The sequence below is a fragment of the Bos indicus genome, chromosome 6 (genome assembly GCF_029378745.1).
Source record: "Bos indicus isolate NIAB-ARS_2022 breed Sahiwal x Tharparkar chromosome 6, NIAB-ARS_B.indTharparkar_mat_pri_1.0, whole genome shotgun sequence".
Taxonomy (NCBI): Eukaryota; Metazoa; Chordata; class Mammalia; order Artiodactyla; family Bovidae; genus Bos; species Bos indicus.
This window is the reverse complement of record NC_091765.1, coordinates 26,437,862-26,509,950: the sequence shown is the minus strand read 5'-3', so window position 1 is coordinate 26,509,950 and position 72,089 is coordinate 26,437,862. Positions and strand designations below refer to the sequence as shown.

General features: G+C 37.0%; 1 protein-coding gene across 1 annotated transcript; it reads right to left on the bottom strand.

Annotated features, from left to right (window-relative positions):
• Positions 1-29,549: 29,549 nt before the first annotated feature.
• Positions 29,550-70,574, bottom strand: EIF4E (eukaryotic translation initiation factor 4E). Its single transcript, XM_019962416.2, has 8 exons — positions 70,448-70,574; positions 70,169-70,215; positions 46,506-46,612; positions 40,735-40,830; positions 37,880-37,943; positions 37,088-37,201; positions 34,863-35,002; positions 29,550-32,801 (listed from the first exon to the last, which is right to left on the bottom strand). Exons 2-8 carry the CDS (start codon positions 70,184-70,186, stop codon positions 32,687-32,689), a joined length of 654 nt encoding a protein of 217 aa, XP_019817975.1. The 5' UTR covers positions 70,187-70,215; positions 70,448-70,574; the 3' UTR covers positions 29,550-32,686.
• Positions 70,575-72,089: the final 1,515 nt, after the last annotated feature.

The following is a 72,089-nucleotide window of genomic DNA, read 5'->3' as shown; positions in this document are numbered from 1 at the left end:
ATTCACGCATTCCACCTTCAGAATCCCATCCTTGTTCCTCTAAACTTGTTGCAGGCAGAATTCTAAAGGTCTCTATGGTCTCTGCCCTTTAACAATTTCCCCATGACTATACAAGCTACATAGCAAAAGGATGTGGCAGGTGCAATTAAGTGTACTAGTCAGTTGACCTTAAGATAGAGAGAGGATATAAGTGGGCTTAACCTAATCACACAGAGAAGGCAAAGACACCCCACTCCAGTACTCTTGCCTGGAAAATCCCATGGATGGAGGAGCCTGGAAGGCTGCAGTCCATGGGGTTGCTGAGGATTGGAGACGACTGAGCGACTTCACTTTTACTTTTCACTTTCATGCACTGGAGAAGGAAATGGCAACCCACTCCAGTGTTCGTGCCTGGAGAATCCCAGGATGGGGGAGCCTGGTGGGCTGCTGTCTATGGGGTCGCACAGAGTCGGACACGACTGAAATGACTTAGCAGCAGCAGCAGAAATATAAATGACTACAGGTGTAACAGGTGATTGTGATGAATACCTGAAGTTGAGGCCTGATAGGTATCCATTCCGGAGAAGGGAATAGCACCCCACTCCAGTACTCTTGCCTGGAAAATCCCATGGATGGAGGAGCCTGGAAGGCTGCAGTCCATGGGGTCACTGAGGGTCGGACATGACTGAGCGACTTCACTTTCACTTCTCACTTTCATGCATTGGAGAAGGAAATGGCAACACACTCCAGTGTTCTTGCCTGGAGAATCCCAGGGACGGGGGAGCCTGGTAGGCTGCCGTCTATGGGGCTGCACAGAGTCAGACATGACTGAAGCGACTTAGCAGCAGCAGCAGCAGCAACCTAATCACATGAGCCATATAAAAACATAGAATTTTCTTCAGCTGGTAATATAAATGGGAGTCAGAGAGATTCCAAATGTGTGAAGGATTGGACATGAGTTTCCTGCCTTTGAAAATGGAGTGGACCATGTTGTTAGGAATATGAACAGCCTCTGGAAGCTGAGAGCAGCCCCCAGCTGATAGCCAGCAAAGAAATGGGAATCAGTTCTATAACCGCAAGGAGCAGAATGTTGCCAACAACCTGAAAAGGATGAAAGAGGATTCCTCTCCAGAACCTCTAAGATAAAGCCCAATCCAGCCTATACATGAGTTCTTTTATAAGATGTTAAGAAAATCTCTACCAATCTCTTATGCTGTTAGCGTACTTTTAATCAATAATAGATGTCAAATTTTATAAAAATGCCTGTATATATCTGCAGAGGTACTCCTACGACTTCTCTCCTTTATTAATCTGTTTAGTTATTATTGTTGTTTTAGTGACTTTCCTTGCATTCCTGGTATGAACCCAGTGAGGGCATAGACTATCACTGCTTTATCGTGCTGTGCTTAGTCACTCAGTCACGGCTGATTCTTTGTGACCTCCCATGGACTGTAGCCTGCCAGGCTCCCTTGTCCATGGGAATTCTCCAGGCAAGAATACTGGAGTGGGTTGCCATGCCCTCCTCTAGGGGATGTTCCCAACCCAGGGATTGAACCCAAGTCTCCCACATTTCAGGAGGGTTCTTTACCGTCTGAGCCACCAGGGAAGCCCACATTATTGTGGTACGGTTTCCAGTTGTCCTATAAGAGACAACTTGGGTAATCTTGAGGAGAAGAGAAGGCTCATATCACTTCAGTCTCCTATAGGAAAACTCTAAAGGCACAGACAAGTTGCTGAGGTTATTTTATCATTGTTTTGTGTTTTTCTACTGTTCAGTTCAGTCGCTCAGTCATGTCTGACTCTTTGTGACCCCATGGACTGCAGCACGCCAGGCTCCCCTGTCCGTCACCAATTCTTGGAGCTTACTCAAACTCATGTCCATCGAGTCGGTGATGCCGTACAACCATCTCACCCTTTGTCGTTCCCTCCTCCTCCTGCCTTCAATCTTTCCCAGCATCAGGGTCTTTTCAGATGCATCAGTTCTTCGCATCAGGTGCCCAAAGTATAGGACTTTCAGCTTCAGTATCAGTCCTTCCAAAGACTATTCAGGACTGATTTCCTTTAGGATGGACTGTTGGATTTCCTTGCAGTCCAAGGGACTCTCAAGAGTCTTTTCCAACACCACAGTTCAAAAGCATCAATTCTTCAGTGCTCAGCTTTCTTTATAGTCCAAGTCTCACATCCATACATGATTACTGGAAAAACCAGAGCTTTGACTAGACAGACCTTTGTTGGCAAAATAATGTCTCTGCTTTTGAATATGCTGTCTAGGTAGGTCATAACTTTTCTTCAAGGAGCAAGTATCTTTTAATTTCATGGCTGCAGTCACCATCTGCAGTGATTTTGGAGCCCCCCCAGATAAAGTCTGTCACTGTTTCCACTGTTTCCCCATCTATTTGCCATGAAGAGATGGGACAGATGCCATGATCTTAGTTTTCTGAATGTTGAGCTTTAAGCTAACTTTTTCACTCTCCTCTTTCACTTTCATCAAGAGGCTTTTTAGTTCCTCTTCACTTTCTGCCATAAGGGTGGTGTCATCTGCATATCTGGTTATTAATATTTCTCCCGGAAATCTTGATTCCAGCTTATGTTCTTCCAGCCCAGTGTTTCTCATGATGTACTCCGCATATAAGTTAAATAAGCGGGGTGACAATATACAGCCTTGACATACTCCTTTTCCTATTTGGAACCAGTCTGTTGTTCCATGTCCAGTTCTAACTGTTGCTTCCTGACCTGCATACAGATTTCTCAAGAGGCAGGTCAGGTGGTCTGGTATTTCCATCTATTTCAGAATTTTCCAGTTTGTTATGGTCCACACACTCAAAGGCTTTGGCATAGTCAATAAAGCAGATGTTTTTCTGAAACTGTCTTGCTTTTTCGATGATCCAGCGGATGTTGGCAATTTGATCTCTGGTTCCTCTGCCTTTTCTACCTCTCTAAATCCAGCTTGAACATCCAACATTCATGTACTGTTGAAGACTGCCTTGGAGAATTTTGAGCCTTACTTTACTAGTGTGTGAGATGAGTGCAATTGTGCGGTAGTATGAGCATTCTTTGGCATTGCCTTTCTTTGAGATTAGGATGAAAACTGACCTTTTCCAGTCCTGTGGCCACTGCTGAGTTTTCCAAATTTGCTGGCATATTGAGTGCAGCACTTTCACAGCATCATCTTTCAGGATTTGGAATAGCTCAACTGGAATTCCATCACCACCACTAGCTTTATTCATAGTGATGCTTCCGAAGGCCCACTGACTTCACATTCCAGGATGTCTGGCTCTAGGTGAGTGATCACACCATTGTGATTATCTAGGTCATGAAGATCTTTTTTATATAGTTCTTCTGTATATTGTTGCCACCTCTTCTTAATATCTTTTGCTTCTTTTAGGTCCATATCTTTTCTGTCCTTTATTGAGCGTATCTTTGCATGAAATGTTCCCTTGGTATCTCTAATTTTCTTGAAGAGATCTCTAGTCTTTCCCATTGTATTGTTTTCTGCTATTTCTTTGCATTTATTACTGAGGAAGTATTTCTTATCTCTCCTTGCTATTCTTTGGAACTCTGCATGCACTTGGGTATATCTTTCCTTTTCTCCTTTACCTTTCACTTCCCTTCTATTCACAGCTGTTTGTAAGACTTCCTCAGACAACCATTTGGCCTTTTTGCACTTCTTTTCCTTGGGGATGGTCTTCATCCCTGCCTCCTGTACTATATCACGAACCTCCATCCATAGTTCTTCAGGCATTCTGTCTATCAGATCTAATCCCTTGAATCTATTTGTCACTTCCACTGTATAATCATAAGGGATTTGATTTAGGTCATACCTGAATGGTCTAGTGATTTTCCCTACTTTCTTCATTTTAAGTCTGAATTTGGCAATTAAGAGTTCATGTCTGAGTCACAGTCAGCTCCCATTCTTGTTTTTGCTGACTGTATAGAACTTCTCCATCTTTGGCTGCAAAGAATATAATCAATCTGATTTCAGTAATGACCATCTGGTGATATCCATGTGTAGAGTCTTCTCTTGTGTTGTTGGAAGTGGATGTTTGCTATGACCAGTGCATTCTCTTGGCAAAATTCTATTAGCCTTTGCCCTGCTTCATTCTGTACTCCAAGGCCAAATTTGCCTGTTACTCCAGGTAATTCTTGACTTCCTACTTTTGCATTCCAGTCCCCTATAATGAAAAGGACATCGTTTGGGGTGTTAGTTCTGGAAAGTTTTGTAGGTCTTCATAGAACTGTTCAACTTCAGCTTCTTAAGCATTACTGGTCAGGGTATAGACTTGGATTAATGCGATATTGAATGGTTTGCCTTGGAAATGAACAGAGATCTTCTGTCATTTTTGGGATTGCATCCAAGTACTGCATTTCAGATTCTTTTGTTGATTATGATAGCTACTCCATTTCTTCTAAGGGATTCTTGCCCATAGTAGTAAATATAATGGTCATCTGAGTTAATTCACCTATTTCAGTCCATTTTAGTTCACTGATTCCTAAATTGTTGATGTTCACTCTTGCCATCTCCTGTTTGACCACTTCAAATTTGGCTTGATTGATGGATCTAATATTCCAGGTTCCTATGCAATATTGCTCTTTATAGCATTGGACTTTTTTTTTTTTAATATATATATATTTTTTAATTTTTAAAACTTTACAAAATTGTATTAGTTTTGCCAAATATAAAAATGAATCCGCCACAGGTATACATGTGTTCCCCATCCTGAACCCTCCTCCCTCCTCCCTCCCCATACCATCCCTCTGGGTCGTCCCAGTGCACTAGCCCCAAGCATCCAGTATCATGCATTGAACCTGGACTGGCAACTCATTTCTTACATGATATTATACATGTTTCAATGCCATTCTCCCAAATCTTCCCACCCTCTCCCTCTCCCACAGAGTCCATAAGACTGTTCTATACATCAGTGTCTCTTTTGCTGTCTCGTACACAGGGTTATTGTTACCATCTTTCTAAATTCCATATATGTGCGTTAGTATACTGTATTGGTGTTTTTCTTTCTGGCTTCCTTCACTCTGTATAATAGGCTCCAGTTTCATCCACCTCATTAGAACTGATTCAAATGTATTCTTTTTAATGGCTGAGTAATACTCCATTGTGTATATGTACCACTGCTTTCTTATCCATTCATCTGCTGATGGACATCTAGGTTGCTTCCATGTCCTGGCTATTATAAACAGTGCTGCGATGAACATTGGGGTACACGTGTCTCTTTCCCTTCTGGTTTCCTCAGTGTGTATGCCCAGCAGTGGGATTGCTGGATCATAAGGCAGTTCTATTTCCAGTTTTTTAAGGAATCTCCACACTGTTCTCCATAGTGGCTGTACTAGTTTGCATTCCCACCAACAGTGTAAGAGGGTTCCCTTTTCTCCACACCCTCTCCAGCATTTATTACTTGTAGACTTTTGGATCGCAGCCATTCTGACTGGTGTGAAATGGTACCTCATAGTGGTTTTGATTTGCATTTCTCTGATAATGAGTGATGTTGAGCATCTTTTCATGTGTTTGTTAGCCATCTGTATGTCTTCTTTGGAGAAATGTCTATTTAGTTCTTTGGCCCATTTTTTGATTGGGTCATTTATTTTTCTGGAGTTGAGCTGTAGAAGTTGCTTGTATATTTTTGAGATTAGTTATTTGTCAGTTGCTTCAATTCCATCACCAGTCACATCTGCAACTGGGTGTTGTTTTTGCTTTGGCTCCATTTCTTCAGTCTTTCTGGAGTTATTTCTCCACTGATCTCCAGTCGCATATTGGGCACCTACTGACCTGGGGTGTAGGTCAGTGTCCTATCAGTGTCCTATCTTTTTGCCTTTTCATACTGTCCATGGACTTTTCAGGGCAAGAATAGTGAAGTGGTTTGCCTTTCCCTTCTCCAGTGGACCGCATTTTGTTAGAACTCTCTGCCATGACCCGTCCGTCTTGGGTGGCCCTACATGGCATGGTTCATAGTTTCACTGAGTTAGACAAGGCTGTGGTCCATGTGATCAGATTGGTTAGTTCCCTGTAATTGTGGTTTTCAGTCTGTCTCCCCTCTGATGGAGAAGGATAAGAGGCTTATGGAAGCTTCCTGATGGTAGAGACTGACTGAGGGGAAACTGGTCTTCTTCTGATGGGAGGATAACCATAAGATATTGCAAAAAGTAAGAGGGCAGATTTCTAAGCCTAAGTCATGAGAGATGTTGTAGTTGCAGGCAGCCATGTTTTGAGGTCACACAAGCAGCTCAATGGAGAGGCTTACGTGGTGAAGAATTACTGTGTTGGAAATCTCCTGCCAACAGGCATGGGAATGAATCATCTTGGCAATGGATCCTCCAACCTCAGTGAAATTTCAGATGACCACAACTACAGCCAATATTTTGCCTGCAACCTCATAAGACATCTCAAGCTAAACCACCAATTAAGCCACTCCTTTACTCCTAACCCATAGAAACAATGCAATAATAAATGTTTGTTTTTTATGTCAATAAGTTTTAGAGTCCTTTTTTTTACTCAACAGATAACTAATACCAAGTTTCATATACTTTGCTCCCAACACAATTGCTGAGAGGCACCTCTCCAAAACATTTCTCTCCCCATCATGGATCTTTTTTACTGCATGCTCAGTTTCTTCAGTAGTGTCTGACTTTTTGTGACTCTATGGACTATAGCCTGCCAGGCTCTTCTGTCCATGGAATTCTTCAGGCCAGAATACTGGAGTGGGTAGCCCTTCCCTTCTCCAGGGGATCTTTCCAACCCAGGGATTGGACCTGGGTCTCCTGCATTGCAGGTGGATTCTTTACTACTGAGCCACCAGGGAAGCCCCATCTTTTCATTAGTTTAACCATAAGATCATTGCCTCTTACCCAGACTCTGAAAGTTTTCATTTCTCTTCCTGAACGATGGTCTGCCCTCACCACTTGCCTAATGACTATTTTCCCAAATAATACCCATCCAGTGGGAAAAGCCCTGGCTCAGGAAAAATCATCCAGAAACCTAAATTTTAGAGTACTTATCATACTCCCCATGTGTTGCTGTGCTGAGTCACTCAGACTCTTTGCAACCCCATGGAGTGTAGTCTGCCAGGCTCCTCTGTCCATGGGGATTCTCCAGGCAAGAATATTGGAGTGGGTTGCCATGCCCTCCTCCAGGGGATCTTCCCAACCTAGGGATTGAACCCAGGTCTCCCATATTGCAGGTGGATTCTTTACCATCTGAGCCATGAGGGGTGGTCTCTTTTTTCCTCTCTATCAAGATATAAGTATAATGTGAATAAATTGTTAAAGAACAAATGTGCCATTATCCTTGGTTCTGACACATAATTATACTTTAAAACATTTATCCCAATTGTTCTGAATAACCTAGAGTTTTATAAAATATAGGTCCTACGCCATACCCTAATGGTTCTGATTCAGTACATCTGAAGTGAGACCAAGATCAGTGGGGTTTTTTCAATTGCTATTCTAGAGCTCCAATACTCTGGCCACCTGATGCGAAGTGTCGACTCATTGGAAAAGACTCTGATGCTGGGAAAGGTTGAAGGCAGGAGGAGAAGGGGATGTCAGAGAATGAGACAGTTGGATGGCATCACTGACTCGATGGACGTGAGTTTGAGCAAGCTCCAGGAGATGGTGAAGGACAGGGAAGCCTGGTGTGCTGTAGTCCATGGGATCACAGAGAATCAGACACAACTGAGCAACTGAACAACAACAGTTATTCTGATGATCATCCACTGTTCGTTTTTTTTTAAACCATATGATTTCCTTATGTTTATCTTGTCTCCTCCCTCTGAAATATAAGCTATATGAAGTAAGATATCTTTGTTCCTTTTGTTCACTGATATATCCCCAGCAATTGCTACTATGCCTGGCACACAGTAGGTGATCAATAAATGTTGAATAAGTAAGCAACAATTTTAGAAGTTGCTGAGCACTATGGAAAGAAATAGAAATGAAAATGCAACACAGAGTACTGAACGTACAGGATCGAGGATGGCAGTAGAGAGATAAGTCAGAACGTAAGCTGAGCCTTATTATTTATTTTGGTCACACCAAGTGGCATGTGGGATCCCAGCTCCCTGATCAGGGATCAAACCCATGCCCTCTGCAATGTAACTGTGGAGTCCTAATCATTAGACTTCCAGGGAAGTCCAGGCTGAGTCTTACTGAAGTGACTTCAGGAAAAATTTGAAGAAATAAATTGGATACAGTGAGGAAACACAACCTTTCTGAGCTTTGCTGAAAAGGGGAACAGAGAATGATTCAAGCAGAAGTTTTATGTTTTAAGTTGGTAGACATTATAGTGTCGTAATTATGTTGCTGTTATTCAGTCCCTCAGTTGTGTCCGACTCTTTGAGACCCCATAGACTGCAGCACACCAGGCTTCCCTGTCCTTCACCATCTCCCGGAACTTGCTCAAACTCATGTCCAGTGAGTCAGTGATGCTATCCAGCAATATTGTTCTCTGTTGTCCCCTTCTCTTCCTGCCTTCAATCTTTGCCAGCATCAGGGTCTTTTCTAATGAGTTGGCTTTTTACATCAGGTGGACAAAGTATTGGAGTTTCAGCATCAGTACTTCCAATGAATATTCAGGACTGACTTCCTTTAGGGATTGAGTGGCTTGATCTTGCAGTCCAAAGGACTCTCAGGAGTCTTCTCCAACACCACAGTTGAAAGGCATCAATTCTTCAGTGCTAGGTCTTCTTTATGGCCTAGCTCTCACATCTATACATGACTACTGGAAAAACCATAGCTTTGACTAGACAGACCTTTGTCATCCTTTGCTGACAAAGGTTGTATTTATATGCTAATATAAATGACCCAATAGAAGAGAAAAAGTGCATTGGTGGTTCCAAAACCTGGGATTCTAAACTCTAGGAGAGAGAAGTAAGCAGTGAAAGAGAAGAAGCAGAAGAGCAGGAAAAATTTGTGACTGTTAAAAAGCAGTATGTAGACATGTAGTCTCTGGCTTCAAATTGTAGCTATCAAAAAAACCCATTTCTCTCTGAATACCTGAGAGTAAGGCAGCATATCTCCATCCCCTTCCAAGAAACAATTATGTCAGAAGAGAACAGTTATCCACCAAGGCGCAAGACAGTTTGTCAACTTTAATCTCCATGGTTGTGTTGGGGTTGGGGGATGCTATGACCCCCCTAGTTCACATTACTGCCATTTCCTCCTTCAGTTCTTGATTTTAATTCTCCAGTTAACTGGATGTGATTTATCTTAACATTTAAATCCTACCTCTCCACCCTTCTGCAGCATATTCGCTAATCAAGGCACACACTGCCTGATTGCTGTCTTTATTTGCATATACCATAGCAGAGTTAAATGGGTGAGGTACTGACTCAAAGATCTTTCTTTTGGAGAAAGATGTGACCATCCAGATCAGGGGTTCCGAATCTCTGCAGGCTGACAGTTTTTGGCTGGATAATCCTTTGTTGTCTGGTGCAGTTGTTCTTACATTCTTGGCCAGGACCCACTAGAAGTCAGAAGCACCTTCCTCTCCCTCCCACTTCCTGCTCCAATCATGACCAAAAGAATGTTTCTAGACATTGTCAGACATCCCCCAGGAGGTAAAAATCACTCCTTAGTTGAGAACCTCTGGTATAAATGTAAAGTTTCTCAATACATTATTTAATAAATCCTTTTGTGGTGTCAATTATAATACATGGGATAAAGCTGGGAACTTGTTACCTATATCTTTATTCTGTGCTTTTATCATAGTTAATCATTCTTAACCCTTCTTTTCTTACCACTAGTCTCAAAATGAACATCAAGGATCCAGTATAAAGTGATAACTTTACCCTCACTGTAAAACCTGGTACATTTCTATACATCATAGGAATGGGGAGAAGGAAGGAATGAGAACATATGTACTATGGAAACTTAAAATACTAGTGGTGAGATTTTGCCATCTAAAGTTTTTCAAAATATTTGCTCAAGCACCATATAGGGATTTTTTTCTATCAACTGATTGCTAATAACCTAAATTGGGTCTTATCCACATTGGGTGCATAAATATGTATTACTTTAAGGTATCAAAAAAATCAGAACCAGAAGAGCCCAGTTAAGCTTGAAAAGAACACATTTGAATTCAAGAACTAGAACAAAGTTATAGTAGTTAAGATAGTGTGGGACTGGCACAAGATATACAAACAGACCAATGGAACAGAATAGTCAGAAGAAGACCTACGTTAATTAGGGCAGGTCTATGAGGAAATGATTTTTCCACTGGTCACGTATGGATGTGAGAGTTGGACTGTGAAGAAAGCTGAGTGCCGAAGAATTGATGCTTTTGAACTGTGGTGTTGGAGAAGACTCTTGAGAGTCCCATGGACTGCAAGGAGATCCAACCAGTCCATTCTAAAGAAGATCAGTCCTGGGTGTTCATTGGAAGGACTGATGCTGAGGCTGAAACTCCAATACTTTGGCCACCTCATGTGAAGAGTTGACTCATTGGAAAAGACCCTGATGCTGGGAGGGATTGGGGGCGGGAGGAGAAGGGGACGACAGAGGATGAGATGGCTGGATGGCATCACCAACTCGATGGGCATGAGTTTGAGTGAACTCCAGGAGTTGGTGATGGACAGGGAGGCCTGGCGTGCTGCAATTCATGGGGTTGCAGAGTCGGACACGACTGAGAGGCTGAGCTGAGCTGAGCTAAGCTGATGAGGAAATGAATGGTTTCTCAGTAAGGGGTATTGGAACATTTGGTATTTTACAGACCAAAACAGAACTTGATCCCTATGAAACGTGACATATAAAATTTAATTTGAGATACATCACAATTGTAAATTGGTAAAACAATAAAGCCTTTAGACTAAAACAAGAAAGTTTTCTCATGACAGTCTTAAGTAGAATACAAAAAACACTAACTATAAAAGACTGACTTCATTAAAATTAAGAACTATACTCATTAAAAGACAAAATTAAGCAAGGAAAAAAAGGCAAATCACAGACACAGAGATCTTCATGACATAAATTCAACATATCTAAATCAGTAAGAAAATGACCATAACTCAATTTTTTTTTAAATAGGTAAAAGTCCTGAAGAGGTCTGTCACAAAAGAGGCCATTCAAAAGGCCAACAAGCATATGAAATGGTGTTTAATTACTTGTCACAGAAATAATAGAGTATAATGAGAGTGACTAAAATTTAAAGGACTATTACTGTCAAATATTATAAGGATAAAAAGCAATAGTTGGAACTCTCATATACTACTGATGGGAAGGTAAATTATTTCAAACACTTTGGAAAATAGGCAATAGAAAAATTAATGATACTTTGTAGTAAAATGAAACATACACCTACCCTCAAAGTAGCTACCCACAAAAAATGAGTGCACCTTTCTATCAGAATATATTTTTAAGAATGTTCACAGCAGCATTATTCAAAATAGTCAAAATAGAAGCCACCCATATGTCCATCAATAGAAGAATGAATCAAATATGGTAGAGTCTCACATGGAATACTACATAATAATTTAATTTAAAAACCCAAAATCTATTGATATTTGCAACAAAACAAATGAAGACTATATTGTATTAAGTGAAAGTAGTCACAACAGTACATACTGATGATGCATTTATATGAAGTTTAAGATTAGGCAAAGCAAATAACAATAGAAGTCAAAATATTGATTACCTTTTGAGGATGTGTTGAGTAGGAACAGGCATGAGTAAACCTTCTGGAGAGATGAAGTATTCCATAAATTTATATGGGTCCTATGGAACATACAGATAATTCTTTTGAGTTTTGCTGCCAAGCAGAGAATCAAGGCAGTATGTAGCAGAGAAAGTGGGATTAGAAATTTCTTAAAGGACAGGGGAAATAACATATATACATATATATATATATATATATATATATATATATATATATATATATATATATATCATTGTCCCTCGCTACTGAGTTATTCCTTGAAAGGAATAACTCAGTAGCGAGGGACAATGATACAGAGAAAATGCTGGAGTAATGTCCTATGCGAGGTGGGATAAGATGTGATGAGAGCCTAGGAAGTTCTTTTCTGATTGTTTCCATCTTCTCAGAGAATTAGGAAGTGAAACTGGCAGAGTGAGGATACAGGAAGTGATTTGGAAGTAGGTGAAAAGAGAAGTGTGAAATAATCAGAAGGGTAGTACAGTGAATGGACCAAGGAGCTGTAGGTACTTCAACCGTGAGGTATGACTGAGGCCCATTTAAGGTTGGGGTGATGCATTCAGTTAGTGTGGTGTGTTCTCCACTTATGCAGGCACCTAGAGTAGAGCACTAAATTAACCAGCTTTAGTTTTCCCACAGAATGTCAGTTTTATGAATGAGATCATATATACCTGGGAATCTTATTTTACCAGTTGGAGTATCACTAGTTTTATTTTCTTTCCATGGGCAAAACTAGGAAATAATTCTTAAATATTTTAAAACGACTTCATAATAGTATTTATCATCATATTTGATATTATAGGGACTTTCTGGACTTTTGGGTTTATCTTTGTGTATCTTTTCTCTGGCAGTGAAAATCTGGGGTCTATTATTATCAGCAGTAAAATTACCTAGTGAAATTTCAAAATTTATCTGTGGTTCTTTTTGTCCTTAGAATATATCCCTTTTGTTGTTGTCGTTTAGTCACTTAGTTGTGTCAGACTCTTTTGCGACCCCATGGACTGTAGCTCAACACATTCCTTTGTCCATGGATTTCCCAGGGATTCCCAAACACTGGTCTGGATTGCCATTTCCTTCTTCAGGGATATGTTCCATTAAGCATGTACAAATAGAGTATTAGATTCAACATTCACCTGGAATACTTATCTTTCTCTGTGTAGATTCTACCAAAATAAAAATAGGCCTTTTGATTGCTCAAGTTACATTTGGATGTTTGCATTTTATATTTCTTCTAAATGTAATGTTTACTATATGACACATTTGTAAGAGAAAATAAAAACTATATAAAAAGGTACTCATATATACATATGTATAACTGAATCACTTTGCTGTACACCTGAAACTAATATATTGCAAATTAACTATACTTTAACTTTTTAATGGCTTTTTAAAAAGGGGAAAAAAAAGTTATACTCAGAGAAGTCTTACTTCTGTCCTTCTCCTGTTCCTATGCCCCCTTCATCCATTATAGGTAACAATTTTTTCACTCTGTAAAGAATTAAACATTTATCCTGCCTTTGGGGAAGAACTATAACTTATATTTTGTTGACGAGGGAAAATTCTTCTTTACAGGAGAATGTCAGTTAATAAATGTAGAAGGAATTGTTTAACTGGAAAATCTTTCTGCAATTCTTAGTGAAATAATTAATTCAGACAAGATGTTAAAACCACTGGGTAAAAGGTTGTTGAAGATGATATTGGCACAGAATCAAGTATCACCCCACAGACTACTTGCTTATTGAAAAGGAAAAATGTATCTTACAACTGATTGAGCTGGCATTATCATCTCAGCCAAGTGACAAACTTGACATTATGTGCTCACTGATGGGATGCAATATTAAGTACACAACATTAACCATGAAGCATTCTTGCCAAAATACAAAAAGTTTAATGTGTTTCTAGCCAAACCTTTGGGCTAACCCTCCAGTTAATAGGAATGTGGGAGTTAAAGGATTAAGTTAAACAATCAGAGCAATCCAGAATATGCGACATCCTAGAAGACAAATGATCTGGTTTCGTCTAATGGCAATCTCAAGGAGGAAAAGTGACAAAGGTGTTCTAGGTTAAGGGACTAAATAAGAATAGATTTTAAAATAACAATGATTCACAAATAGTAAGGCATTCACACCAGGTACATAAAGTTCAACACTTTGCAATATTAAACAACTTATTATTACTCTTACATTTCTGTATAAGTAGTTGTAGAAATAATAAATAACATGTAAAGTGTGTTACTGATTTTTTACATGAGCAACAAGATGGACATTGAACATTAGAATTGCAAGGAGTTTTATTTATAAAACTATTTAATTACATTTCATTACAGTTTCTAAAAGTTATTTAAATTTTTATTTAAAATTGAGATAATTGTATTCATATTTGCCTAATTTTAACATTTTGAATATTTTAAGACTTTTTAAAATATAAAAATAATTTTAATATTTAATTTCCTTTTGATGAAATATTTAAATATTATATACCTAGAATACATTTTTTATACTTTACTGCCAATAGACATTGTGAGTAAATTCTTATAAGAATATAATCAATGATTTCATTAGAATTAAAGTAAGAAAAAAGGGAAAATTTTTTTAATTTGGAAAGATGAGAAAAAACAATGAATGAATATCTAAATATGTAGAGAATAGAATCAAAATAAGCAGTGTTCCTAAAGGAGAATACCGAAACAGAATCATTATTTAAAGGCATATGTCTTTATTACTCACCCAAACACTGCTGTTAAACACTCAGATATGTGCAATAATGAAATTCAGTCATCTTTGATATTTTAGACTTTGTCATATAAAAACCATAGCATTGCACATCTTTTTCTATTTTATTATAATAATACTTTATCTGCCAAGGTAAGAGCATATTTTAAGTTTGTTATGATTCAAACATTTAAAATATTAGACATATGGATCTCCATTCAAACTCTTCCCTTGGGTCCTATAAACATCAGCGGTGGACCTGACTGTAATTTCAAATACCAAGAATAATTAAGCAGTACCTATAAAGTGTTCAGAGAAAACTGCAATTCTAGAATTGCAATTCTAGCCATTTATATATATTCAAGTTTCCTTTAACATGTAAAAAGAAACCAAAAGATCATTTCAGATATGCAAAGACTGAGAAAATGTATCATGACTCCTTCTTCGAAAAGGTACATAAAGAGATGTCTAACAAGTAACCCAAAATTAAGAGTTCAAGACTGGGAAATTTCTGGGAAGACGGCAGTGTTAATGTATTTCCTACTGCTCAACTCTTTGAACTGCAGCCCAAATACCAACTACTTCTACCAAGTGGGCAGGTTGTGTGCATAAGTTAGATCTCAAATTTCCTTAGATCTCTTCTGAAGACAGTGAAGTCTGGACTTACCCTTTCAGGCCTGACAAAACCTGGGAGTCTTGTAGAAAGAGAAAGAGCCTTGGAGTAAGGACTGAAAAGTCACTGATACATGATCATGTACATGACCTGATCACGTACATGACCTGGTACATGACCAGGTCTCAGTCCTTTCACTTGTTTGGCTCTTAGGGATAAATGGGGAAATGACTCACTGACTGAATCCTTCCTGCCCCCCAGAATCTGAGGATTCAGGCAAGCAGAGAGTTCTGAGTAGGGGATAAACAACCCTCTGGCTTGAGTGCCAGCAGACTGCAAGATAGAAAACCCACTGCCTCTCAGAACTAGTAGAGTTGCAGGTACATCAGCAGCAGGACTTGAACCCCAAGCAAGGGTGGAAGCCTACAGAGGCAAAAGGAACTAACAAGGCCCCTAATTAAGCAGCCAGAGTGAGGAAGAACAGAGCCACTGGAGGGCAAAGAAGTGACCTGAAACATACAAAATGAAAGTGCTTAAGAAAATCTGATTACAGACCACAAACCATGGATTTAAATTTAAAAAAAATTTTTAATAGAGAAAAGTCACTGTTTAGACCTCAATTAATTAAAGGTCAGGTCAGAAGCCTATCTCAAAACATTAGCAAGCATGCAAAAAATGGGACTCCAGAGAAAAGATGACAACTGACCTGGACAGATCCAAAGGCATCTCTCATAAAAAAAAATCATGGAGTACCAGGAGAAATTAAGGAAATATAGATGAAGGAAAGGCAATAATTAACATGAGCGGCTTCATGGGGAATTCCCTGGCAGTTCAGTGGTTAGCGCTCCACACTCTCACTGCCAAGGGCCCAGCCAGGTTCAGTCCCTTATAGGGGATCTAAGATCCCACAAGCCACAAGGTAAGGCAAAAAAAAAAAAAAAAAAAAAGAACCCAAAAAATAGTAAAAGAAAATGTAAACCTGTAGATTAAAGGGGTTAGGAGCCCCAGTTAAGGCTGTTTGAGAAAATCTACACACCTAGATTAGCTTCATAAAACTTGATTATTTCAAGGATAAAATCATACAAGCTTCTAGGATAAAAGGAAAAAAGATTGAGAGAAAGAAAAAGAATCATCTTCGCATCCCACCCCTTGAAAAAGATCAGTGTTAGATTTTCCTTTCCTAACAATACAAAATAAAATTAGTTTAGCTTCTTTCTTAGTTAAGTTTTAGTCTTTTCTTGAGTATTTTGCTAAGATGGTGTAGATGGCTGGTAGAGTTTCTGAATATTTCCCTATCTGGGATTTTTTTTTTCCACTAAAAAAATTAAGGATGACAGACACTTGTATAATACATAGTGTGCCAGACACTGTTCTACATAAAAGCATTAATTCTTTTAATGCTTACAACTCCATGAGGTAGATGCTATTATAATCCTTATTTTATAGATGAGGAAAGAAAGCAGAGAGGTTTGTCCAAAGTCACAAGCTTGTAAGTGGTGAAACCTTTTCTCTCTACTCACATCAGCCAATGTACAATATAATATTAAAAGTTCTAAGCAGGGACTTGCTCAGTGGTCTAGTGGTTAAGACTCTGTGCTTCCACTGAAGGGGGCACAGATTCAGTCCCTGGTCGGGGAACTAAGATCCTGCATGCTGCAAGATGTGGCTGAAAAATTTAAAAATAAATTAAAAAAAATTTTTTAAGTCATAAGCAAAATAAAAAGACACATTATAGAAAAAGCAACTAGTACAATGATCATAAATCTGTAAGCTCCAACAACACAAATAGCTGTGTCTTGAAAAAAGTTTACCTCAACTCCAGAAAAATAAACGACCCAATCAAAAAATGGGCCAAAGAACTAAATAGACATTTCTCCAAAGAAGACATACAGATGGCTAACAAACACATGAAAAGATGCTCAACATCACTCATTATCAGAGAAATGCAAATCAAAACCACTATGAGGTACCATTTCACACCAGTCAGAATGGCTGCGATCCAAAAGTCTACAAATAATAAATGCTGGAGAGGGTGTGGAGAAAAGGGAACCCTCTTACACTGTTGGTGGGAATGCAAACTAGTACAGCCACTATGGAGAACAGTGTGGAGATTCCTTAAAAAACTGGAAATAGAACTGCCTTATGATCCAGCAATCCCACTGCTGGGCATACACACTGAGGAAACCAGAAGGGAAAGAGACACGTGTACCCCAATGTTCATCGCAGCACTGTTTATAATAGCCAGGACATGGAAGCAACCTAGATGTCCATCAGCAGATGAATGGATAAGAAAGCAGTGGTACATATACACAATGGAGTATTACTCAGCCATTAAAAAGAATACATTTGAATCAGTTCTAATGAGGTGGATGAAACTGGAGCCTATTATACAGAGTGAAGTAAGCCAGAAGGAAAAACATAAATACAGTATACTAATGCATATATATGGAATTTAGAAAGATGGTAACAATAACCCTGTGTACGAGACAGCAAAAGAGACACTGATGTATAGAACAGTCTTATGGACTCTGTGGGAGAGGGAGAGGGAGGGAAGATTTGGGAGAATGACATTGAAACATGTAAAATATCATGTAAGAAACGAGTTGCCAGTCCAGGTTCGATACATGATACTGGATGCTTGGGGCTAGTGCACTGGGACGACCCAGAGGGATGGTATGGGGAGGGAGGAGGGAGGAGGGTTCAGGATGGGGAACACATGTATACCTGTGGCGGATTCATTTTTATATTTGGCAAAACTAATACAATTATGTAAAGTTTAAAAATAAAATAAAATTAAAGAAAAAAAAAAGAAAAAAGTTTACAACTTGCGGATGAGAAAATATAGTACTTATAAAAGTATTTATAATGCAAAACAAGTAGTTCATAGAAAACAACAGTAAAAAGCAACTTGACAGGAAAGTGGACTATAAATATAAATATGCAGAAGAGTAAATGTTAATAGGCAGATGAGTCAATCCAGACACCTAAGAAAATATTTTCAAAACACTAATATACAGAGAAATAAAGATGTATTACATCTATCAAACTGTCAAGAATTATGAGCCTCAGTTAACACCTTACGCAAGGTCTTCCTATGGCTGACTGGCTCATGCTCAGTTGTGTTTGACTCTTTGCGACTCTATGGGCCTGTAATTCACCAGGCTCCTCTGTCCATGAGATTTTCCAGGCAAGAATATTGGAGTGGGTTGCCATTTCCTCCTGCAGGTGGATTATGTACCACTGAGCTATCAAAGAAGCCCCTATGACTGACCAGGCCTAACTTAGTCTAGACTGCCCCTTCTGACCTCTCTGCTTTCTTCTCTATCACTCAGCCACTGTCCAGCTTCAAATACATCTTCAAATGTAAAAAAACATTGCTCCTTCTGCCTAAACACTCACTCCTTAGATATTATCATGGCTTTCTCCTACACTTACATCAGGTCTTTGCTCCAAAGTCAACTGCTCAGAAATGTGCCCTTATCACTTAACGCAGAATCCCCCTCCCACAAAGCTTCCTCCGCTTATCTTACTCTATTCTTCCTTACATTTATCAGTTACCTAGTGTAACTGATTGTCTTATTGCATTTGTGCAATATTTATAGAATTGTATTAGTCGTTGTAATGTACTTGCTTATTGCTTCTCTTTCTCAGTAGACTTTAGACTCCAGGAAAGCAGAAACTTTTTTTCAATCTAGTGTCTAGAATAATGCCAGACACACGGCAGAAATATTCAAAAATTTGTTGGTGGAATGAACAAACATACAATGAACAACCACGAGTAAAGGTGCTAAGAAAATGGAACTCTTCTAAAGAAGGACATATGGATTCACACATTTTAAAATGTATATAAAATTATGCACATGTATGACAATATCTCCTTTTAACCTTTAATGGGTCAGCATCCATATAATCTAAGTAAAGTTTCAAAATTTAAGGACATATACATAAAAAGGATGTGTGTAATGATACTATTTGTAGAGGAGAAAAACTGGAGACAAGAAAAAAATGCTCACCAATAAGGATATGGCTGGATACAACATGGTACATAGACAGCAGAGACCATGTAAGCTTTAAAATAGCTGAAATTAGATCTGTGCCTATTGACAGGAGGATTTGTATTAAATAGTAATCAAGAAAAGCAATATTCAGATAAATGTATACAATGTGAGCTCATTTTACAAACCAATGAAACCTCCTCTCTGTATCTGTGTGCATAAATAGGCATGATGAAGGCTGAGGTGATAGATTTTAAATAATGGTTATGTGGGGTTTGAGTTTGGTAAGGAAAACAAGAATTCTTTTGAAAAAATGTCCACACCAAAATAAACACAAGATATGGCCACCTTATAAAGTTACAGATATGACAGATATCATTGGCTGTCCATCCAACAGCCCTCCCCTTTCATTCTCTCGTGCTATCTTTCTGTCAATAGAGAAGCAGAAAACGCCAGAAGCACTCTTTCCCAGCCTCTCTTGAGGGTGAGGCATGGCCATGTACTCTGATCAATGTAAAGTAAAATTCTGCTAGGGTCTCCTAGGAAAGATTTCTTTTCTCCTTGAAAAGAGGGATAGGAGGAGAAACAGCTTATTTCCTGCTGTTGAACATAGTTATCTGAGGAAGTTATGGTTGGAGCTGTGAGAGCCATCTTGTGACTATGAAAGGAAAGCCAAGAAAATCAAGTCCATACAAAGTCTTGACTTTGGTAAACTGCTCTAAATCCTATAACCACCAACCTCTAGTTTCGTACTATGTTATATTTAATTAATAAACCTCTATAGTTAGTATTACTTTTAGCAAAATATTTGAGTCAACTGTAGCCCTGTATCTTAACTAGCTCTGTGCTTATGTGGGTATTTATGAATACATGAAAATCTGACCATCAAAACATTAACATAGTTCTCATAATTATATAAATTGTTTAAATTGTTTGAATCTTTAATAAGCAAATATTTATATAGTCAGATCAAAATAATAAAGCTGATTTCACTATTTTTAAAAGTGATAACTTCAGGGTCAGAGATAAACATTAAAAATTGTAAGTGTGATTATGTAACAGTATAAATTATTAAAATTATTACTCATTGAGAAAATGCAGTGTAAAAATAATCTCACTAGCCTCTTAAAAAACTGAAAATTGTAAAACTTTAAGCATTATCTTAAATAAGAAGGGCTAAAAATATTACATGTCATGGAATATTTAACATTTGCAAAGAACACAAGAATGCTTTGAAAACAGAATATCCACTGCAAGAAGCAAAAATAAAATATACATTTTATAAAGACAAAAGCAAAGAAAATAGTTTAAAATAAACACTGAAAAAAGAAGTAGCAATCAAATATTGGGGAGAATTTTTATTTTTTGGCTGTAACAAAAAAATCTTGAGTGTGCACTATAAAGCTCTTACAATAAGAAGCCAACTAATGAATACAGAGATGACGGAAGTAGAAAAATCACCACTTGCCAATCGTAACTGAAAGTGAGACCATCAATGAGCATCAAAACTTTGAGGATATTTATGGAGAAACAGTTAAATCTGCTACAAGAGATTTAACTACTACAAAGGAAAATTCACAAGTTTATAATAGAGATACCCACAGATATCACCTTAATCAAGCAGTCAAAGTTACTACCACCAGTAATCGAACAAACTGATATCATGTGTTCCTTGGTTAAGATGCCCTGAGAAACGTATTTACTCTATACTTGCCCTAAGTTCATAGCCTGATTCTAATCATGAGCAAACATTCAAACCCAGAAAGAGATATTCTACAAGATACTGGCACATACTTTTCAAAAATGTTATCTCCTTAAACATAGAGGACTGAGGACTTGTTTCAAATAAAGAGACTAAAGGAATATTGATAGCTGAATGCAGGGTATAAATGGAGGCTTTCATTTGGTATCAAGGAAACTGTCCAGTAAAATGATGGTAAAATTTGAATAAAATTTATAGATTATATTACTGTGATAACCCTTATTTCCTGATTTGACATTGCATTATGGTTATGTAAGAAAATGTTCTTGTTTTTAGAAAATATACACCAAAACTTTTAGGAAACACACTGATGTGTTTAGGACAGAGTGGGACATCAGCTTATCCTCAAGTGGTTTAGAAACATATTTTAAATAAGTGGCAGGAATTCCCTAGCAGTGACTCTGTGCTCCCACTGCATGGGGTATGGGTTCCATCCCTGACTGGGGAACTAAGATCCCACATGCACCGTGGTATGGCGAAAAAAATCAAAATAAGATAAAATGGATAAAATGTTAACATCTGATGAATCTGGGTGAAGGGTATACGGAAATTCTTTATATTATTCTTGCAAATTTTCTATAACTTTGAAATTGTGTCAAAATTAAAAGTTTTAAAATGCTTATCTGTAGTTCATACATAGATAACTTTTATTGGTCTGAAATGAAATCTATTCATTTAAGAGTCAGATCTAAAGCCAAGTGGACCTCAGGGAGTAGAGAGAAGCAACAGTTCCTAGAAGCAAAAGGTTCTGGGCAGGTAACATCAGCGATGTCTACTGCAATGGAAAAATAGCCATTTCCCTTACAATAAAGCACAACGAAAACTGTCATCTTTGAGCATCAAGTAACATTGCATTGAACTGTACAAAGCAAAAACCGTTAGAAATGCATGTAGAAAATGAACATATCTACAAATCTATTATTAGAGCAAAAGCATCATTAGGGGAAGAGATTTTTGTTCTGTTAGTATAGTCTGGCATATAGCAACCATTTAGTAAGTGTACTTTCACACATTTACATAAACTCATGGATTATGATCATCATTAGGGTAGAATCATGTCTATTTTGTTCTCATGTCTATTCAACAGCAATGGCTGGCACATAATAGATGCTCAATCAATATTTGTTGAATAACTAAATACTGAATCTGCACTTTCATACTTGTGGGACATGGAGTAGTATCTTTAATAGATTAGAATTACAGTATGATAATCTAATGCACATATTCTCTCCACCTTCTAATTTTTAATTTAAGAAGCTGGTACTACACTTGGGTAAGACTAATACAGGCTCTTTTGCTATACAAAGTAAGTATCCATGTTGTTGCAAATGATTGGTTTACCAGTCATGAACCATGTGATCTTAAATAGCTGTCTTACAATGTAATTATTGTCTCACCATGTACTCTGAAGAAAATCCACATCCCACAGAGTACCTATCAGCACAAAACCATCATTACTTTGGAGAATGTCTAAACTATTTAACTGATTAAGAGTTAACAACGCCAAGTGGCAAGATAACTCATTCAGCCATCTAGGAATGTATTTTGTACTTGACTCTAATTAAAAATTAAATTAACCAAGTGTAAACCATCAATGGAGGATTTAGACTTTTTTTTAATGCCAACTGATATAAACTGCTTCATAAATTTAAAGGTTCACATTACTAGGGATACTTTTCATGGTATTTTTTCAAACTGCAGATTGTGAATATCTGAAAAGGACCGAGACCAGAATTTTAAAATAGACTAGCGTAGAAAAATCTCAAGATGCCTTCATTCCCTATGGTAGAATACAGCTGAGTGAAACTTTTGGTATATACATATATAAACAAAGCCACAACATAAAATGTTATTGTAGGCAACAGTAAGAAGTATACTGAAAAATGCTGTTCGATGCTTTAGAACAATCTCTCAGTAGAGCTAGACCCATCTGCAGATTTGATGACATTCCATTCAGGCATGTCTTTATCAAGCTCAACCTTCACAAGAAAAATATGAAACTCTGCTTCTAAAGTACATTTACTGTTGCTGTTGATCAGTCGCTAAGCTGTGTCCAAGTTTTTGAGAGCTCATGGACTGCAGCATACCAGGCTCCCCTGTCCTCCACTGTTTTCTGGAGTTTGCTCAAATTCATGTCCACTGAATCAGTGACGCTATCTAACTAACCATCTCATCCTCTGCTGCCCTGTTCTTTTACCTTCAATCTTTCCCAGTATTGGAGTGTTTTCCAATGAGCAAGCTCTTTGTTGGCAAAGTAATGTCTCTGCTTTTTAATATGCTGCCTAGGTTTGTCATAGCTTTCCTTCTTTCATCCTAATCAACAAGACTTTTTAGCTCCTCTTCGCTGTCATTAGAGTGGTACCATCTGCATTACCTGAGGCTGTTGATATTTCTCCCGGCTATCTTTACTCCAGCCTGTGATTCATCTAGCCTGGCATTTCGAATGACATACTCTGCATGTATATTAAACAAGCAGGGTGACAGTATTCAGTCTTGTTATACTCCTTCCCCAATTTTGAACCAGTCAGTAGTTTCATGTCCAATTCTAACAGTTGCTTCTTGAGCCACACACAGGTTTCTTAGGAGACAGGTAAGACAGGTCTGGTATTCCCATCTCTAACAATTTTCCAGTTTGTTGTGACGTACACAAAGAGTTTAGCCCAGTCAATGAAGCAGATGTTTTCTGGAATTCCCTTGCTTTCTCTATGATTCAATGAAGGTGAGGAATTTGATCTCTGGTTCCTCTCTTTTCTAAACTCAACTTGGTTATCTGTAAGTTCTCGGTTCATGTTACTATTGAAGCCTAACTTGAAGGATCTTGAGCATAACCTTCCTATCATGTGAAATAAGCATAACTGTATGGTAGCTTGAACATTCTTTGGCAATGCCCTTCTTTGGGACTGGAATGGAAATTGAACTTTTTCAGTCCTATGGCCACACTGCTGAGTTTTTCAAATTAGCTGACATATTGAGTATAGCACTTTAGTTCTTCAGATACCTGCCCGAAAGTAAAACTCACTGCTATTTGAAACTTGTTAAAGCAATGACAAAATGCCCAATATCTGAGCTATTGTTTTGAACACTGTAGATATAGATTATCATACAGTATGGTCCCTGGGTCACATTAATCACAAGACCCACTTACAAAATTTCTTAGAAATGTAGAATTAAGGCCTGACTCCAGCAATAATCTTTCAGACTGACCATCTGATTCATGCGCACAATGCAATTTGAAAAGGATCGGTTCTCAAGGGACACAGGACCACTGACTACCATAACCAATAGAAATTTATGGGACACTTGCATTGTAACAATTATGGGTGAGGCACATCTGGAATTATTAGGGATGAGCAATACACAGATGTACACACCTAAGAGCTGGTATCCCAAATGACATTCAAACACCCTGCCAGCCATTCATGTAAAAGATTTTAAAGTCTACTTCTAATATTGAAATTTGAATCTAACTGTATTACCTAACATGTAACACCAAGTAATCTTTGCACAATTTTAATACACTGAATTTTCCAGAAATATTTTGTATAAGATGAAAAAAGGCATACTTAACTAAGCGTTGTATAAGATGAAAAAAGGCAACTTAACTAAGCATTGTTTACCATTTCAGAGTAATTTGCTAACTTGCATTTAGAGTTATGTTCACACTGATACTGGGTATGTGTTCAAATATCTGATTACCTTCCTTAAATAATTACATTTGAGCTAAAATTATTTTCCTAAAAGCTTCCCTTTAATTTCCCGTCTTATTCTATTACTAGCTCTGTTATTCTAGATAGGGAATTTTTTCTTAAATAAGTAGTAAGCTTCCCTGGTGGCTCAGAAGTTAAAGCGTCTGCCTGCAGTGCAGGAGACCTGGGTTCGATCCCTGGGTCGGGAAGATCCCCTGGAGAAGGAGAACCCACTCCAGTATTCTTGCCTGGAGAATCCCATGGACGGTGGAGCCTGGTGGGCTACAGTCCATGGGGTCGCAAAGAGTCGGATACGACTGAGTGACTTAAGTTATATTAACTATGAATTTCACTTGAGGATAATGAGTATGCAATATATAACTGGTTTAAGAAATTATGCAGCCCCTACCATTCCCCTAGTTCAGGGGTCCTTGATATGAGAATACAAGGACATTCAGCCCAAGGAAACCATAGTGGCTTCACAACAATAGAAATTCTAAATAATACAACTTGATAACATACATCTAGCCATCCTGAGGGGTTAACACATAACTCTGTTCCACCCAAAACTGTTAAGATTAACAACTACTACATCACACCCTGAAACTATATACAATGGGCTGGATTATAAACTTGGATCTCAAAATGTGGTGAGGCCCCACACCCAATTTCATTTATGGAATTGCAATTTGCATCATTTTACCAGCCTACACTGGCTATTAAAAAACAATCCCATAAAAGCTAGAATTACTATAGAGTGTCAGTCACTGCATGATGTACACTACAGGAGTTTTTTTAAGGAAGACCTACAGAAAACTAAAATTCATTACAGATTTGCTCTGCACCAAGCACTGAACTACATACAACCAATCTTGTCTCACGACTGCCCTCTGATACAGGTTATCACTCATTTCAGAGATGACAAAAACCAGCTTAGAAATCTCAACCAACTTGACTAGGTCCATACATCAAATAGACTGCAGAACTAGAATGTGAACTGAGGCTACTGCTACTGCTGCTAAGTCGCTTCAGTTGTGTCCGACTCTGTGCGACCCCACAGACGGCAGCCCACCAGGCTCCCCTGTCCCTGGGATTCTCCAGGCAAGAACACTGGAGTGGGTTGCCATTTCCTTCTCCAATGCATGAAAGTGAAAAGTAAAAGTGAAGTCGCTCAGTCGTGTCCAACCCTCAGCGACCCTATGGACTGCAGCCTTCCAGGCTCCTCCGTCCATGGGATTTTCCAGGCAGGAGTACTGGAGTGGGGTGCCATTGCCTTTTCCGAACTGAGGCTATTGGACACCAAAGCATGTGTGTGTTTTCCAGAGCAGGTTGCCATGTAGTCTTCACCTCTACTGTAGAGCATCTACTGAACCCTGTCTTTGACTATCTAGCCAGCTGGATACTTAACACAAAAATTGTGTCCCACAAAAGGCAATGCCCAAGCATGACAGCATCATTGAAGGACTTGCTTCTCCATTTTATTTGGTTATTAGAATGGGCTTTATGGAATGCACTTTGGATGCTAACCTCACTTCTGGCTTAATTTTTTCTCACATTCTATCTTCATTTTTTCACTTCCTATAATAAAGCAAGAAACAAATAAGCATAGCACATGCTGCTTTAGGTAATACAAAAAAATGTATTATTATTATTAAGACAGTCCTAATAGAGTGAGTACAAGCTTTGCTAAATGATGTAGAAACTACCGTGCAATCACTTTTATAGTTAAAATCCCAATTATCATTCTGAGAATAAGTACATAAGCTCCAGTATTTCCCAGTTACAGACCTCTGGTTACCTTGGCTGCTTTTCAGAAAGTAAAAGAAACCTTAACATACAGATAAACAATGAGCATTTGAGGATGTGAAAAAAGTAAAACAGGGCTCAGTGGCATGTCTTTAAGCTAAGAACCCAGACAATACCACGGACAATCAAGAGAAACTGCAGTGGACTCAAGGACAAGCAGAGAGGAAAAAACTAGATATCGAGGCAAATCACACTTTGTTAACTAAGGTCATCAGGTGGGAATGGGGTTAGGGGCCTGCTGGAAGTGCAAAGGAAATGAAAACAGGTTAAGACATTTAGATTTACTGACACCAAAAAACATTTAGAGTAAGGATCAGCAAACTTCTACAAAGGTCCCGAGAGTTGTATCTTACACTTTGCATGCCTGTCTTAGTCACAACTAGTCAACTCTGTCATTATAGAACACACATCAAAGGGGAAAAAAAAAAAAAAACCACACGTGAACAAATGGGCAAGTCCATGTTTTAATAAAACTTTACAGTAATTACAAAACAGAATGTATACCAAATATGACCTATGAGGTGTCATTTGCTGCCCTGACAAGAGGTTCAGCAGGCACAAAGAAACATGGATCTGAAACACAAGAGGGAGGTCGTGGCTAAGGACAGAGGTTTGGAAGCCACTGTCACAAAGTGACAGTAAGGATAACCTAAGAATAGTAAAGATGGAAGATATGAACATTTAAAGGCAGAATTCTTATAAAATAGCAACACTTGAAAAAAGCATGAAGAGAAGGTAAATGATTTTCTGAAAGGAGAAAAAATGTGTGAAATGGGAACTTATGAAAAACAAACATCCTTAAAATCAAGTGCCAAAAGAAACTTTTTATGACAATATAAAGATGCATCTGGGAAATATACTCAATTAAAAAAAAACTGCAAAGTTAATTCAGTCTGAGGCTTGAAAACAAAACTAGGTCCTGTTATCAGTGCTGATTCAAGCTTTTTAAACGTTTACAAGCCTAAAACAGAATTAACAACTTAATGCTTATCCTTTGGAAAAAGTTTAATCTAGAGAACTATTTTACTTGTATTTTAAAACAATACTGGCTCATTAGAAAAAAATAAAACAGAATCGATCATAAAAATATCATGAGGACCAAAACTGAAAAACTTGCTAAGCAGCATTCTGTAGAACACAACTAGAACACTGAAGATGATCCTTTTATGTACATTAGAACAGTCTGGGTTTGGAATGCATAGAGACTAAGGGCCATTTAGTGCTAAAGAAAAGGGATTCCTAAGTCGCTCAGTGGTAGAGAATCTACCTGGCCAGGAGGACACACAGGTTTGAACCCTGGTCTCAGAAGACCCCTGGAGTAGGAAATGGCAACCCACTCCACTATTTTTGCCTGGGAAATCCCGTGGACAGAGGAGCCTGGCTGGCTTCAGCCCACAGACTTGCAAAGACTTGGACACGACTTAGCAGCTAAACAACAAAAAAAAAAGGAAACTGCTTTTCTATCAAAAAAATTATACTATGCAAAGGTAAGACTACAACTTACACTGGGAAAACGTAAAGACAAAAATTTCAACCAAGCAAGGAAGGAACCCAGTCCTTCAATAAGACATACATTCATATAATCAATCACTAGAATATAAAAGCTTTATATGTGTTATGACATGTAAAACTGAACTTTCCAAGATTAAATGAGAAAACAATGCTGAATGATTTGGGTCCAAAGAAAAAAGTCACACGTACCTGGTGTATGCACAGAAAATTCTTGGACATATATAAGAAATTTGAGTGGTACCTTGAAAAAGAAAAGTACGATTGAAGAAGATAGGCAATTGTCACCTTGTGTAGAAAGACTACCTTTCTGTAGTCAAAATAGGTATGTGTTCTGTCTGGTCAAACACTGAAAAAAAAACAAGTGACTAAATGGAGAATTGCTATCTACAAAACCACATAAAAGCAAACATAATCACATTTAAAATGCTTCAACAAATTCAAAAGTATGCTAAAACGACGAAGCTTTTTAAAAGCACAATCTCATAACTGAAAAAGAGCCACACCCACAAAACCACTTGGACAATCATACAGATTTCAGCAATGTAAAGTAGAAGTTGTCTTGCAAAAGCTGTAATTTACACACGAGGGTTTGGTCCAGTCCTCCTATGTAGTGTGATCCATTTCGACTCACTCTAAGTTAGTGTTGAAAGGGTGTTTTATATTTACCTCTAGACTACTAATCCCTAGTAACAGAAACTCTAGTTCTATTACAATAATATAAGCTATTTGCAGAAACTGTGGAAAGATAGAATTATTTTGAATAGATATCCGCTTTTAAGTTTAGAGCAGGGACCAGTCTATTTTGTTTTCTTCTGTACATCCAGCATCTACAGCACAATAAACTGAGGTACTCAAAATGTGTTTTTTGGAGAAAAAGTAGGGGCATAACTTCTGTGCAAAACTATTACGAATTTATAAGCTCAGAAGTAAAAGAAAAAGGGGCAAGAAAAAGGGGCAAGATTAAAAACACGGAATCTGGTTCCTGTGAATTGGGAAAGGCATAGCACATTTCATCTCACACCCAGTTTCAATTTTTTTGCTTCTGGCAGTAAAACAATCACATGAGTATTAAAACATGAAACTATCCAAGGTGTTAGGATGACTACCTCATGTCTACTTTGAAATTCACAGTAAGCAAGATATAACAAAGTATTATTGAAAGATGCCACAGACTGGGGCCGAAACTTCCACAATAAGTCAGTTAGTTGTGAGATGAGAAGTAGAGATAATAAAACTGGCTGGTTTTAGCAACTGATGGGCAAATGAGCTGATCCTGACTACTGAAGACAACCTAAGAGTGGTGTCTCTCCAACTGTATGTGACAAAGGAGCAGGTTTAAACCCCAAAATGCACACTCCTGTCACAAATATATATTGTATATATATATCACATACTTCTTCCCGAGTGGTGCTAGAGGGAAAGAACCCACTTGCCAATGCAGGAGACACGAGAGACATGGGCGTGATCCGTGGGTCGGAAGAACCCCTGGAGGAGGGCATGGCAACCCACTTCCAGTATTCTTGCTTGGAGAATTCCACAGACAGAGGAGCCTGGTAGGCTACAGTCAGATACAACTGAAGCAACTTCCACACACACAATGTCACAGCAATATCTGATTTCTGTAGAAGTTTCTAGATACTCAATTTCTATACTGGTCTAGAGAGACACCTACTAGCACTACCTAGGGTTTTGTTTCTTAACGTCAATTTGATCTGAAACCTTGTATTTATCCGGGTCTAACTCTTGAGTGAGAAAATTCAGCTCTTTTTTCCTTCTACTCAGTAGATGAAGACCATCCAATCCAACAATTAGATAAAAAGTAGCACAGAGACTTGTCATTAACTTGTTTTAATTTTAAAATGTAAAACATCACATTATCACACTGCCTTAGTAAATTAAAATTATCCTTTTGAATGCAAACTTCAGCATGTAAGAATCTCAACTTGAAAACTTCACTTTATTTTGCCATTTATCTTAGAAGTTAACAGGACATAGATACTTAAAACCAGATATGAAAATATTCACTTGATCTATGTACCTCTAAACTCCTGTACCTTTGTTTCCATGTTCTCAGGAAAAAAAGCCGAATGATTGAGTGTGAACAGAGTACCCTCAGGGGATTCCCTATCTCTTATATGTTTCATTATCAAAGGAAGTAAAATTTAAAATGTTCTGACCTATATACACTGACTACAATCTGGTACAATGTACTGTAGCCCATGAGGTAGGCTCCATACCTCTGAGACTGTATCATGTGCTTTACAGAATTTCTGGAACAAAATTTCCAGGACTCAAATCCATACTAAGTGACTTAAATTCTCACTGTTTCTGTTTCTTCATCTGTAAAAAGGGGATAAGAGCACCTACATCAAAGGGTTATTGTGCAGGTTAAAGTGCATGTGAAGTGCTTAGAACACTGCCTGGCATATAGTAAGTACTAAGTAAGGATTTTAACTTTTTGATTCTTTCATAGTATAACTCAAATCCTCTGAAGAACTAGAATTTTAACAATTAAATTGGTTAAATGAAATATGGCATATCCTTATGATGAAATACTAATTATCCATTAAAGATTATTTTAATAATCTATTATGAAAATATATTTAAGCTATAATATCCTGTTGAACAGAAAGGAAAAAGTAAATTAGAAAATCATGTACAATCTAATCTTATATTTAGAAAAGATGCTAATAGTTATAAAATTTGCAAGTTATTGTGATATTTAAGTGATATTTGCCAAAAGACACTCAGAATCATTCTACCCACACTGGAAAAAAAAGACTTAAAACCAATTGTGATTCTCAGCTGATAATGAGGAGGATAATAAAATGCCGTAAATTAGGATTCTTCACAATTTAGAACTGTGTACATTTAATGCATTATTTCTTCTCGACTCTCAAAGGCTGATGCTTCTTAAAATGGACTGCATGCTAGAATTAATAAAGCACTGATTTCTGATACATTCCTCCAATGCCACCCACTGCCAACATACTAACACTACCACTGTTACTTTTAAGCAAGCTCTTGAAGTGCTCACAAACTACATATACCAAAAGACAATAAGTCACCTTAGCCAATCACCCAAATTTAAACAAGATATTATTAGGTACATATATTGAGATTATAAATATAAAAGACACAGTATTTATAGAATACTGAACAAGGGGTGTTGGTGGTATTGAGAGTACTCAGATGGTAGCTTGTGGTACCCTCTAAGCTGTTTTAAATTCTTCAATAAAATCAGTATTATTAATTTCACATTTTACATAGGATTCTTGTCAAACTTATCAGTTTTAAATGATTAATTCATAATCACCATCTAGAGACAAAATTTCCTCTCAACTAATGATTATTCTACCTACAGTTCAGCTCACTGTCTACAATAGTTATATTTCATTTTATCATATCTGAAATATACAATTATGCATTACAGACAAGCTGTTTTCAAATTTGCTTAAAGAGTAGATCATGTTTTCAATTTTACATAAAGCCATACACCAGTTTATCATTAAAAATATGAGTCTTCATAACCTGTTTATTCCAATTCTCTTTAGACAGCAACACTAACAAAATTCTTAATGCATACACCCCCATCACCTACAAGTCTTTCCCTATGTTATTATTTTGACACTTAAAGAAGAACATCTCAATTAACAACCAAGTTTTATAACTACTATCCCTACCAATCAAATGGTGATGCATCAAGGTGGCAATTTTCATGAGTTTTAACAGATTAAGAGTACATTATTTACCTAAGCCTAAAGGTAGCGCCTTATTAAAAAAAAAAAAAGCCACATCAATTTAATTTCATATATATGATGCTACCTATTCAATTTATTAAAAATTAAAATAAACAAAATAACCAAACTAATGCTCCAAACTTATGCTGTTCATGTGGAAGACACTACAAGATATGACACAAGAGAGACTGCCTTGCAATAAGAAATACAAATTCCTTCTACAGAGATGGAGAAATAAAAGGACAATTCTAGTTGTCTAAAAGACAATTCACTGTACACATTTTATTTACAGTTTTGTACACTGTCTTAATACGAATGGGACCGCTTTTCTACTTGAGCCAATTTTTTAACCAAAGCAAAATAACCTAAGTAATACAAAGTGTTAAAATACAGCATAAAGATACAAAAACAGACATACTAATTCTAATTAGGAATGTAATTATGATGTTACATTTTTTATAATCCACAATTAAGTTTAGGAAATCACACATAGATCACTGATTTGAATGAAATGCATAAATTTGTAGCAAAGCATTGTAGTTTTAAGTTATAAAAAAAAAATTACCAAAGAATGCACAAAATTAATGTTTATTCCACCTTTGTGTCATATTCCTGGATCCTTCACCAATGTTACATGAGAAAGAAAAACTAAGCAAAACAAATGAAAAACTGAAATCAGAATCACTAATGTTATCAAGTAGGGAAACAAATAAATTAAAATCTAGCAGCCATCAGCAAGAGTACAGCACAGATAATGCTGTAAAAAGAAACAAAGAAAATTGCCAGAAAACTGTATGCATCATACTCTTTCAAACCAGCAAAATATGCTCCTGCATACAATGGAACGTAAACAAAATCATTCTCTTGTAAGGTATAGAAATGCAAGTTCTTTTTTTTAATATTGCAGATGGGTCAAATGTGTTTGTAATGGTTATTTCTATTAAGCTATTACAGAGTGGGCCAGGAACACATGGATTCTGGGGATGATGTGTACTGTAATTCTTTGATTGAGATAATGGACACTCTAGCCAAAAAAAAAAAAAAAAAAGAAAATACGAACACAGAAGTACAAGACAAAGGCGAATGAGACTTCTCTTATATCTTAGCAACATTTAGATGGAAATCAAATTTAAATGCAGTCCACTCTGCTTTTGAAGAGGCTTTGGTTCAGCTCCCAAATCTCGATTGCTTGACGCAGTCTCCTATGAGAATACTCAGAAGGTGTCTTCTTAAACAACAAACCTATTTTTAGTGGTGGAGCCGCTCTTAGTAGCTGTGTCTGCATGGGACTGATAACCAATCACTATCTTTGGAGGAAGTCCTAACCTTTCCTTGTATACCCTCCTATAGGAAGAAAAAGAAAAGTAGCCATTAATTTTTATTCAAACATACACCCCAAATCCAGCATTACTATTCTTTATTTAAAAAAAAAAAACTAGAGAGTGAAATAAGAAACTGCACATTTTCTTTTTAGCAAAATATACTCTTCCTTTTCACTACAATCTTGGTTAATCACTTAACCAATATTTGAGAATCTACTATGTACCAGGTACTGTGGTAATTATCAATAAATTAATAATAAACAAAGCAAGGACAGTCCCTGGGGTTATGGTATTTATAGTTTAGACTATTTGATTATTTACAAACAAATAATCACAAATACATATGGTGGAGCTGTATCACATACAAAATTAATTTGTATAAAATCAATTACATGCACATATTTTAATTTTTTGATCTAAAATGCTTCAATTATATTTTACATACAAACTTTAGTATTTTATGTTACTGCAATTACATATTTACCTTATCTATTACTGACAAGAAAGCACACTCAAAAATTAAACACTTTGAAGGCAATTTGTAATATTTTCAAATCATATGTGATTCTATTTTAAGGACAAATATGATGAGTATCAAGGAGGGTAAGTACAGGGGCTGCAATATCATTAACAAGAAGGATCTAATCTCCTGGAAATCAAAGAAATCTCTCCTTTTAAATTTATGAGGTCAAAAGTATAATGCTAAGAGAATGAAGCACATCTGAAGGCTGAGGAATAAAAATAAAGCTCAGTGGCTACAGCTAGCAAGAAAAGTGAATATGAGAGTTAAGGCTGACAAGGTAAAACTGGGCACAGATCACCATATAATCTGAGAACATCATAGGTCAGGCTAGAAATCTGGTCTCTGAGAAGAGCAAAATTTAAAAATAAGCACCACATGAAACAAAAATAAAGATATATATATTTTCATGGAGTGGAATCCTCCAGTATACCAGGAAAATTTATTCATACTGTACCCTCCAGAAGATTTCAGTACCTTCCCTAGAATAAGGTATTTAAAAATAATTTTATGATAACTAAAATTATAATTAATATCAAGTTGACATTAGGATACAATGTACCTTCAATTATACTTAATCACTAAAAATCCCAGAAAGCAAGAGCACTGAGCCATGCAGCTTAAACGGGTGGAAAAATATCCTTCCTTGAAAAACTGAAGTCAAATGTTTAAATAGAGATTTCAAAAATTGTTAACACTGACACAATTAAAAATCTTCCCAAGGAAAGAAATTCATATCTAATTTCTTTAATGCATTTTCAAAGAAATATGAGATCCTCACAATCAATAAGATTCAATGCTGACAAAAACATCAGGAATATGATGACAATCAATTATCAATTTTCTCTTATAGAAACCCTCTGGAAAATGAAACCTGGAAAATCCCCACACCTTTTAATCCAGAAAGGAATCATGTTCATAGAATTCATACTGCTGGAAAAATCAACATACAAAGGGGCAAATCAAACATATTGAGACCTATGACCTGTACTTAATTTCAATATAAAATTTAAAGTTCAATTTTACTAATTTAAATTTAGTAAAAATTAACACTGACTGACATTTGAGGGGGAAAAAAAGGACAGGCAATTTTTGCAAATAGTAATATTTGCCAAAAAGTTTTAAAATATATACATGTAGGTTTTAAGCATGGAGAAAACCAAGCTACTGTCACTTATATCTCAATGTAAATTTCATGTAAGTGTACACATATGTGGCAAAATACACATATACCATTTGCCAATATTCACCAAACGTATTGAGTATTATACATAAGCACTGTGGTTTTTAAAGTACATTAAGGAAAAGACACATTCTCATTTGATAAATAAAATGTGACATGCTAAAACAGTGTTCCAGTGATTCTATACTCCATTGATAGGAAAAAGAAATTTTACAGAAATGAAAAAGGATGAACCAGACATAGAATACCAATACAGCAGTTCAAGGTTATAAAAGTGTTCATGAAAACAAGAAAAATAATGATCTACATAAACATATTTTTAAAAAAGCAGTTCTGCTTTTAGTTATCTATTTTAAAAGTACACAAACAGCAAAACTTACCCTATATGTGTAACAGCTTCTCTGTTTTCACATTCAGTAGTCCATATTGCTATTTTATCACCTTTAGCTCTAACATTAACAACAGCTCCACATACATCATCACTGTAGTCATCAAAAGATTCTCCAATAAGGCACAGCAGCTTAAAAGAAAAAACTGAATTTCAAATTACATTCAACAGGTTATAAACAGCTTCTTTAAGTTGCAAAATGTCTCATATATTTATATACAAAGCTAAGAAAGTTTTTAAAATCAAGAGTTTTATATATGTAGTTTTTTGTCCTGGCCTTTAAAAAACTGTTAGATTCTTTAATACCAACAAACAGTTTTGCTAACTTTTTTAGTAAACTGGGAAACTGATGTCAGGGCACAAAAAAGGTGAATTATTTTACTAATATTCATTTGCTCTGCTGCTGCTACACTTGCCAGTAAACAAGTTTTAATGGAATAAATGAAAAAGCTGCTCATGGATGAAATGCCTCTTGTTCCTGTTGCTTTTCATGAACTTTCCCTAATTTTTTAAAAAAAATATGGTAAATACATAAAATAAAATTTACCATTTTAACCATTTTTAAGTGGATGGTTTAGTAACATTAAGTATATTCATACTGTACCACCATCCATCTCCACAACTTTTGTCATCTTGCAAAACTGAAATGACTTAATAAAGAGTTCTAAAATGGTATTTACTGATAATCTCTCCCAAAAGAAAATTAAGTTTTTCCTCAATAAAAGCCATTTATTGAAATATTTTTTATTGCTCAATTTAGTAAGTGCTAACCAGGAACTTCCCTGGTGGTCCAGTGGTTAAGACTCCATGCTTCCATGGCAGAGGGCTCAGGTTCGATCCCTGGTCAGGGAACTAAGACTGTGCATGCCATGTGGCACGCTTAATATGCTACCTACAGACCAGACCAGTGTTCAGGATACAAAAAAGACTATAATCCCTGATCTTAAAAGCCTGGGGTTTAAAACCTTTCACTAGAGAAAATGTGTATTATCTCAATTTAATAAATGTCGTATGAAGCCTAAAGTTCGAAATTATATCACAACATATAAGCTGAATGATATCAAGCTACAATTTCACTATTTCCTTCACGGATCTAAAAAGTTGAGTGCACAGAGCAATACTCTAAGGACTGTAAAACTTTGTATCATACAAAATGTGAAAGTTACCACAATTTTGAACTTAATGAAATGACTAGGATGACCTTATTGTGGAAAGTCAGTCAACTGCCAATCACTTTCTGGATTTGTAATACGTAGCAGGGCATTTTACTCTCCTAGTAAAAGTATACAAGATTCGTTCACATGATAGAACAAAATTAAGTCCTGGCCTAGATTTCTAGAGTAGGCATCCTTATCTTCTCTTTGAGTAACCAATGAAAAAGGAACAAAGTTTTCTACCACTTTAATGGCAGAAAGTGAAGAGGAAGAGCCTCTTGATGAAGGTGAAAGAGGACAGTGAAAAAGCTGGCTTAAAGCTCAACATTCAAAAAAATGAATATAATGACATCTGGTCCTATCATTTCATGGCAAACAGATGGGGAAAATGTGGGAAACAAGAGTCAGATTTCATTTTCTAGGGCTCCATAAGCACTGTGGACGGTGACTGCAGCCACAAAATTAAAAGACACTTGCTCCTTGGAAGAACAGCTATGACAAACCTAGATAGCATATTAAAAAGCAGATATCACTTTGCTGGCAAAGGTCCGTATAGTCAAAGCTATAGTTTTTCCAGCGGTCATGTATGGATGTTAGAGGTGGGCTATAAAGAAGGGTGAGCACCGAAGAAGATGCTTCCCAACTGCAGTGCTGGTGAAGACTCTTGTGGTACTGTAGAAGATTCTTGAGAGTCCCGTGGACAGCAAGGAGATCACACCAATCAATCCTAAAGGAAATCAACCCTGAATATTCATTGAAAGGACTGCTGCTGAGGCTCCAATACTTTGGATACATGGTGCAAAAAGCTGACTCATTACAGAAGACCCTGATGATGGGAAAAATTAAGGGCAAGAGGAGAAGAGGGCAACAGAGGATGAAATGGTTGGATGGTGTCACTGACTCAATGGATGTGAGTTTGAACAAACTATGGGAGATAGTGAAGGACAGGGAAGCCTGGAGTGCTGCAGTTCATGGGGTCGCAGTCAGAAACAACTTAGCAACTGAATAACAACGACAACAAAGTTTTAGTATCAAAAACAGCTTTATAATTGTAAAACCTTACTGTCTCTAGCCAAAAACGATCGAGGTCACTTCGTCTCTGCTGTTTGTTCAGTGTAATTAGCCATCGTCCTCCTCGTTTGTTTTTCTCATCTTCCCACATAGGCTCAATACCATCCTACAAGGTTAGGGATACAACAATATGAGACAATATTGTTAGTTTAACTTAAGATAATGACTAAAAACAGTAAGCAACAACCGTGTTGTTTACTTTATACTCGTAAAACTGTTATTGAGGTAGTGGGAAAGCACACAAAACAAAGCTAGAGGCATGGGATTGCAAAAACAGAGCCTTGACTAGGGTACTTACTAGCTATCAAATCTTGGGTTTGACTTAATTTGGAGGTTCTAAAGTAACATACTTTGGAGGTTCTGAGTAACATACACCTTTGAGAAGCTATACACATTTCTATATCTAAAAAATACATATGAGAGAGCTAATGACTGTCCCACCCACTAACAGCTGACAAAACTCATAAGTATCTCAAGGACACACATACTCCTGACAAACTCTGCACTTCGGTCTGCTCAAGTATATAAAGAAATAGGAGTGGATAATCAAAGCTCTCCTCAAAATCAATCACAGTATGTGCCCATACAGCCAAATTCTCACTTAATTTCAATTATTTATACTAAAAGAAGCCAAAATATACTTATGCTAAAATATGGTAAAGCTAATGTAATTATTCTCTAAGCATCACAACATTAACTATTTCTAAGTTCGTGGTAAGATTTTAATGAATACCTGAATGGTCCAGTCTTATAATAAATATATGAAGTCACCAATTAAGCATACCTTAAAAAGTGAGTAGTCACAGCCAGGCATTAAATTACTAGACAACTGGATATGGTTGTACAGACTAGGTAAAAGAAAAGAACAATTATAAACATAGAAAATGTAGTGCGGAGTTTAGGTGTTTATGTGTACATTCAGAGAATATGATAAAAATATACAAGATAAAAAACTCATTTACTTTTTTCCCCCCTATGGAGTCAATTTCTGAAACAGACCAAACAGATCTTAATAAGTCAGCTTTAAGAATCAACATCTGATGATTTTTAGAAAATATCTTCAGTGATTTTATCCTGACAATTTTGGTGTATTAGTTAACTTAATATATACACATTATTATAAGAAACTGAGAAGAGATGTACCAGATGGCTGTAAGTAAAAAATCCATGAGGCTAATAAGGCATTTTAAACATACAAAAAGACAAATCTAGAGAAAGAAAGACAAAACTCCCTGATCATCAGGATTGCATGACTAAACTAGGTCAACATTATTATTATTTGTGAAAGTACCCAAGAGTGGAAAAGATCAATAGTTCCCAAACAACACACACCATTACTAGTTTAAGTGAGCAAGCATAATAATCTTTGGGGGAGCTTTTAAAGACAGAACAGTTCCACATCCTACTTCTTAGAATTTTAATTCCTTAAATATAGGCTGGAACCACAGAATGTGTATTTCTAAACTATTTCCCAAATAGCAATGTAACAGATTAACATTTGGGATGAATTAGGTATTCCACTAGCCTGAAGGTAGAATGCTAGATTGGATCATTTGATCTTGAAGTCTACCATAGCAAAATTGTTATAAAACTGGCAACAGAGTAAGAATGCCTTGCCTGTCTCCAGTATTTTATACAGAAGTGATGATCTTATACGACTAGCAATAATACCACATGGATGGTATTATTTCCCTTAGTAAGATTTTCTTACTGCTATTTTAACCCAGTCTGTGAGTATTTCATGTAGAGTTTTAAGAAAGAGTCAAGGATTCTTTGGATGACATCCCACAGTTTAACAACAAATCCAGTTTGAATGAGAGAACATTAAGACAGCATACAGCTTGTTGGGTTTTTCTATCTAATAGTAACTCTTTCCAAACTAGATTATCACTGACAAGATTCCACTAGGCAAGAAGAGAGACATGCAAACTAACAGTAACTACAGAATTAGAACCACCATTTCTATACAATTAATGTCTAGTATGGAAGGGACATTCTTCAATGGCATTCAAAGTAGAAAAGACCAACGCTTCTTTCTGCCGCCTGCTTTCTCCTTAATCATGCTCTAAGGTCTCTTACTAAGTTTACAATTAGAATCTGTAATGGCACACTTAAATAGAATCCTAATGCTACAGACAAGACTAGATTAAAAAAAGAAAATCTCAATAGCTGTTTCGTTAAATTTGCCCCCCAAAAGTGAGAAACTAAGTGACAAAGATAGAAAGCTTAAGGGTTTATCTCTCAATTATGGCATAATAATCCACTAAGCAATAACACTTCTTACAACATACCTAAAAACTGTGGCGTCATGTTCTAATTAGAGGTCACTTAGATATATAATTATGTAAAACTGGTGACAGCCAAACAAACTTAGATAAATGCAAATCTTATTCAGTGGGAGAATGGCTCAGGACTCTTGCTCTCCCCTCCTCCACAGGATACTGGAGACTATTATGTTTCAGAAAACTCTTGAATAAATACAATTAGAGAAGAAAAACACTCAATGTTTTGATGAAGGGCAAAACAGAACCATAATTTAACTAGGCCTATGAATTACTGGGAGTTTCAAATGTAGTTCATTTAAAAAATTTTTTTTCACTAAATTAAATTTTGTTTTTTAAAAAAAAGCCCATAAGTTCAATTAAAAGTGACCCAAGTGATCTCAACATAGTTTTCTTTCATTATCCTATGCTTTGTTTGTTTTCAGTGATTCAAATGCATACTAAATGCCTAGTTTAGTATGCATTTGAAGTATACATATGTATAAAATTTTAAATCATAATCTATTAATTTATAATTTTCTAACCACAATCTATCTGTGTGATACACCCAAGTATTAACATTAAAACATAGGAATCACATCACTGCTATGATCCAAAATACACCAACTGAACAAATTAGAATACTTAGATAACTGCTCGATAATTTATAGCTCTTAAAAACGTTTTTAATAAGCTGTATCTTTCATGTTCTCCAACAGTTTCTCCCTATATATTTTTCAAGCAAATAAGACATAACTAAATAAACTGTTTTTAAAGAATCAATATTCCAAAACTTCTTGCAAAGAACTTTATAGCTCTAAATTAAATTATATTGCTAAATCTGAAACAAAATCTCAAAAATATTTCAAGTATTCTTAAGTTGACCACTAAGTGTAATAAAATTATCTATCATCACAGATACTGTCATTCTTTGACAAACCCTGATTTATAAGCAGTTTGGCCTTTGAAATCTCAGAATCTTTATCACAGGAAATCCACAGTTTATACTAAAAAGAATCTGCAGAAATGCTAAGAAAAGCATTCTTTTCCTAAGAAAGCTCTGGAATAAAAATAGAGCAAATATGCGTAGGTAACCAAGAAAGGGGACAAGGTCCTAAAAGTTGTCAGAAGTTCCAGTGACAATAAAGGATTCTCAATGAATGACATCTTAGGACAAGGAATAGAGAATAGGCAGAGCTAAATGATGACAAGATGGAAGCTTTCTAAAACTGGTGAGAAATAATCACCAATTCTAACAGTTGTGAGAAGATGAACAAGCAAAAAAGTAAATATTAACTGTACACCTTACCCTTCTTTTTGCGAATACAACTTAAAATAAAAAAGTACACAAAACAAACATCCTAAAATGGTTACTTACGCCCAAAAGTCTTCAACAGTATCAAACTTAGAGATCAATCGAAGGTTTGCTTGCCAAGTTTTGCTTTTATCATTTTTAAAAAACCAGAGTGCCCATCTAAAAACAGAAAGTCAGTGTCAACAGAAGTTTTACATCCACGTTCAAAGCAGCAGTGAGTTTCACTTACTAATAAAAATGTTGTCTGAAGACAGTTTTCCAAGTAGACATACATTTTATAACTTTATGATCAATGCTTGATAATCTCAGACATAAAAAATGAGATGCATTTCAACACCTACTTGGTAATTTGTATTTGCCAACCCCTGATCAAGGAAAAAAATATTTTGAAAAAGCAAAGACAGAAAAACTATTAAACACACAGTATCAAGTACTGTACCCTGGATTTCTAAAACTAATTCAGTCTTTCCTGAAAAAATTAAAAACAGAACTACCATTTGATCCAGCAATTCCACTTCTGGATATTATCTGAAAAAATGAAAATACTAACTTGAAAAAGATATATGAATCCCCATGATTAGTACAGCTTTACAAGAGCTTAAGATACAGAAGCAACTTAAATGTTCATCAAGGAGTGAAAAAAGAAAATATGTATGTATGTATGAACGTGTATATTCAATGGATTATTCAGTCATAAAAGAGAAGGATGGACCATAGGACTTTTTAACAAGTTAAATAAATCACACACTAGACAGGAAAAACAAATACTATATGATTTTGCTTATACATGGGATCTAAAAAAGACTTTAAAAAAAGGAGAAAAACCCAGCCCAAGCTCACTGATACAGTGAACAGATTTGTGGTTCCCAGAGGCAAAGGGGTGGGGAAATGCATGACCTTCAAGTGGTACAAACTTCCAGTTATAAAATAAATCACGGGGATGCAATGTACAACATAGTAACATAGTAAATATAGTTCGTAATACTGCATTGCAAATTTGAAAGTTGTGAAGAGACTAAATCTTAAAAGTTCTCATTATAAAAGAAATTATAAATATGTATTGTGATAGATGTTGATTATAATCATTCCACAATACATACAAATACTGAATCACTGTGTTGTACATTTGAAATTGTTATACCTCAACTGAAAATAATAAAATTCCATTCCATCTTTTAAAAAAAAACTTGCAGTCAGCCACCAAACTCTTGAGAGTCCCTTGGACTGCAAGGAGATCCAACCAGTCCATTCTGAAGGAGATCAACCCTGGATTTCTTTGGAAGGAATGATGCTAAAGCTGAAACTCCAGTACTTTGGCCACCTCATGTGAAGAGTTGACTCATTGGAAAAGACTCTGATGCTGGGAGGGATTGGGGGCAGGAGGAGATGGGGATGACAGAGGATGAGATGGCTGGATGGCATCACTGACTCGATGGACGTTGAGTCTGAGTGAACTCCGGGAGTTGGTGATGGATAGGGAGGCCTGGCGTGCTGCGATTCATGGGGTCGCAAAGAGTCGGACATGACTGAGCGACTGATCTGATCTGATCTGATTAAAGGTTTATTCTAAGAAAATGACTGGATGACTAAGCAAAAATATTTGTCCAATAATGTTCTTAAATTTGGAAAACTGGGAACATCTTAAGTGCCTATCAACAGTTCTTAGAATGTGGTTTACAAGTCCCCGTAGGCATCCTAAGACCCTTTCAGGAACACTGATGAGTAAAAACTACTTCATAAAAATCCTAAGATATTTTATTTTTCACTGTGTTGACATTTTCACTGATGATGCAAAAACAACAGTAAACCTAGCAGTGATGCACATAACAAGAATCATACAGTGGCACCCATGTCTACCATTTGTCACTGTTCTGTATTGTCACCAACTCTCAGAAGAATAACTGTCAGTTTCAGTTAAGAATGCCACTAATGAAACAGTAATAAAATACTTGTTTTATTAAATTTCAATCTGTGCACATGTTTTTTCTGTACAAAAAATACTTCTGCATACCAAATGCAATGCTTAGACAATTGAGTTGTGAGGAGAACTAGTCGCTTTTTCAAAGAACACCGCTTTTACTTGGAAGAACAGGCTGATCAATTATGGTTACTTCTTGAAAAATGAACAGAGTGAGCATGTTGCCAAAATTTAAGCTTTCAGGAGAAAAATCAGAATTTTGGCAAGCCTGCAAGTGTCACTGAGCACGAAAATTTAACAAAACTTGGGTACATTTCTGAGGCATTTAGTAATGATAATGTTATTGTTTTGATATCATATAATGAAAAATGTCAATATTTAGATCTACAAACTCACTGAACCAGTATTTTCTAAATGACCAGTGGTATGCATGAGTGAAGAAGGATATATTCCAAATGCAAGACAGATGAATGGATTTTAAAGTAACAGAGTAGAAAAAAGTTATTGGATGTGGTTTCAGATTCTACATTGCAACTAACCTGCAAGAAACCTAGTATCAAAGGAAGGAGCTATTCATAATTATAAAAGGCCATTAAAATTTCTCCTTTTCCAACTATGTATATTTGAGGTCATATTTTATCCTTGTACTTCCTCTGAAACAACGTTATCTCCAAAGACTTGAAAATGCAGAACCAGCTATGAAAACCTAGCTGATTTCTATTAAGCCAGGCACTAAAAAATATTTACAAAAATGCTGTTCTTCCCACTATGTATTTTTTATTTTGAATAAATGTTTCCATAAAAATCATTTACATTAACATGCAATGGGTTAAGTACATATGTAATTTTCTATTTTTTGAGATTTATTTTATTTTCTAACATAGCAAATGAAAATAGATGAAAATCTACATAACCTGTAAAACACTGTGGAATCCTCAATAATTTTTAAGAATGTAAAGGGGTCATGAGCCCAAAGAAGTTGAGATTTAAATAATAACAATAAATAATTTTTAAAATATAATAAACATAATATATACATGCAAGAAGACTTCTAAGAATGTAAAGGGGTCATGAGCCCAAAGAAGTTGAGATTTAAATAATAACAATAAATAATTTTAAAAATATAATAAACATAATATATACATGCAAGACTTCTAGGCCGCTATTAAATGTGTTAATTGTGTGGGTTAAAAAAAAAAAAAGGATAACTGTGTGGGTAAAATTCTCTTAAGACTGACATGAAACCCAGAAACCATGGAGGAAAGTTGGTATTTGATTATATGAAAATAAAAAACCTTTAAAATAACACAACTCTTTAGACAATGTTAAAAGACAAATGACTTGGAAGTGTATTTCAACCTAATCCCCCCTTGGATGGGTTAGCATCCCTAATGTACAATGCTTGGAAATAAACTTGAAAAGATAACCAAAAAGAAAATAACAAACAATAAGAACTGAACAGACTTCTCACAGGTAAAAACACAAATAAACAATTGTCTTGAACAAAACTGTTTGAAACTTCAATAGAAGAAATGCACATTTAAAACAATAAGACATGGTTTTCGCAAGTTAGGCTAGAACCAATCTGACAGGCAATTAAATTTAAAAGATTGATGGTACCAGTTGTCAAGGATGTAGAAATCAGTAAGTCTAAGCAGATAAAGGAGGATAATTTGGCAGTGTCTATAAAGGTAGATAATGGGCAGTCTTAAGCCTAAGAACTCGGAAATTTTACCATATAGATATACCGTACTAAAAAAAGAAAGTATATATATATATGTACATTGAAAGGTTTTGGAAAAATACAAACCAAATTTTTAACACTGATTATTTTGGGGAGTGGAGCAAAACAAAATGGGGAAGAAGGTATCAGAGAAAAACAGAAAACTTAACTCTTTGTGCCTGGTGTGCTGCGATTCATGGGGTTGCAAGGAGTTGGACACGACTGAGCGACTGAACTGAACTGAACTGAAAACTCTGTATACTTTGTGCCTCGATGATTTAATCATTCTTATAATACTATAGCGATTTTTTAAAAAGAAAATATAATTCCTTACAAAATTATTTACAAAAAGTAAATAATGAAGAAATTACCAAAATCAGAACCAAAAATGTCTCAGAACAGTTTTTAATTTCATATTATTTTACACAAAAAATAGAAATTATAGAGAAATTAAAATCCTCAGACTTCATTTTAGGATTTAATCAGTTTGTTCACTGATAAGAGCACCTTTCAGGAATCTCAGATTTCATCTTAAGCTATGATGGATATATGCCTTGATCTCCCACAATAACAGCGACATGAACTGTGTTCACAGACAGAAGACAGTGAGCTTTTTATACGATACCACTGAAAAGATGGGGGGAAAATACTTTAAAGGTTTTAGTACTGCTGCTAGGATGAACTATATAAAACTGCCACTAATCAATTGTCCAACTTAGTATTACTTTGGCACAATCTTTCCTGAGGAAGAATTTTTTCCTTTTATCAACTATTTGACCTTTGATATTTCACACACTGGCTGACAATCCACAGTATCTAGAGAACTGATTTGTTCCTCCCTGGAGGGTATGCTGAATCACCCACCTCCTACGAAAAAACTACTAAAGCATATTTGGACTATTACTTCAGGAAGTCTACAATGATAATGAAGGGGAAAAAAAGGACATAAAGGGACAACACATTTTTCAGATAAATGAAACCTAATTATAGACTTGTAGGGTGTGGGAGAAGGGGAATGAAAGGAATTAAAGATCCTCGAAAGTTAATTTATCCCATTTACTTTCCTCCAGATTCTTACAATGTTTCCGAGTGTTCCCACCATCAGCTCTCAGTGAATTAAAGTTAAGTTTTATCAGATAAACCAGAAAGATATTTAAGTAAAAGCACAAACACACTGGGAAGTGGTAGGGTGGAGGTAGGAAAAACCATATACTGAAGTGTTGAACTACTACATTGCAACTATGAAAACTTAACTCATCCTAAACTCTCTTTTCCTCTTCTAAACTTCTCTTAAAATACAAACCAACCAATATCCAGACTCCATATACCCTAGGCTCTTTCTCCTTCACAGACCATCTGAACTTTCTCCTTCAAATTGTCTATTCCTGCTCTATACATTTGTATATTTCTATTCACTCTTCAAACTACACCAATCTTTTCTATCATCTACTCTACTAAACTTTCTCCAGTGTTAGCAAGGACTTATTGTTCAATCCAATGAATATTTGACCTTTTTGGGGCATATATGCTGTACCTTGTCCTTAAATCATTTTCTTGGTTTCCATGACCAACACTCTGTCCTAGTTTATATAGTATATATTTCTATACACTTCCATAGGCATTTTTAAAAAAATTTTATTGAAGTACAGTTGATTTACAATGTTATGGTAATTTCTGCTGTACAGCAAAGTGACTTAGCTATACATATGTATATATATTTTCATATTCTTCTCCATTATGGTTTATTATAGGATATTAACTACATAGTTCTCTGGGCTATACAGTAGGACCTTGTTGTTTATCCACTCTTTATATATAATAATTTGCTAACTCCAAACTACCAGTCCATCCCTGCCCAACCCCCTCTCTCTTTGTACCACGTCTGTTTTCTTCATAGCCATTCTTACCCAAAAAAATCCCCATGTGCTAATATTCCTAGCCTCTGTTGTGAGTCAAATTCACTTAAGAGAACTCATTTACTACTATGGTTTCAACTACCATTCAAAGTTCTACTTTCTGAGCTCAAGATTCACATATAAAACTGCTTGCCAGACGTGGGTCATCCAAGTGAAAATGGAATCCTCAACCTAACATACCTAAAACTAGTCTTATCTAATCTTCCCCTCCAAACCTGTCCCATTCACCATTTACCTTGTTGCCCAAGTCAAAAAATCTATGTGTCAGAAAGCTTACCTGTTCTGTAAAGGGTGTTTAATATAGTGTTCTGGGTTAGCAACCTCCTGATTAGATTCTGTTTTCTCTTCTTCTGTAGGCGGGGGATTCGGAGTAGGGGTGGTTTCCTAGTGGAAAATAATTAAACATTATAAACTTCTTAACATGAAAAAATAACATTAGGAAATTTATTTGTACATTTTTATTGAAATACAGTTAATTTACAATGTTGTGAAAACTTAATCTCTATGACAGCAATAGTCTAAATAAATCTGAACCAATACTGTCCATAACGTTTTTTTAAAGAATGAATTATAGGAGAAGCATTTGATAAAGTAGACCACTAGCCAAACTCTGAGAAAAGCACCAGACTCTTCTAGCATCTCTTCATTAAGAGCAAAACGTTTCTCAAATTTAAAATATATATTGTTATCTTCCACTTACACATTTAACATAAGATTGTTAGACACCATGCAAAATAGGAAAACGAAGTATCTTTCTTTTAACATCCCATTAAAAGTGCTGTGCGTGGCAGGGGTGGTTAGTGGGGAGGGCCGGTTCAACTAAAGTTTGGAGAGCATAATTAACTTTATTACATGACACACAAAAAATCTTTATAAAATGAGTAAGGCAATACTACACAGATCCTTGCCCTCATGTCACACTGTTATGATATATGGTAACTTAAAGTTGAGCAACTTCTGTCATTTTCAAATGACCCTAAGGAAAAAAGCTGGATACCAGCTTGAAGTGAAATCTTCTTAATCAGGAAAGGTGTACATCAAGGCAGTATATTTCCACCTTGCTTATTTAACTTATATGCAGAGTACATGATGAGAAACACTAGGCTGGATGAAGCACAGCTGGAATCAAGATTGCCAGGAGAAATATCAGTAACCTCAGATATGCAGATAACACCCCCCTTATGGCAGAAAGTGAAGAAGAACTAAAGGGCCTCTTGATGAAAGTGAAAGAGGAGAGCTTAAAAGTTGGCTTAAAACTCAACATTCGGAAAAATAAGGTCATGGCATCCAGTCCCATCACTTCATGGCAAACAGATGTGGAAACAGTGAGAGACTTTATTTTTTGGGCTCCAAAATCACTGCAGATGGTGACTGCAGCCATGAAATTAAAAGATGTTTGCTCCTTGAAAGAAAAGTTATGACCAACCTAGACAGCATATTCAAAAGCAGAGACATTCCTTTGCCAACAAAGGTCCGTCTAGTCAAGGCTATGGTTTTTCCAGTAGTCATGTTTGGATGTGAGAGTTGGACTATAAAGAAAACTGAGTGCCAAAGAATTGATGCTTTTGAACTGCTGAAGACTTGAGAGTCCCTTGGACTGCAAGGAGATCCAACCAGTCCATCCAAAAGGAGATCAGTCCTGAATATTCATTGGAAGGACTGATGCTAAAGCTGAAACTCCAATACTTTGGCTACCTGATGTGAAGAACTGACTCGTTGGAAAAGACCCTGATGCTGGGAAAGACTGAAGGCGGGAGAAGTGGACGACAGAGGATGAGATGGTTGGACGGCATCACCGATTCAATGGACATGAGTTTAGGTAAACTCTGGGAGTTGGTGATGGACAGAGAGGCCTGGCGTGCTGCAGTGCATGGAGTCGCGAAGAGTTGGACACAACTGAGCAACTGAAGTGAACTGAGACATAGTTATCATCATCATTTAAAAATGTCATGGAAAAATGGAGCCTGAGAATAATGCATATTCTCCACATTAATCTATGTAATTCTTCACCCTACTTTAAATTGGCACCAACAAAAAGATAGCTAACAAAAGGGACCAGAAGCTGAAACAAGTTGATAAAAAAGAGGAGGGCACTGCAACAAGGGTTTGGATATCAGATTTAAACTGAACCAGAAAAATAAAGATACATATTCACATTAACATTTTATAAATCAGAAATGTATGATCTAAAAGACTTCAAAGCAGACAGATGATACATATTTTACAAAATAAAATTCATTTTTCTAATCAAAAAGACACTTTCAGGAACTACTTTTTACTAGCCTATGAAGTCACTCACAGCAAGGGCTTTATTTCGATTTTGCTCACAATTGTAATGCCAATGATGACAATGCTACACCCAACAGAAACTTACTGGCTTGATTCCTTAAATTTTAAATGTTTATACAGAATAGTTAAGGCCCTAAAATTTACATATAGTAGCCAATGCCTTAATATCACCATTTTAACCAGCATTTTCTCATCACAATACATTTAAATCTTCAAACAGATGATCATTACCAAATGCCATTCTTCACTAGCTTAAAATTAATGATGGCCTGCAAACAGGGGCAGTCTGAGTGAATAGAGAAAACAGGAAACAATTAGGGACTGATAAGGCAGGTGGGTTTCAGGAACAGTGGTACCAGAGAAAAGGGAGCTGCAGAAGTGAGACTCAAAAATCTATGTATAAATCTCTCAAATCCTTGGCTGTGACTCCTGAACTGAGGTGTTCAGAGTGCAACTCTGGGCGGCCTAGATGAGAACAGCTGAGCCAAGACTTCAGAGGCTGAACAGCATTTGGAAGACTAAGTTCAGATCCAGCCAGAGTGGATGGTTGAAAATCCAGCTTTCAGAAGAAATCCATATGCCTAGCAAATTCTAAAAGTAATCCCTGACAGGATCAAGGTAATCTGATAAATTAACTGCCCCACAAGGACTGAACTCTCTATTCTTCACAGGAAAATGACACAAGTCTGAGCCTCTATGAATATTATCAACAATACATAGCAAACAATCGAACATTATCAAACATGCAAAAAAAATCTTCTACAGCAACTGATGATCAAGAGATTAAACTGTCTATAGAAAGAGAGCTAGATAACATACACAGGATCTAGATAACAGGACTAGCAGACAGTCTTAACTTTTTTTGTTTAGTTGTTGCGTCTGACTCTCTTGTGACCCCATGGACTGCAGCCCACGGGGCTCCTCTGTCCCACGAGATTCCCCAAGCAAGAATATTAGAGTGGGTTGCCATTCCCTGGTTGAGGAACTGTGATCCCACATGCATGCAGCATGGCAAAAAACTTTTTAAAAAAAAGATACTCTTCCTCTCAAAGTTAAGAAATACTGCAAATTCTCTTATTTACCTAAAGGACAATGATTAGTAAAATGTACTCATGACTTCAAAATCCTCATTACAATCCACAATTGTAAAATTCCAGTGTTTACATCTTTTATCAATACCTCAGCAGCACATAAAAAAACAATGAATTTACACTAGGAGTAATAAGTTTCAGAGGATACAAAATGTCACTTCCTAAGTAAGTACATTCTTTTCTCCTATTTCTACTCTTTTCACCATTAGCAGAATGATGGAAGACTTAGATGGTATCAAAAGTCTCTAGATATTTAAGAACAAAAACCAAATACATTCACTTCCTTAAAAAGTGTTCCTTTAAATTGAAAGTTCTATTTTAATTGAAATTTTAGTCTTTATATTAAGAATATACAATTCTGGAGTTTTCCTATAACTGAAATAAAAATAGTGACTAATCTTTAAATAAATGTGCATAGGTATGAATAAGTATACTATTTTAAAATCTTTCATCTTTGCTTTCAATATTACACAAACAAGCTAGATTTTAAGACAAATACTCTAAAATGCTTTGAAAGAAAATGTTTATTAACCACAGACAATCTTTTCAGTATTTGACGTTTTTTAATATAATAAGCCTTTTCCCCTCCTTGGCCACACTGACCAGGGATGGAAGCTGTGCCCCTTGCAATGGAAGTACAGAGTCCTAACCACTGGACCACCAGTGAATTCCTGTCTTTTTTAGCCTTTTAAGCTACTATCTAGAGTCTGATAGATGTTCAAATTTTTAAGCTTATTTGAATTTCTCAAATCCTAATAAAATGATTAATAGCCAATTGTTTCCATGACACAATAAAAATTACTCACTCTACAAAAATATGGCACAGACCAGATCTAGTAAGAAATCATTTTCATGATGGAAATTACTTATGAAAACATTAATCAAGGACATATTTTCTCAGTACAAATTTTCTCAGGTCATGTTGTGCTATGGCCATCTACTTATCACAACAATTCAAAGCTTTAAAAAGCTTCAATCAACCATTCACCCTGAACGTTTCTTGATTCTACAACTATGTTGTACATTATTGCAAAGGAAAATATTTTTGTTTGAGACTACTGAGACATGCTCCATTATAAAATCATTTTCTGTTCATTTCTTTCAACTTACTGTTTTATTTTTTGCTTAAAATCTCTTAACTTTAATATAAATAACCAGGGTGCATTTTTTCAACTTAGATAAAGCAAAAAAACACACCAAAGTATAGCCATGTTCGATGTTATTTTAACCTTTATGATTAATTCCATGGCGGTGGTCTGTTCTATGGGGAAGCTCCAATATCCTTTTTTTTTTGGCTAGACCACATCTTAGCTACAGCGATCTAGTTCCTTGACGAAGGATCAAACTTAGACCCTCAGAACTGGGAATGCAGAATCTTAGCCACTGGACCACCAGGGAAGTCCCTCCCCTAACTTTTAAATCTGTGGTAGTACATATAATGAGAAGTAATGTCCAGAATGATGGCCATGCTGTATTATTAAATTCTTTGATCAAAAATTAGTTTACAATTATAGTTGTTGTTCAGTTGCTAAGTCATATCCGACTTCTTGTGACCCCATGGACGATACAGCACACCGGGCTCCTCTGTCCTCCACTATCTCCCAGAGTTTGCTCAAATTCTTGTCCACTGAGTCGGTGATGCTAACCATCTCATCCTTTGCCACCCTTTTCTCCTTTTGCCTTCAATCTTAGACATATGCCAAATTAATTACAGACATATACCAAAAAAGAATTAAGTAACATAATTCAAAAGAACCCTGAAAGGGGGAATTTCCTGGCAGTCCAGTGGTTAGGACTCAGTGCTTTCACTGTCACAGCCCAGGTTCAATCCCCGGTCCAAGAGACTGGACAGCCAAGGTATTTCCTACATCCAATTTAAAAACAAAATTCTCTATTGCAATGTCCTGCAACATCCCTCCAGCTTGGTGACCACCCAGCTTGGTGGTCACCCCACAGAAGGAAATTTCACTGAAAATTACATTTTAAATATCCCAGAAACTACCCAGACAAAACCAGGAAAGGCTAATTTTAAAGACCATGGCCACTCTCAAAGTAATCAAATGCAATTTCAACCTAAAAGACAATCTGCAAGTGAAAAACCACTGTATAACACATTTCAGGTGGGTAGAAAGGTGAATAAAGCCGTGAGATGGTACAGTGTTTTCTCTAGAGATAGTAAGGAAGCAGGGAGTCTAAAGAGAGCATTTATGAAACCAAAGATAGAGTTACAACAGTAGACTGGAGCAAGACTGTAAAACGCCTCAGGCTAAAACTGTATCTTTCCACATGGAAGCAGCGGAAGCCAATAATTGACAGGTCAAATTTATTAAACACAACAAGTAAGGCAATAGAAGAGACAACCAGTTTAAGAACAAGTTATTAAACCTGGTTTTGGATTTGCTGAGTTTTTGAGATTCAAATTAAAAATATATGAAGAGGGCTTCTCTGGTGGTCCAGTGGTTGGGAATCCACCTGCCAATGCAGGAGACTCAGATTCAATCTTTGGTCCAGGAAGATCCTATATGCCACAGAGCAGCTAGGCCCAAGCACCGTTAACTACAGACACCGTGCTCTAGAGCTCACGAGCCGCAACTTCTGAAGCCCTCACACTCTTGAGCCCTGTGCCCTGAATCAAGGGAAGCCATCGCAATGAGAAGCCTGTGCACTGCTCGCCACAACTAGACAAAGCCTGCACACAGCAACAAAGACCCAGCACAGCCAAAAATAAATAGGTAATTTTTAAAAAAATATGGAGAGGGAGAGTAAGAGCTTTCAATTAACAGATACAAACTACTATATATAAAATAAACAAGGTCCTACTATACAGCACATGAAACTATATCTTGCAATAACCTATAATGGAATGCAGAGAAGTACATATATTAATACATAACATTATATGTATATACATACATTAATAAACTGAATCACTAGGCTGTACACCAGAAACTAACAGGATGTTGTAAATTAACTATATTTCAATTTTTAAAAATTTAATATACAGTATTACAAATTTATCATTTGACTCAATGGACATGAGTTGAGAACTCCAGGAGATAATGAAGGACAGGGAGGCCTGCTGTGCTGCAGTCCATAGGGTCACAGAGTCGGACACAACTTAGTGACTGAACAACAACTACCAGCTTATTAACCCAGCACTTCAGTAAACTGAAAGCACTACATATTAAAGATAGGAAATAATGAACAGAAGGGTAAGCAAAGAACAGAAAAGGACAGCAGTGCTTTATGACTTTTCAAGTGGTAACACCAATCCTCACACTTGTACCAAACTATGAGTTTTTTTACATGATAGGTAACATTTACTAAGCAGTCACTAACAAGCAATAGGCTACATTTATATACATTATCTCCATATAGGGAAGGAAGCCCTATAGGGCCTATAGGAAGCAATATAGGGCTTCCCTTGTGGCTCAGCTGGTAAAGAATCTGCCTGCAATGCAGGAGACCTAGGTTTGATCCCTGGGTTGGGAAGATCCCCTGGAGAAGGGAATGGCTGCCCACTCCAGTATTCTGGGCTGGAGAATTCCATGGACTATATATAGTCCATGGGGTCACAAAGAGTCAGACATGACTAGGTGACTTTCACTTTCATCTCAATCTTTACAATATATGAAACTACTATTCTCTGCTCTTCAAACTTAAGCCGTGGACACTAATATGTACTGTCTATATGTATACAGCAGGACTGTCAGGATTCACAAATAGGGATACTATGTCTCTAAGTTTTACCTGTTTGTTGTTTTAGCACAATTATTATTACTAGAGCCCTTGTTCACTCTCACAAGTGTCCAGAACGGTTACCAAGACACTCGTTCCAGGTGGTATAACCCTACAGTATATATTAATACCATGCTTTATACCACAGCCTCAGGTTCCACACCTTCACTCTCTTCCACGTGCATGCCACAAAAAAGACAGGAATAGTACACTTCACTCTTCCAACACAAACACACACTCCACTAGGAAAAAATATGTAAATACCAATGATTAATTATAGGGATTTGACATTATGCAAGATAGTATACTAAATACCTATATGATCAAAATATCTTAAGAGCTACAGGTAAACATAAATAAAAGCTCTTTTATGGATACAAATAATTAACTCTAAGAATAGTATTATTTGATATAAGTAACATATGTAAATAGACTTCATGATTCTTTGACTCTTCCTTTTATTATCCAAACATTCAGTTCCCAGGTCTCTTTTTAGCAAAGATGCATTCCCCACAGACCCTCCCATATGTAAATTAGTACAATTAACTAGTACACAAAAACAAATAGCCTCATCTGCCTTATAAGGAATGAAAAATCCGGTATAAACACTAAAAACTGCCACAAATAATTAAACCAACTATTTTTGGGTGTTAGTTTTCAACTACATTATCCATAGTAAAGGAATACCCACTAACCTGGCATCACTCATCAGAAGTCTAACTATAGATTTTTCAAGTATTCCCTGTCTGTATCAAAGGATCAAATTGGTGACACCTTCGTGCCACAAACTAAAAAGCTAGAGAAGATAAACAATAAATGTTGATTTAGCAAATACAAATCTTCTAGAGTTTAAAACACTGCTCAAATAGATAATTTTTTCATGTAAAGGACTGTGAGAGCCTATATATTACCTCTGATTCCAGATAGTACTTTTTAATGTTCTTTTAAACTAATTTAATATGACACCTAAACTGAAAAAAATTGAAAATTGAGGTACAGAGGGAAGAACTGTGACCATCTGCACAAACTGTACTGTGTTCCAAAATTACTGCAAAATTTAATAACTGTTCAATTTAAGTTATAATAACTATCTAAAATTGAAGACTAGCACTAGATTTTTGAGTTTAATTTGCTGCACTATAACTAAAAAATAAGTATTTTTGGATAGTCAGCAAGCTACATCTAATGACATTTTACTAACATAAAATAATTCCTATAGGTCCTACTTGAATTTCTGATCTTCTAGAACCTAATTTTTAAAACTAGAAAGACTTGTAGCCATTTAAAATAAACTAATTTTTAAAATAGCATTAATATTTGTCAACCAAATTATTCTGCACATCTTGGACAAGTCTACCAATTCAGAAAGTGTGGTAGAGACTAAAGAAATAACAAACATGTATGATCTAGAATAAGGTTAATAATAAAATTTAAATGTTAATGCTACTTAAACCAAAGGCAACCAGAAGACTCAAATATTCTTTTTAGTTTTTATTGGAATATAAAACAATGTTCTGCTGTAAACCAAAGTGAATCAACTATAGTTGCGTTATTCAGTCGCTAAGTCATGTCTGATTTTTTGCAACCCCATGAACTGCAGCATGCCAGGCTTCCTTGTCCTTCACGATCTCCTTGAGTTTGTTCAAACTCATGTCTATTGAGTCAGTGATGCCATCTAACCATCTCATTCTTTGTCTCTCTCTTCTTTTGCCTTCAATCTTTCTTAGCATCAGGATCTTTTCCAAATGAGTCAGCTCTTTACATCAGGTGGCCTCAGTATTGAAGTTCAGCATCAGTCCTTCCAATAAATATTCAAGGTTGATTTCTTTTAGGATTGACTGGTTTGATCTCCTTGCAGTCCAAAGGACTCTCAAGAGTCTTCTCCAGCACAATTCAAAAGCATCAATTCTTCAGCATTCAGCCTTCAGGGCTTCCCTGGAAGCTCAGCTGGTAACCTGCCTGCAACGCGGGAGACCTGGGTTCAATCCCTGGGTTGGGAAGCTCTCCTGGAGAAGCTCTATCCACCCTAGTATTCTGGCCTGGAGAATTCCATGACTGTCACAAAGAGTTGGACGTGACTGAGCGACTTTCACTTTCAGCCTTCACTATGATCCAAGTCTCATATCCATACACGACTACTGGGAAAACCATGGCTTTGACTATACGAATCTGAAAGCAAAGTGGTGTCTTTGCTTTTTAACATGCTCTCTAGGTTTGTTATAGCTTTCCTTCCAACAGCAAGCATCTTTTTAATTTTATGGCTGCAGTCACCATCCACAGTGATTTTGGAGCCCAAGAAAATAAAATCTGTCTAAAAAAGAAGGGATATATGTATAATATAAGCAGAATCAGCTACACATATACATATATATCCTCTCTCTTTCGGATTTCCTTCCCAATCAAGTTGTCAAAGAGCAGTGAATTTCCTGTGCTATCCAGTAGTTTCTCACTAGTTACCTAGTTTATACATAGTAGTGTATATGTCAATACCAATCTTCCAATTCAAGACTAATTTAAAAATAGCTATGGAGAAATTTATGTAAGCTGAACATTATATAAAAGTAAAAATTAGTGTTTCAAATAAATCCGTAATATTAAAATGTTAGGACAAGCACCTACACTGCACAAAATTATATTGGTTCCAGTAATGTAATAATTTATATTTCATTCATTCTTTAAAGTTTTATAATTATAATTTGAAAGGCAAACAGTGTAAAGAATTTAACTGCTGCTTCTTTTAAACTTTATTCCTGGACATCCCTGGGGATCCACCTGCCAAGACAGTAGACACAGGTTCTATCTCTAGTCTGGGGAGATTTCACATCTCATGGGGCAACTAAGCCCATGTGCCACAAGTACTGAGAGCCCATGCTCTAGAGACCATGAGCTACAGCTACTGAGCCCGAGTATGCACGCCCTAGAATAAGAGGAGCCACTGCAAGGGAAAGCCTGAGCACTGCCAACTAGAAAGGAGCCCTCACAAGCTGCAACTAGAGAAAGCCCGCACACAGCAATGAAGATCCAGCACAGCAAAAAATAAGTAAAAAGATTTTTTTTAAAGTTTATTTCTTTTAATTTGAAAAGCATTACTCAAATGTAACAATACTGATAAACTGTTAGTTTAAATAATCAATTTTAACATGTCACAGTTAAACAAGCAGTTGAATTCTTTTTAAATTCCATGCGTTAATTTTAAGTTCTATAATGCTAAATAGCAAGGGGGTATAGCTTTGTGTAAACTCCAGGAGTTGGTGATGGACAGGGAGGCCTGGGGTGCTGCAGTCCATGGGGTCGCAAAGAGACTCGACTGAGCGACTGAACTGAATGCTAAATGTTAAAATTTTAAATTTCAACGTTAAAATTTCTTACTAAAACTATGGTTTTAATAAGAATATTACATTTATCCTTTTATTCTCTGAGTATCTGAATCATCTTTCCAAAGAAGTCAACCTGTATTTCTTTAAAAATTAAAAAACGAGGTACTGCAGTCACTGTTTCAAATGTCCCCAGGTTTAGAGAGTTTGGTTATATCCTTTCACTTAATGAACTACCCAAACTTCCAAATATAAAAACATCTATAATCTTTAACCCAGTTATACTTTAAATTCTGTATTTATTCAAAGGAACTCTCAGGATAATAGGAGCTTTATATATTTTATATTAGTAAGCAAAAGTAGAGTCAAAAAAGATACAACCAAAGGTAACAGATAAATCAGTGTTTATGATATATGAACTAGTTTCGAAAAATCATTTTAAAATGCTAACATAAATGCGGAAAAAGATTTCAGGACTGAATAAACAGAGAATTTTACTTTTAGGGGGCTGGGAGCCACTTTTTTAATTTAACAAGTCCTAAATATATTGTGATACCTCCAGACAATAGAATATTATTCTACAATAAGAAAATAAGCTATCAAGCTGTGAAAAGACGTGGAGGAATCTTAAATGCATACTACTAAGTGAAAGGATCCTTAAAGGGTACGTACAGTTTAACAACTATATGATAACAATCACATTTCTGGGAAAGACAAAGGATAGTAAAAAGATTTGTAGTTGCTAAGGGTTGTGGAGGAGGGAGGGATAAACAGAAGACTTTTAGGCAGTGAAACAATTTGTATGAAACTATAATGATAAATGGGTTATGTCAAGTGTCCAAACCTACAGAATGTGCAACAATAAGAGTGAATCCTGATGTCAACTAGTCTTCAGGTACTAATGATGTGTCAATGTAGGTTCATCCAGTGTTAACAAACGTACCATTCTGGTGTGGAATGTTGATTGCACAGGAGACTGTGCATGTTGGGGCAGGATGTATGTCAGAACCCTTTGGACATTCCTTTCAATTTTGTAGTGAACTTAAAATTGCTCTAAAAAAAGTCAAAGGAATAGGAAAAGGCACAAAGGGAGACATGGTGGGCGGGGCGGGAGGAAGAGTCCACAAACAAGTAAACCAGAAAACACATTGTTAGGATTGCAGATGATTTTTTTCTTCATACATATCTAAATGTTCCAAATTTATTATGACAAAATTAATATTGAAGCCCAAATATATATAGTGTCTACTTCTGGACTGCTCAGTCTGCTCCAGAAATGTCAGTCCCCACTTGCACCAACATCACATTCTTAAAAGTACCTTTGTTGAATGTTTTTTTTCTCCTTGCAGGGGACATTCTTCTTTCCCCTTTTCTCCTCCTTTTCAAAAATTTACTGCCATTTTCATTTGTTTATTCTTTCAAATAAACTTACAAACTTTTTCTTTAAATGGCCAGAGAATAAATATTTTAGGCTGGGAATCTGATCACTTATTCATTGTTTTGTTTTACAATCTTGTGAAATAAAAACCATTCTTAGCAGGCCACACAAAAAAGCAGCCCTAAGGCCAGCTTGTGAACCCCAACATCAAGTGTAGCTTCCACTGCACTAGCAAATATTTTGATTCAGTTTATACGGAATGTACACATCAACTTTAGGAAAAAAACAACATCTTTCCAACAGTAACTCTTTGAAAAGCAAATTATGATTCTTCACTTATTAAAGTCCTCTACTGTATTTCTCACTTGATTTATGAATCCTGCAAACTGTTAGGATTTATAATTTCTAGGCACTTAAAGACTCTGGTATTTGAGCATATGATTGCTGCAAAGAACTTCCTAGGTTTGTTATTATTCCTGGCATTTTTGGCCTACTTATATAGAAAAATTGTTAACATTATATTCTATAATCAGAATGCAACAAGTTACTTTTTAAATGTCACAGTAAGTATTAGTTCTTTATTTCTCTTCTATTCAGTAATCCAGTATCTCGTAGGTTAAGGGAGAGCTGGGTTAAGCACTCAAGAGTGCATGGCACATGATAGGCACTTAAATGTTTGCATAAATGATTCTAATTTTGTTCCCAGTCAAAATTGCACTAAAACTACAGTGAATTAAAAAAAAAAAAAAGAAGGTCCACAATCATGGGGAGAGCAGGAGGAAAAAAAAAAGAAAGAAAAGTGGAATGTAGATGGACAAGTGGTAACTATCAGTATACACCTTAAAGTCTCCTGGCAGCACCTTTATAACTTGGAGTGAAGGGAGTAAATTAAAAAGAATTTGGAGAGGGCTTCCCTGGTGGTCCAATGGTTAAGAATCTGCCTTGCAACAAATGAACACCAGTTCAATCCCTGGTCCGGGGAGATCCCACATGCCGCGTGGCAACTGTACCCCAACTACTGAAGCCTGTGGGCCTAGAGCCTGTACTCCACAAGAGAAGTCATCTCAATGAGTAGCCTGCACCCCACAACAAGGAGCAGCCCCCACTTATCACAACTAGAGAAAGCCCATGTGCAGCAACAAAGACCCAGCATAGCCAAAAATAAATAAATAAAAAGAATCCAGTGAAAGCTGTTTCGGAAATAACTAGGTCTCTCCATCCCCAATGGAGAAGGCAATGACAACCCACTCCAGTACTCTTGACTGGAAAATCCCATGGACAGAGGGGCCTGGTAGGCTGCAGTCCATGGGGTCGCTAGGAGTCGGACACGACTGAGCGACTTCACTTTCACTTTTCACTTTCATGCATTATAGAAGGAAATGGCAACCCACTCCAGTGTTCTTGCCTGGAGAATCCCAGGGACGGAGAGCCTGGTGGGCTGCCGTCTGTGGGGTCGCACAGAGTCGGACACAACTGAAGCGACTTAGCAGTAGCAGCAGCTCCATCCCCAGCCCCACCCAACCACTCTAGGTCCCCAGGACTGCTGCCATGAGTTCAAGAATAAAAAGAAAAAAAGCAACTCGGAGAAAATAGTCAGGGATAGATCATGCCTTTAAAAATATGTACCTATATACGTCCTCCAAAAGTTATTCAATTCAAAAGCATACAATTATTCCAGGAAGCTATGAAAATGAGCATTCAGAAGATCAGAGAGACAGAGAACATCCGGAAATTTAAATTATGAGACAGAAAAGGTTTGAAGTGGTAAAGAACCTGCCTGCCAATGCAGGAGACACAACAGATGCAGTTTCAATTGCTGGATTGGGAAGATCCCTTGGAGGAGAGGCATGGCAACCCACTATCACCAGACTGGATATATGGGTACAATAAAAATTATATTTCAGAAAGTGAAATCGCTCAGTCGTGTCTGACTCTTTGCGACCCCATAGACTGTAGCCTACCAGGCTCCTCCTTCCATGGGATTCTCCAGGCAAGAGTACTGGAGTGGGTTGCCATTTCCTTCTCCAGGGGATCTTCCCAACTCAGGGATTGAACGCAGGTCTCCCACATTCCAGGCAGACGCTTTAACCTCTGAGCCACCAGGGAAGCGGTATCTCAGTGTAGTTTTAATTCAGATTTCACTTATATTATGAGTAAGGATTAGAGTCTCTTATGTTTTATGCCTCTACTTCCATTTCAGGGCTTCCCTGGTGGCTCAGATGGTAAAGAATCCACATGCGATGCAGGAGACTGAGGTTTGATTCTTGGGTCGGGAAGATGCCCTGGAGAAGGAAATGGCAACCCACTCCAGTATTCTTGCCTGGAGAATCCCATGGACAGAGGAACCTCGCAGGCTACAGTACATGGGGTCACAAAGAGTTGGACACAACTGAAGCAACTTAGCACACACAGAAAACAAAACAAAAAAGAGACGGGAAACGAGAGCAAAATTTATATTTAATTTAGAGAGCACACAAGAGCATGTCAGAGCATGCAGACATGAACGACTCAGTGAACTAGTGACTCCAATATATAATTAACTGTTTCAAAGAGAAAAACGGATAGGAAAATCACCAATAGATCTCTCAGAAGAGATGGATATATTTGCTATATATGGATAAGAGTTACTATATTTAAAAAGTTCAATGAGTACCCAGCACAACAGATAATATTCATACTAAAGTATGTCACTGTGAAATGGGGACAAGGAAACTCGACAAATTTCTGGGGAATGGAAAGGGAACTAGTCACGTTAAAAAAAAAAAATCATCAGAATTATGAGAGAAAATGACCATGGGACTTAAAAATTCTGAACAAAAGACTACACCCAGCCAAACTACATGTTCAATACGCATGGTGTCAAAAATCTTTCTCATGCACCTTTTCTCAAAAATTTTCTGGAAGATGTGATCCACCATAGTGAAACAACCAACCATAATCAGAGGAAGAAAAGAGATACAGCAAACAGAGGGGTGCAACACAGAAGTCACGAGAACAAATCAGGAACATAGTCAAGAGGGATCCAAGCAAGACAGGTGTGCACCAGATATAGAGAACAACAGTCTAGACTGGAGCAGTGCGATTCAGGCTACATTCATTTTGCATCTGTTATGACCAAAGGGCTTACTATGCTACCTTCTATTAAAAAACAGATTGACATGTGTCTGGCCTGGGTGTTTATATACACTTAACTCAACTTAAACATAGGCTAACAAAGCTCCTTTCCCCCTCTTTTGTGCCCTACTCCCTGGAACAGCTAGGAATTTGACACCAAAGTTAACCTATTCTTAAATACAGAACAACTCATTCCAAGAGACTTCTTTCTTAACTGAAGGTTCTCTGCCTGGCCCATTTCACAGCCCCACCAGGTAACCATAGAGTCCTGTGTTTCACAGAACATAATCTTACCCATTGGTTTTCCCAAGAGGAGCTCTAGTGGAAATTTCAGGAAGTTGAAACCAAGCTATTAACCCAGAAGGTGTGTTCAACTACAGTAGCAATACTGCGCTTTCCTTATACATCATCTAAGTTTTTAGTTTTTCAAAATTAAAACAGCTGAAAGATACACAGACTGGATATTAAACTCTAAAGATAATTAGACTGTTCAAAAAAATCAAGGAAATGATTAACATGAAAGTCAGGATAGTGAATAGGTAAGGAGGCAAAGAAATGAAAATGTGACCATGGAGTAAAAAGCTGAAGCACTGATGATGTCTTACATGACGGGTCTTCAGTTTATTACTCTAAAACTTACAGACACATGTATATTTTTTCTACATATAAATATCTCAGTTAGAAAGGAATTCTAAAAAGAAAAAAATTGTAGCCTGATAGCCAACTACAGTAACAAAAGTGCTTTATCAGAGGAGTTTTTAAATTTTCAATTTGTTGACAAAACATTCACCCTACAGATATACCACCTCATGTATAGAATACAGGTAAGAGTTATTCATCATAGCACTTAACTAGCAAATGGTTGGAATTCCAAAGTAAGTTACATGGCTAAACTGGGGATGTGAAGTAGGGTGGGAGGTAAAGGATGTGTGTGTATGACAGGAGGGGAGCTGTAGACTACTCAAAAGTATGGCTACATGGATACAGGGAGGTATGATTCTTTAGGGGGCATAACTAACAATCTTCTACACCTTTGAATTTTCTATTGCCTTTCTCAAATAATCACAGTAGTTAACCCTGGTGGCTCAGATGGTAAAGCATCTGCCTACAATGCAGGAGACCCAGGTTCAATCCCTGGGTTGGGAAGATCCTCTGGAGAAGGAAATAGCAACCCACTCCAGTACTCTTTCCTGGAAAATCCCATGGACGGAGCAGTGTGGTAGGTTACAGTCCATGGGGTCGCAAAGAGTCAGACACGACTAAGTGACTTCACTTCACTTCCCCGATCTTTCTTTAAATTTAGGTATGGATAACACAGCCAAACCAATAAACACAAATGGTACTATAATTCATCCCCAGATTAACAATCACATTCCCTCTTATAATCAATTCAGGATTATACACTTTGATATACTGATATGCCTTAATTGGACCCCAGGAAGTGTTCATCAATATATAAATAATATGTTTTAAGATCAAACCATGTAATATATATCATCAGAAAAAAAAATGAAAACTTGATTGTTGATATGAAATGCTCTAAAAGACATAATAAGTTAAAAACACAAGAGGCCAAAATAGTGTATGGAGTTGGCTACCACTTATTTTTTGTAAAGGATATACAGTTGATCCTTCAACAATGTAGAAGTTAGGGGTACCGACCCTATACAGTCAAAAATCCACACACAACTTTACAGTCAGCCCTTCTCATCCAAAACCTGGCATTTGCGGACTCAAACAACTGCAGATCATGTAGTATCACAGAATGCATTTAGTGAAATTAAAAAATCCATACATAAGTGGAGCCCCACATTTCCAATATCACATTTGCTTGTGTATACATATAATATAGTGTGTGTGTATATATATATATCTCCTTCAGTATCTGTGGCAGATTGGTTCCAGGACCCCCTAAGATACCAAAATCTACAGATGTTCAAGTCCCTTAAATAAAATGGCACAGCACAGAGAGCCCTCCAAAATTTGACCAGTTGACTGAATCCTTGGATGGAAATCCGTGCTGAGGGTGGGAGGGACACTAAATATACAAATCTCCACAGAAAGATAAGAACTGACCATGCTGGTTGCCCCTAGAAGTGATCCATCTGGATAGGAACAGCCTGAGCAAACCTCATTGTAAACTCTTTTGTACAAAAATTGATTTGTGGACAATATAAACAACAACTGGCTATTCACACACACATTTTCTTAAACAGCAAAACAAGGTCATATGACAATTTTGTCAAGACCAAATAATTATCTTTGCAAGTTGAATATAGAAAAAAATTAGAAAGATGTCTTCCTAGAATAAAATTAAACAATAACTTGCCCAACGAAACTGGCATTTGTTGTATCCAGTTATTCCTTACAAAGTTGTAACACAATATGTGTTTGTATATACCAGGATATATCTAGATTCTAGAGCCACTGTCCAATTCAGTATCCATTTACTACATATGGAATTAAATTACAAGTAATTAAAAATTACATTTAAAGTTTAAAAATCATTTCTTTGTTGGATTAGTTTTATTTCAAGGGCTCAACAGTGCAGCTAGTGGCTACTGTATTAGAAGCACAAATACAGAACTTTTGATCGTCACAGAAAGTTCTCCTGGACAGCATTTTTTCAGAAGAATCCTCAAAAAAGCCAGTTAACATCTGAATGCTTTGGAGAGAACTAGGTGGTTGGAAAGAACAGGAGATATCTCACACCAGTAAGATAGGACTTGGCCTGTGCCAGGCAGCATCCTTAATGTTTCATGTTAACAGTTTTAATCCTTACTGTACTTCAATTATTTTCCTTTGTAATCCTAAGTATTAATATTTTATTTAATGCATTTAAAAACAGTATTCTGATAATGAGGTCACAGGCTCCAGCAGACTGGTAAAAGGATCCATCACCTTTAAGGAAAAAGTAATTAAAAAACCTAAAATAACATTAAAAATTAAGATCCAAGCGTGATTTTACTAATACTGTTTGAGAATACAAGTTGTACAAGTTCAAAACAAAAAAATAAATTGTATCACTCATAATCCCATCATGCCACCACCCATACATCCTTTCAGATTTGATTTTATGTTTGTGTGCGAACTATGAGTCATTCTATCCTTAAGGTAAGAGTTTTTCTTAAAGGTAAAGAGTTGGACTTCTGAGTATTGGTTGAATTTTAGTTTTTCTAAGTGTAGTAATAAAGCCTGTAGACAGAACCTGGGTTTGAGTTCCAGCGCTCTCACTTAGGAACTCAGTGACCCTGGCAGAAATTTTTTTTTTAGTTACTTGAAATGTGAATGTCTCACCAATAAAAAGTATTTATCCCACAACATTAAAATTTTTTTAAAACTACAAGAAAAAGATGTGTATTTTCTCTCTACTGAAGTATTTCTTGCCTTAGTTAATACTTTAAGTTATCAGACTTTGTGGTTACATAAACTGTTATCCTAAGATGACCCATGGAAAACCCCATAAGAATTTTTTATAACAATTTAGTTCACATAAATACTAAATTCTTATTGACTGTCATAATAAGCACAGCATTTTATAGTAACAAGTTTAAAATACATAACTAAAGAAATTTTAGCTTTATAGATTACTGCAAAGAATTTGCTGCAAAGATTACTCAGAGAAATCTTAGTCATATTACCACCTCCGCCAAATAATTCAGCTTTTAAGATGAGTGACATATTATAACTGAAACTTTTTCAAATGGCAGACCTTTCACCAAAATTACTAAAGTACAAAGGTAGCTGAGAACAGATTTCATATTTGCAAATTTTTAAAAAATTTTACTATAGTGTTTCAACTAGCAAAATATTTTACCTGTCAAATCATTTGAATTGACAAGGTCCAGAAATCAAATGAGAAGGGGGAGAAGGGAAGAGATCATTCACTTTCTTTAGAAATCAACCCACAAAGTCCTAGACCATTTACTGAAGAATGAACAGTATAACTAACTTGTTTAGCCCTCAGACTTTGGACACTTTGCTATTTCCTTAAGATTCTATACTTTGGATATCAGCAAACACTGTAGTACAACAGAAACTAAAAAAGTCCACATATTTTCTTTTAGAGCTGTAGCAAAATATCTATTAAGTTTATCAAATTAATCTTTCCAAGTCACACAAGGAACACGCATTACATGCCTGTTGGAAAGACAGTGTCATGTTTAACACACTCTGGAACTTGGCTGCCTTAGTTTGAACTCCACCCCACCACTTATTAGCTGTGCGATCTTGGGGAAGTTAGTCACACAAAGTTACTTCATCTCTCTGTGCCTTGGTTTCCTTATCTGTGAAATAAGAATAATACCTACCTCATAAGGCTGCTAAAAAATTCAATGAATACATGTAAAGCACTTAGTAAGATGCCTGACATACAGTAAGTGCTGTGTTAACTATTATTAAGCTATAAAGACTGCTTAAGTTAAAATTCACTATTACAGACTATTATTTAAAAGAACATTTCTATTAAGTCAGTTGCTTAGAACTTTAAATCTGTAGCCCAGGAAATGCAAAGCTGGTTAGATCTGTTATAATTCCAGACTCTTAGTGAACACAGTGCGCAAAAACTACAGCTTCCCATTGTTTCTATGAAAATGTATCAAAAGTTCCAACTGGGGAAAAAAAATCTTATTTTTCTGATCACATTCTCAGGTTCTAGAAGTAAGAGACTAGAAATGACTACATAGTACTTAAGAGACAAAAGTCATCTTTTTTCTCTAGACACATATAGGAACTTTTAAAGAGAACACTACTGATTTTTACTGTAAAGAGAAGAGTATCAGTTATGGGTAATAAGTTTTGTATTTCTGAATAATGGCAAAGAAAAGATAAAAATAAAGTCAGTTATGTGAATCTCCTAGCAAAGAGAGGAAAAGGTAAGCATACCCATGCATGAATGCACCTGCATGCAGCACATCAATGGAATATTAACTTTATCTAGTTCTTCGTAACTGACGAATTGTCATCTCTGAATATTGTATTTGAAAATCAAAATCACTGTATCTTATTCCCATTTTTCAGCTAGCCTTAGAAATTTCAAGGTCACACAGATATTAAAATTAGACTGTAATTCAGGCTCATTTCCACTTCTCAAAAAATTCTCTATGACAAAGACGGAGCAACTCCAAAACAGCAAGAAAATTTCTAATAGAAGCAGAGAAGGAAAGGAAGAAATTACCACTGCTATAACTACTACTTCACAGGTTCCTTGTTACATCCAGGACTGCAGGTCCTTCTATATTCTTAATCTTATATAAATTATATAGGATACTTAAAAAAATTTTTGTGTAGAATTTTCTATCCAAACTGGATTATGGTTACATAATTCATTAAATATTTTATTCTCTGAAACTCTGGAGTACACACTATGTTTCTAAGCTGGACTTCCCTAAGTCAAATAATTAGGCATAATATTAATTCAGAGTAAAAAAGTAAAATGTAAAATATAAACACTAGAACCAAATTTCTTTGGCTGATGAATGAACTCTGATAACACTATGTTTTCTTAAAGCAAAAACACGCGTATTAATATGCAAGATCTGCTTGTCAATAGTCTTTGTTTAGCAAAAAAAATCGCATTATATAACATATTTGTCACATGAATTTAAGATTTACTTTTTATAAACTCTCTGCAAAACATGTTTCTAAGGGATAAAAAAGGAAACATTAGATTAGCTGACTGTCCAAGTGGATTCCACCTATGTTAAAAAAATTGAAAAAACACAATGTAAAAGCAAGTAAAATTACATACCTTCAGTTTAACTAAAGAAATAAAAATCTCTTATCTTTAAAAGAATTACAAGTCAAAAAACAACCCAATAATGAAGAAAACAGAATGAAGATAAAAGCTACCAAAACAATGTCCCAATGGAGGCAAGATGGCCTGCCATTTTTATCAACTGATATTACGTCTAACTTTGATCTACTCACAAGCTCTAATTCTGAACTGGCCACAATTCAAATGCCAAGAGTAACAGGAGAGTATTGTTCAAAATTTTCCCACAGTACCTGTTAAGATAAATGGTTCCAATTTGCCTATCAACCTTCTTAACAAATTTAGTATCATTCAGTATCCTTTTGTGTGTCCATGTGTTCTGTCCTGGGTGTTTTTTTAAGTATCATTGATTTACAAAGTTGTGCTAATTTGAGGTATACTGGCAAAGTTTTAAATACACACACACACATATATATTAACCTTCTTTTTCATTATAGTTATTATAAGGTACCAAATATAGTTTTCCCTGCGTTATAAAGCAGGTCCCTGTGCTCTGTTTTATATATCATGGGTTTCTGTTAATCCCAAATTCCTAATTTATCCCTTCCTCCTCCCTTTCCCCTTTGGTAACCATAAATTTGTTAGAATTCTGTGTCTGCGAGTCCATTCTTGTTTTTAAAGTAAGTTCATTTTTATCATGTTTTTTAGATTCCGTCTAAGACACATCTTAATTTAACTGATCTCACACGCACACGCTTGATATTCACATAATATCAAATTGACAGTGACTGATATTTTACATTATTTCAGAGACAAAAATTCCCTGAATGCCTACCAAGGTGGGACAAGCAGGAAAAACTTATGACTCTTTAGGTGCTTATGATTATGCCCAGCAAAAAAGGAATAAGGAAACTCACAAGCTAACTGAAATAGCAATGAATAAACACACTTTTTTGTAGGCTTTACAGGGATACTTCAATTGCAACAAATACTAATCAGCTGCTTAAAAAAAAAAAATCCGACTATTTAAAATTGCGAAAAAGAATTCTAAATGACTAATCTGTGGACAAGGGTACATTAAAAAAAAAAATCGCATTTTTTACACTAAAAATGAACTCTTTAAAGTATTTTACAAGCATCCTCAAACTACCACAGTTTCAATCTGGCTTTCGACTTTCACAAACCAGATTTTTAGGTTCCCTACTCCCCAAATTTAAATGCAGTATTCAAATCTCCCAAGGGTCAGCAACTAGTATCACTGACCAGGATCATTAGAAATTAAGCTTCTAAAAGTTTACACTGAACAAGGTATAAAATCCCATTTTGTATAATTTGTATCTTCAAGAGCACCTGGTACAAACTCCTAAACATATCAGGGGCTATAAATAAACACTAAAAACTAAAACACTCCTTCAACACTTTGTGGTTTTGCTCCCTGCTTTTGAAACAAAACAGCATAGCTTTGCAAAACCCAAAGGACCTAAATGTTACTGAAACTTCGGAGAATACATTATTGTTTTGTTTAGAGGGTTTAGCCTTGCCCTTATTACCAGCTGTAATGCTTTTAACTGATGCTAGTACAGAGGGCAAGAGAGTTGATCAGTTGTAATACCAGAACCCATTAAAGGGTTTTAAGTTAAAGTTTACACATTTATCGTTTAGCTATTTAACATCAATGTTCTAAAAATCAGTTAATTGTATCAGCAACTTAAAGAGAGTTCTGTAATCAATCTAATTTCCAGGAAAATAAACACATACTGGTACCAATAAAAGAAGAAATAACCAAGCTTTCTGCCCTTAACTCTGGCAGGAAGCTAAGGATAGTTTACATCAATGTAATGAAAAATAAGCATTTGTGTATTCTACAGACCTTTCTATACCTAGTTTTCAAAGTAGTTATAGAAACCTTTAAAGAGTCAAAGCAAATTGGGAAGCCATTATCAAAATCACAAACTACCATTAAAGATACACGAAAACATCTGGCAACGAAGGTCTGGAATTGGTTCCAGAGTATCAAAGGTTTTCTGGTGAATGTATTACGCCTCTAAATTATCACTTAGATGCGACATTCCTAAAACGGCAACATAGGCCTAGAAGTTTCAGTGAGCCAGTGCAGGCAAAACCAAACTATGACAAAGATACTCTCTCCTTTGAGCGGTAACAATCAACTTTGTGCTCTGGGATCAACTTGCTTCAGAGAAGTCTAAGATGGTACCTAAATTGGGAGGGAAGCCAGTAGAACGGATAAAATCAAATGGAAAATGAACTCGAAAAGTTAAGTTTCTATTTCCAATAAACTGCGTCTGTGAAATCTTCCAGACGATAAAGACTCGGTAGAACAGACAGATCTAGACCCAGACGCATTCTCTGAGGCGTGCGCACAGCGCGGAAGGATGAATGAATGAAGACAGGCGCGTGTGAAATGCAGCCGGTCCGGCCGGCAACCAGACCGGCAGCAGCTCTCCGTAGGCCTCGCTCCTCCCCCTTCCCTCCTCCATGACAGCCCGGTCTCGAGCACGGAGGGGCGAGGACAATGTGGTCCCCCTTCTAACCCCCCCCCCCACTTTCATCCTCCTCTCAGAGGTTTACCGCGCGGCACGGGGTTCCCCTCCCCACCCCAAACCTTTCTCGCCTCCCCTGCCGCCAACCCCGGCAACTCTCCGACGCGCTGGAGTAACATGCGCTCGCCCCTCTCGGCTCCCCTCGGCGAGGTCGAAGCTTCTACGCGCGTGCCGCGGCACCACTCCCGCCCAACCCACCCTCTGGCAACGCGAGCCCACCGGCCTCCCGGCCCACCGATCTAAGGAACCCCGGCACGCGCGCCGCACCCGAGTCCCTGGGCTATAGAGAGGCTCGGGAGGGAGAGAGGGAAAGGCTGCCCCGGGGCGCCCTCCTCCATCTCATTCCTGGCCGGCTCGCCGCCCACCCTCCCTGCGGATCCCGATGCCTGCTCGGAGCCGGCCCCGCGCCCTCCTATCCCGAAAACACAATTCTCACAACCCTAGCCCAGGGCCCCGAACACCCTCCATCCTCGTGGTCTTAAGGCTCCGCCGGAGGCGCCGCCCCTCCCCCACTCCTCTCCCCGAGCTCTCGGGCCCCCACCAGAACGTGTGCTCCACACGCCGTAGCGGCCAACCTCCGGGGCGCCCCCAGTTGTCCGCGGGGAGGTCAGGCCCAAGAAGAGGGGGAGGGGGCGGCAAGGGGTAGCATGCGCGCCGGGAACGCCGTCCCGCGGGGTCCCCCAGTCCGAAGGGAGACAGAGCGCGGGGACCACTGGGGGTGGGGGCCAAAGGCAATACTCACCGGTTCCACAGTCGCCATCTTAGATCGATCTGATCGCACAACCGCTCCTGAAGGGGGGGGGGGGGGGGGGGGGTGGTGAGAGGAAAAAAAGGGGATTCAAACCGGATTGGCCGGCTACTGTTCACGTGACGGACGTGTCCGTTTGGCCCTGGCGGCGCCTGCGCAAGACTGCGGCTGCGTGTTTAACGAGAGGCTTCTGGGAAGTGAAGTCTCTCCCGTTTCCCCCCCCCCCCTTTTTTTTTCTTTTAGGCAAAGAAGTTAAAAAAAAAAAAAAAGAACCGGTCACGTGGTCGATGGGTACGGTTCGCGCTTCTCGGCGCGGGGGACACTTGCGTTCTGCAGGGTGGTTTTCAGTCCTCTGCTCTTCCGCCTGGATAGATGCTGTCGCACTTACTGCCAGGCATGCCTACTGTGCCGTTTGTCGCCCTGTCCTCCCATCTTCCCCGGAAGGTTGGGAACCGAAGGCTCAGCACGCTCAATAAGGCTTCATTTGCTTAATTGAGGTCCTAGGACGAGTTGCCTGTGTGTTTATTTAATTTTCTTTTGACTTCTCACCATTTTCTCTTAGTTTTAAAAAGAGTTGGCGTTGGAGAATAGTTGTTTGAGCAGTCAGCCCTCCTCGGTCCCTTGGCTCCGCTAACACTGGTGGTCACTCATTGCCATCACTGCGAAAGGGGGTGGCGGAACCGCCCACAGCACCCACTTGCCACAGGTTGGGGGAGGGGGAGTGCACCCGACAGCTTTTCCTGTTCCAACTCCTGAAATTAAGACTTCAGGGTTAAATCTTGCGTGGAAGTAAAAATGATTTGCAAGTTGTGTCCTCTCGCTTCCACTGTTCTGCTTTAACGTGAACGGAAACCGCCCAAGTCCAGGTGCCAGCCAGGGAAGCCACTCCGGCCCCCGCTGACTAAGCCCTGGACTGACCGTCAGGAGTCGTTAGGCCAGGTCAACTATGACTCTTGACGTTGACTCATTCTCGTTAGGCAAGTGACTTAGTCAGTGCCTCAGCTTTTTCATTTATGAACCACAGATAATAATACACTTACCTCACAAGGGTTTGCTGTGCTAGTGATTGTAACCAGTTTTGTAGATGCATCGGACTCTATAAATGCTTCACTATAGGCAACCTCGTGTCTTCCTAAGGATCAGCGGCTTCCCTTAATGTTTGTTTTTTTTTTAAACAATTAAAATTTTTTTTCTTTTGTGTACTTTGTTACATTATCATATACACCAATGCAATTTTAAAGTTTCAAGACAAGCTCCGCCCCCCCCCCCCCCCCTTTTTTTAACTGTAGCTACCCTCCACAGAGACTTTAATGTTCAGGAAAATATTGTTATATTCACAATAATCACTGGCAATTAGAAATTCATTCCCACTATGGCATCCTACATTTCCTTTCCATGTAAGATACTGTGCTGTCATTTCTCAAGACAGTGTTACTCTGCACGGTTATGAACAGAGGTAAAGATATCTAGTAGAGTGCTACTCTAAGGTTTAATGAGGAAGACATAAGTTTCTACTTTCCATGCTTTTTAAGAATGTTAACACCAGAAAAATAAGTATAAGCAGGTTGCCTGTGCCTGCCTGCTTATAGTGTTGCTGATGTTCTTAACTGTGTCATACCTATTATTGAGTACATAATGGTTGCTTGAGTTGACTAACACATAATTGAGGCTGTAATAAGAACTCAAAAACCATGGCCTGTTCATATGCTTTGGTTTACCTGGATGTCAGAGACAATTAATGAAAGCTTCTGACCAGTCAGTTTAGCTTTAGTAGGTTTAAAATAGAATTCTGAAAAAATAAATGGATAATATGGATTTCTATTTGCAGAGACTATCTACTTTTAGCCTATCCAAAGTAATTACAGTCGATCTCAGTCTTACTTTCTGTTGTTTAAAATTAGTATCCTGTTACCTG

Coding starts and splice junctions, on each gene's coding strand:
- EIF4E (XM_019962416.2), bottom strand. Junction 40,831..46,505: donor AAACACCCTTTACAGAACAG/GTAAGCTTTCTG, acceptor TTCTGTTTTTAG/ATGGGCACTCTGGTTTTTTA. Junction 37,944..40,734: donor ACTGTTGAAGACTTTTGGGC/GTAAGTAACCAT, acceptor TCTTTTACCTAG/TCTGTACAACCATATCCAGT.